The sequence below is a fragment of the Eucalyptus grandis genome, chromosome 3 (genome assembly GCF_016545825.1).
Source record: "Eucalyptus grandis isolate ANBG69807.140 chromosome 3, ASM1654582v1, whole genome shotgun sequence".
Lineage (NCBI taxonomy): Eukaryota > Viridiplantae > Streptophyta > Magnoliopsida > Myrtales > Myrtaceae > Eucalyptus > Eucalyptus grandis.
In genome coordinates this window covers 38,615,763-38,679,178 of record NC_052614.1, presented here as the reverse complement: position 1 = coordinate 38,679,178, position 63,416 = coordinate 38,615,763, and the positions used below count along the sequence as shown (strand labels likewise).

The window sequence follows — 63,416 nt, the reverse complement described above, 5'->3', positions numbered from 1 at the left end:
AATTGCTTTCTTGGGTGTTAAATTGGTGGTTTGCGCTTTTGCATGAACACCTCACATGTTAGGAAATAGATTTAAAATCAATCCAAATTGCTTACCAAACATTTTTCAAAAATAAAAAGAAAGGTACCGAAAGGGCGTTAGAGAAATCTAATGTAATCAAGTCCTCGTACCCTTAGTCTCTGGTTCGTAGGAAAGAAAGTAAATCTCCCACATTACTTTACTAGGGTTTCTAATTGACCTACCAAAAATAGATTAGTGGCGACTCCTAGTTAAAATTCAATTGCATGTTAACAATTCAAACCTAAGTCGCGAATTGGTATGGGCTTGGGAGAGCCCGAGTTAAGTCTAGGCTTAACAGTCCATTAGCCAAACCGTAGGTGGTTCACACTCGAAAAAATTGGTCGCGACAATAAAATTGCCCTCTAACTTTTACTGAATCCTGCCATTTTTATTCAATTACAGAAATTAATTGAAGTGGCCCAATAGCATCATGGTGAGAGGATCCAATTCAAAGACACGTAGTCAATAGCTCACTATGTAGTGAAAAGAGTGACATATGGACTTCCGCATAATTTTTTTTAATAAAAATTGCCATAATTATCTATATCTGCACCAGCCTTCCTAACTAGCTATGTCACATAAGACGGTTGATATTCATGTTAGTAATTACCAAAAATTAGTTGAAATGACTATATGGACAAAACATTGAATGATTTAAGATTAAATTGGTTAAATTGAAAAGTTTAGGACTAAATTAAACCGTATAATAGGTTTATGACTTTTAAATAATTATCCATAATTTTTTATGATGATTGATAATGCTTCATCCTCGACAGAGTGAAGTACCACTTACTTTTGAATAGCCAAAAATGGATGATGCTTACATATACAAACATCATTACGCTATAGCTATAAATGACTAAAAATGCAAATATGTTCCCTTACATTAGATGTACACCAAATGAACTCAAAATTGCATATCTAACTAAAGAGACATATTTTCCTCTATTCTTGCTAAAGCCAATCTCAAAGTAGAGGATTAGACAACCCCCTTGCATATTTAACTATAAATAAAATGTGCGCCATGTCAAACTATGATTGGATGCTCTAACTAGGGTAGCTAAAAATTTTCTATGATGTTAATTGTTCATAGGTTAAGAAACAATGGAATATGTAACTGGTTTGTAATACCAATTTTCGAAAAACTCAGAATAAGTCGTCGAGTAGAGAATAAAAGTGAAAATCATTTTTTTAAAAAGCCGTATGAAAGCATCAAATAATGCTGGGAATATTTATTTATTTGGGGTTTTTTTTTTTTTTTTTTAAAGATATCCTCTACACAGGGAAAATTGGCAAATTGATGTTTATATTGTTGAAAGACTTGGCCCTGTGCTTGGTGACTTATCATGTATATCATTGACTTCATTTTAAAACACCCCGCTTCAGATTTGGTGTTGTATACAATACTGGATTGATATTATAAAATTTCATCCACGCTACCCCGTATACGAGCCAACCAATGAATATTTCAATAGGTTTGCTTCGCTTAGTCGAAAATAGAGTTAAGTGGGCTACCTTTTAATTATTATTAAAGGATGAACTGAACTCTTCGAATGTACCGTTCGAGTTGACATGATACGGATGCTACTTGTATAGAAATTATAATTTGCATTTTCGCAAGATGACAAAGCATATTTTGCGTATGATAAGTTACTTTATCCCTGTTGAAGATGACGTTCACTTGGTATACTAGTCATCCCGGAATTCGATACAGAATGCAAAATGCAGCCGGAGAGAATCCTTGATACTTTGGGCGTTCATCACAGTTTTGATACTTTGGGAATTGTTTTATTGTCTGGGGATTTTATATTTGCTTCCGCATGCGTATTAAAATTAATGGGTCGGTGATGCGTCCTGGGACGTCGTTATTTAATCGACTAGTGAGGGATGGGTGCGCGCTCGAGGATCGGGGCATGACATAGAGAGACACTTAAGTGTCAAAAGTTAGGAACATGACAATTACGTGCCAAAATCGAAGCAAAATGGATCATTTAAGAACCAATATGGTCAAAATGTTGATGTGGCAATTTTCCGGTGAAATAAGTACAAAAACGGTGTCATTTGCATGCTTGATGTGGCTAGATAATGCAAAAACGTCGTTTTGTCTTTGACATGGTAAAAAATTAATATAAAAATTCATTAAATTAAATTTAAAACTAAATTTATTTAAAACATTTAAGAATAAAAATAAAAGTAAGAAAAAATGGGGGAGGGAGGCGAGGCGAGGTGCCGAGCCCTCACCGCCACCACCAAGAAGGGTCGGCAATGGAGGGGGAGGGTGGCCGGGGTTGTTGGCCCCCGGCTGACCGGCGATCTCGCCCAGATCCGGTGAGGCTCACGGGCCCTCGCCGCTGATTGGCCGAGGGTTGGCGACCTCGGCTGATTCCCCTCCGTCATCGGCCCTTCCCCGACAACGGGAGATAGTGACCCCGGCCGACCCTCCTCCCTCCGTCGCGGCCCTTCTCGGCGGTGGCGGGAGGCGACGGGGTGAGGGCTCTGCCCTCAATCGTCTCCCTCCCCTCCTCCTTTATTTTTAATTTTTAGTACGTTAGAAATAAAAACGACATCGTTTTTGCATTTTCTAGCCACATCAGTGTGTTTTGCATTTACCTTGTTGGAAAATTGCCATGTTAGCATTTTGTTTGATTGACACTTTTCTGATCCATTTTACTTCGATTTTGGCACTTAAGTGTCGCTTTCCTAATTTTTTGGCACTTCAAAGATCCCTTCATGCTAAGTTTTGGCACCTGGTGTTCGGCACTCATTTTTTAACCGAACATCGTCGTGAAGGTCCATAGGTGTAGAGAGCAAAGCTCAAGCCATGTGTTCTTGTTTTCTTCAACTAGTTAATTGATAACCTTCTACCATGTCTTTATTCTTATAAAAGAAAATACTTTTTTAATACCTTAGCTAAGATTTCAAGCAAAGTTTAGAGTTCCGAGGCATTGGCGTGTATTATATGTATCCTGTTTCTCGATATACTTCCATAAGATTCCACGAAAGATTTCCTAGGTTTTCTCGTGCTTGGGTTTTAACGTTACCCGTGAAAATCTTGTTCAACCACACTCTTGGTAGCAACGACATGGAGAAGATACATTTTGAGACGAAAGACAAGGAATTCGATTTTTTTGGCCCGCCGACCGCTGTCTTTTTAACTTCTCGGTCAAGTGGCACAATTTGCTAGATTTCGTTGATCAAAAACAATTTTGAGTTGTTTAAGTGGACACATCCACTTCTAATGCTCAATTTTTTGGGCAAATATCACAAAAAAAAATCCCATACTATTCGCACTGTGGCACAAATATCGAAAAGTTTTTTAATATATATTACAAACAAAATTATAAACTTGCTCACTGTGGTACAAATACCTCTTACTTTTTTTCGTGTCATGAACAAATCCAAATTTATACACGTGACATAATTATTCTCTATTTTAGTTCTATTCAGAGTATATTTGTCACAATTGGCAAGTTTAGGATTTCTACTAATAAAAAAAAAAAAAAATTGTGTCATAGTTGGTATAATTTGAGTTTTTTGAGGTATTAACCCTTATTTTTTATTTTTTTATAAGTAATGCTTTATGTTCTTTTTGAGCATGGGTTTTTTAGTCAATCGCGTGAACGAGATGCGTGTGTTTTTATTTATTAATATGACTGAAAAGTATATTTGATCACGGATGCCACGAGAAAGTGTGCGTATCCACTCTAGCATTATTAATCCTTGTTAGTTGATATATAGCCTTAATTATGTAATGAAAATCGTGAACCAGGTGTGGGGTAGTGAGAGTATTTTGTGTTATAGATAGAGTGGTTAGGATTTGGTTTTATACACCTGATCCAATGCCTCGTCTAATAGAGTAAATAAAAGTTCCACGTTAAACGTGCATTTGAACACAGCCAAAAAATAGATGATGAGTACACATAAGTATCTTTACGCTATCACTATAAATGAGTAAAGAATTCGACATGTGGGCATGAGGTTTCACGCTCTTGACCTCGTCACTATCGTGTGCTAAATGTCCACCAAATGGTTCATTGACTTGATACTACCCACCTAACTAAAGCGACATATCTTTCTCCATCCTTACTAGAGCCAGACCTCCATTAGAGGATTGCAAATAAGGATAGAACCTATTTGTAAATTTAACTAAGTTGAAATTTTTGTGATGTCAAATTATAATTGGATCTTCTAATTAGGGACGGAGGAAATAATATGGCCCTTAACTAATGATTTTTATTTTTTGACCAAAAAAAAAAAGCTAAACAATTTTTGTTCATGTGCATGTTCAAAGTTCAAAGAAAAGAAGAAGATTTAATTGGATCAATATACCAATTTTCACTAATAAATAAAAAAATTCAGAAGAAGCCGTTCAGGTGGAGCCTAAAAGTGATTTTTTTTTTCCTACCATGAGGGCCATCTCTATTTAATGTATAAATTGTAAGAGACACCCAACGCCATCTTCATGTTCTTTATTTAGACACCCAATCATTCACTCCAACCATCCTCCTCCTCCACCTACACCACCACTACCACCACTAACACCACCATCTCCATTTAATGTATAAATTGTAAGAGACACCCAGCACCATCTTCATGTTCTTTATTTAGACACCCAATCATTCACTCCAACCGGCCTCCTCCTCCACCTACACCACCACTACCACCACCATCACCACGCACCGCGGCCACGGCCGCCACCATGCAACCCTCTCAACCTCCTCCTCTCAATGAAAATTACTTGCGAGACGACGTCAAGTCGCCAGAATGCGAAGACTTGCTCTCCTCTCTCCCTTCAGAAGAGGACTGGATCCCCACCTCTCTCTCTTCGGGAGAGGACTGTAGCCCCTCCTCTCTCCACTTGTACCAGGGCTTCTGGTTCCCCTCTGGGCTCTTGAACAGCGTCGTTGCTGTCGCGACCTACCCTCGGGGGGAGGGAACAGGTTTAGGGGTATTGCCTAAAGGATGGGCCTAAAGCCCATAATTAGACGCGGGCTCTCCCAAGTCCATACCCCGCATGACGTTGGGATATTCTTAAGAAATTTTGCACAAAAGGAGTCGCCACTAGCCTATTGGGGTCGGCTAGAAACCAAGCGAGGCATGGGAGTATACCTCACTTCCTACGCAACCAGAGAATCTAAGTTCGGGACTTGATTACACTAATTAACTAATTAGTGCCCTTTCGGTACCTAATCTTGTTCATTTTAACAAAATGATTTTTGGCAAGCAGTTTGAATTGATTTTATACTTATCCACTAACATGTGAGGTGATCATGCATGCGCAATCATTAAAGTAATAATCACAACTACCAAGATCCTAATTGCCATAAAATTAAACACATGACATCAAACATAATTAGATATATAAATTAAACATGCAACATAATTAATATACGAGCACATAAAGGTCTAATTACACTAAAATGGCAATACATGGCAAGTCCTAATCAAACTCCATCATTTTTTGATTTTCGAAATTTTTAATTTTTTTTTATTTTTTAAAAGAAAAATAATTAATTTTTAGTTTTTTAAATTTTTTTTAATTTTTTTAAATATTTTTATTATTTTTTTAAAAACTTTTTTTTAAAAATTTTGGATTTTCGAATTGTTTTAAATATTTAAATATTTAAATATCTTTTAATTTTAAATTTTTTAAAGAAAATATTTTTTAATTTTTAAAATTAATTTTTGATTTAAAAAGGTGAATGGGTCGGGTTCACCCGACCCGACCCGGCCAACGCGGATCGGGTCCTGTCTCCGACCGGACCCGAGTTCGTCCGACGGGGCCGGCCGAACTGCGCCGGCTGAAGCAAGGCCCGACTTGGTCGGGCCTGCCTTTGCCGGATTGGGCCCAACCAGCGGGCCCAATCTGGTCTAATACTTTTTATTTAAAAGAAGCCCACTACCTAAGTTAGCCCAAACCCAAAAGGCACATGGCCCACTACCTAAGTTAGCCCAAACCCCAAGGCACATGGCCCACTACGACAGCCCATGTGGATAGAAACCCTACCCGGTTCGCGACCCGTGCCCGACCCGGTTTTGGGCGGAAATCTAGGTTTGTCAAGCGGTGCCGATAACGGCGGCGGCGTGGCTTGACGGCAACGGCGGCGCGGCGGAACAGAGGGGACGCGCGGCGTGGCGGGCAGAGGCGGAGACGCGGCGGCGCGGCGGCGTAGGCGGAGACGCGGCGACCGGCCCGGGATCTGGCCGGGCGTCGGGCAGCGGCGCGCGAGCTACAAACAGAGCACGGCGGGTTGTCGCGGGCGGAGGGAGCAAGACGGACGAGTAGATCACGGGCGGAGCAAGGGCGCAACAGCTTTGCGGGGATCTCGCGGTTTGCAAGTGAGGCGGAGCGCGACGGCGGATGGCGGAACGGCGACGCGGCGCCCAGCAGGTCGCAGACGAGACGGGCTCGCGGTTGAGGGGAGCAACGGCGACGGCAGAGACGGCGGTTGCGGCAGCGTCGCGGCTCCTAGCAGCAGGTGGCCGAGGCGGCGAGGCGGCTCGGACGGCATCGAGTTGAGGCGGTGACGGGCAAGCGATGGCACACGACCGCAGCGAGGGGGCTCGCACGGCGTCGGGTTGCGGCTAGCGCCGGGTTGAGGCGGTGAGGAGGGCAGCGGTGAGGATGGCGTCGGGCAGCGCCGCCGCCGCCCTCCTCCCTCCGTTTCTTCTGGATCTGGGTTTCGGGTGGACGGCGACGAACGGTAGGGACGACGACGGCGAGTCTTCTTCGACTCTCTCTCTCTCTCGCCGATCTCCTTCTCTCTCTCTCGTTCTCCTCCCCTTTTTAGTCTCCCTCTCTCGTTCTCTCTCTATTCACCGTCTTCCTCGCCCGCTCGCATCTGGTTCCGGGCTTATGGTGGCGACTTAAACGGAGGACAAAGCAGGCGGGGGTCGGCTGGTTGCCGGTGTGTCGAGGGTCGAGTGGCGGTGGCTCGGACGACGTCGTGAAGGAGGGCGGCGGCTCGTGGGTTGCTCGAATCCGCCCCCTTCTCGGAACTCTCCCACTTGCCCTTTACCGCATTGCTTCTTGACGCGCGCCTTTACTCCATTTGGGCTCCGGTGAGACAGCGGTGGTCGCGGTTGGTCGGGCGGTAGCGGCGGTGGAGAGTCGAGGCGGCCAGTCCTCTCCGACTCCCCTCTCTCCAGCGAGCTCCCCTTTCTCGGTCCCCCTCCCCTCTCGTCTTCCTCTCGCTCTTTCTTCCGTTGTCCCTTTCTTCTTCTTCTTTTTTTTCCCTTTTCGACATTGCTGCTTTTCTTTTTTTTTTCTTTGGTGCAGGCTCCGCACGCGAAGACACCGGGAAGAAGACAAGTGGAGATGTGGGTCGGGCCAAAGGGAGATGGCGTGGGCCACTCGGAAAGAGAGGCGGGCGATGGGCCGGGCCAAAGCCAAATCTGGCTCGACCCGACCCTAGGCGTTTTTTTTTTTGTTTTTTTTTTTTTTTTTTAAAATGACTAATTCCTAATTCCGTACACAATTAAATCATAAGAGAAAAATGAAAAATTTAGGTGTCAACAAAATGCCCTCTTTTGAATGGGAGCTCAAGAGGTTCCTTTCAAAGACAAAAGACACCTAAATTATTTTGACGATAGACCCGGTGTGCATAGGCACGTATTAAATTGATGGAAAGAACTCATAACTATGGAAGCGCGTCTTATCGCAAGAGGAAGAAAGACTCCGGGCTACAAAGCTCTCCAGGTTACAAAAGCTCTCCGGCTACAAAGCACACCGTGTCATAGGAAGAAGGACTCCGGGCTACAAAGCTCACCGGGCTACAAAAGCTCTCCGGGCTACAAACTTACCGTGTCATAGAAAGAAGGACTCCGGGCTACAAAGCTCACCGTGTCATAGGAAGAAGGACTCCGGCTACAAAGCTCCCTGGCTAAAGTTCACCGTTTCATAGGAAGAAGGATTCCGGCTACAAAGCTCTTCGTGTCATAGGAAGAAGGACTCCGGCTACAAAGCTCACCAGGCTACAAAAGCTCTCCGGGCTACAAAGCTCACCGGGCTACAAAAGCTCTCCGAGCTACAAAGCTCACCGTGTTATAGGAAGAAAGACTCGCTACAAAGCTCTCCGCTACAAAGCTCTCCGGGCTACAAAGCTCACCGTGTCATAGGAAGGACTCCGGGGCTACAAAGCTCACCGGGCTACAAAAGCTCTCCGGGCTACAAAGCTCACCGTGTCATAGGAAGAAGGACTCCGCTACAAAGCTCACCGTGTCATAGGAAGAAAGACTCCGGGCTACAAAGCTCTCCGGGCTACAAAGCTCACCGTGTCATAGGAAGGACTCCGGGCTACAAAGCTCACCGGGCTACAAAAGCTCTCCGGGCTACAAAGCTCACCGTGTCATAGGAAAAGGATTGAAGGACCGAGGTCTCATCGTGTAAAAACGAGTTTCGACCGGAATAATAGTCTCACCGTGTACGAACGGATTTTGACTAGGAGGTAGATCTCACTGCAGGTGTACGAACGGGTCTCTCGACCGGGTTGAAAATGCATGATTTGAGGGAAACCAATGAACCTTTGTAGATGACATGGTTTAAGGTTAACCATGAAACTTTTGAAAATTGCAGTTTAGAAAAAAAACTCATGAACATTTTAAAAGCGGGGTTTAAGGATGACCCACGAACCTTGTGATTTAAGGATGGCCCACGAACCTTGTGGTTTAAGGATAAACCCACGAACCGTGTGGTTTAGACTGAAAGAAAACTGGTCTCACCGTGTAAAAACGGGTTTTGACTGGATGTGATGGTCTCACCGTGTAAAAGGATTTTGACTAGGAGAAAGGTCTCACTATATACAAACGGGTTTCGACCGGATGATAGTCTCACCGTGTACAAACGGGTTTCGACCGGATGATAGTTTCACCGTGTACAAACGGGTTTCCACCGGATGATAGTCTCACCGTGTAAAAAACGGGTTTCGACCGATGATAGTCTCACCGTAAAAACGGGTTTCGACGAGAGGAAGGTCTCACCATGTACAAACGGGTTTCGACGGATGATAGTCTCACCGTGTAAAAACGGGTTTCGACCGAGAGGAAAGTCTCACCGTGTACAAACGGGTTTCGACCGGATGATAGTCTCACCGTGTAAAAACGGGTTTCACCGGATGATAGTCTCACCGTGTACAAACGGGTTTCCACTGATGATAGTCTCACCGTGTAAAAACGGGTTTCGATCGAGAGGAAGGTCTCACCGTGTACAAACGGGTTTCGACCGATGATAGTCTCACCGTGTAAAACGGGTTTCGATGAGAGGAAGGTCTCACCGTGTACAAACGGGTTTCGACCGATGATAGTCTCACCGTGCAAAAACGGGTTTCGACCGTGTGGTTTAGGAAAAGCCACCAACCCCGTGGTTTAAGGATAAACCCACCAACCTTGTGGTTTAAGGATAGACCCACGAACCGTGTGGTTTAGGAAAAGCCACCAACCCCGTGGTTTAAGGATAGACCCACGAACCGTGTGGTTTAAGGATAGACCCACGAACCTTGTGGTTTAAGGATAGACTCACCAACCGTGTGGTTTAAGGATAGACCCACAAACCGTGTGGTTTAGGAAAGCCACCAACCCCGTGGTTTAAGGATAAACCCACCAACCGTGTGGTTTAAGGATAGACCCACGAACCGTGTGGTTTAAGGATAGACCCACAAACCTTGTGGTTTAAGGATAGACTCACCAACCGTGTGGTTTAAGGATAGACCCACAAACCGTGTGGTTTAGGAAAGCCACCAACCCCGTGGTTTAAGGATAAACCCACCAACCGTGTGGTTTAAGGATAGACCCACGAACCGTGTGGTTTAAGGATAGACCCACAAACCTCGTGGTTTAAGGATAGACTCACCAACCGTGTGGTTTAAGGATAGACCCACAAACCGTGTGGCTTTAGGAAAGCCACCAACCCCGTGGTTTAAGGATAAACCCACCAACCGTAAATGACATGGTTTAAGGCTGACCATGAACCTTTGGAGATGACATGGTTTAAGGCTAACCATGAACCTTTGAGATGTCATGGTTTAAGGTTGACCATGAACTTTTGGAGATGACATGGTTTAAGGCTGACCATGAACCTTTTGAGATGGCATGGTTTAAGGTTGACCATGAACCTTTGATTTTTAGGGAAGCACCCGCTAATCCTCTGAAAACTGCATGGCTTCATTGAGGAATCCTGTGAAACTCAACTTGGGCAAATGTCATTAGGGACGTCGTATTAGAAACACTGCAGCATTAATTGAACAAGCTAATCAAGCTAAGTCTGACCGCTTTGGAAAACATTTTATTTCAATCAACATCATGTGGCGCAAAATTGTCATCTTGTTCATGGATATATCATTGATCATCAAATTATCTAGGAGTCAAGTTTTTACCAGAATGATTTCTATTCATGAAAAAGACTCATTAAGCATGCCAAACTGGAGCTTTTTAGTCAGAAAGGGCTTCTCACATACTCTCGATAAAATTGCTACTTGATCCCATCCATTCACGTGGGAAGTAATTGATTGCTGAAAGTATCTCACGTAGCCTATGTCGAAGGCTTTCTGAAACATTCGCAATGAGCACAATCTAATCGATCAAAAAGGTCTTTTGAAAGGACCGCAATATAGGCTTTGTTAGGGCTTACACAAAGGAATGATTGCTTTGAGGCCAATAAAGGAACATTTGCCGCTATCTTCATTGGGTTTACGAGTCGAGAACTTGGAAGATAAGACAAGATAGAATTATTTCCACTCCTTCAAGCAGTAGCTTCTTTGTGGTATTCTCATTTTCACTCAAATCATCCCAATCAAGAGGCTTCGGAAAAGGGTTATAATGCTGGCTTGGGAAAGGCTTGAAAGGCTTAAAATTTTCAAGAGGGTCTTTAAGAGTCAGTGATCATCATGGTATCGTGACCGGGTCACTTGACATTTCGAAAGCATTTGGATCTTGAAATACAGCACATCTCGAGAGTTCATTCACTGATCATTTATGCATGAAAGCTTTGCTCTTTTCTCTAATTTCTTTTGTCCTTTGGGATGATTTTTTCTCGCAGGCACTTGGATTTTGATAATTTTTCTTTCACATAAGATGCGGCCTTTTGGCTCTTTTTCTTGACAGGCATTGGCCTTGCTTTTACTAGGCACACTGCTTTTTCATGCCCCCTAGTTTGTCGAGCTTTTTGCTCTTTGAACTTTGGTAGCTTATGACTTTCGAGATGCTTTTCACATTTTCCTGTGATTGTCAATTATATTTGGTCAATACTTATGCCTTGCCCCGGTGAAGGGAGATGATCACCGCTCGGGATTCGAAATGAATAATCAGGCCCAAATTGGTTATAGCAATGGGTATCAGTGTTTGGGTAGAGAAGGAAATGCTCTTCTTCACCTTGGGATGAGTCAAGCTCCGATGAGAATTCCTCCAAGCTACCACAAGAAGATTGATGTAAGTGAAAGTAATAGAATCTTTCTCAACCTTTCGTTTTACAACACGACCGTAACCTCCTATGTTGCCCCAATGTAGGGTCGTTCTCAATAGGGGTACTTTGAAGGATCATCTTTTTTTTCCATCCCAAAGGGGTAACAAGAGATCAGTGCAATGCTTGGGATTGATGAAGGCAACGCATTTATCATTTCGATCTTTGCGCTCAATGCGAATGAATCATTTGTCCTAAGAGAAGGTTTCTTTTCACTCAACTCTCAAAAGTGTTTGAATAATGCTCATCTCTCAAAAGTGTTTAAAGGACGTGTTTGGAAATGAGCTTGCATTTCTTCATCCTAAGCACTTCTTGTTTGGCATGGTTAACATTTCCATTTCACTCTGCCGAGACCATTCGAGTATATCAATCTCCATAGGGAATTTTGATTCAAAATGAATAATCCACAAGACAAGAAAATAATTTTGAGATAGAAAGGATGTTCAAAAGGTTTGTAATTTTTTTTCTCAATTATTATTCATTTTTTTTCTCTAGGAAAGCCCAAAAGTTCTCTTTTGTAATGGAAATTCTCTTTTTTTTTTCTCTTTTTTTTTTACTTAAAAAAAAAAAAAAAGACTGAGAAGAAGGGTACTTACCTGCAGCATGGCGACCCGATGATCCTGTAAAGAATGTAAAAGAATATGTTAGTGCAAAGCGCCTTATGGATTGAAATGTTGGAAACGATACATTATTACCCTTCACTCGCTTTCATCCTTAAAAGTGCTCCATTGCGTTTGTTGGGAACGTTACAAAACTTGGCACTCTTGATATCTCCTTGACAATGAAAATAAAATTATGTCGAAACGGTATTAGAAATGAATAACTGGAATCGATACAGTTTACTCTTCCTTTGAATTCGCCCTTTTGGATACTTGGCAACTCCCTTCATTTGTCTCATCATGCAAAGTGAACGAGGTCAACGGGTTATTTTGGCACGTAAGGCATTTGCGAATAACAAAACTTCTCAGAATGGAATTTGACTTCGTTCCGCTTTTACGGAAAATTGGCGCCAACGAAACCTCGACGCATGCTTGCTCCTCGAGTTCGATGAGCCCAAGAAAATGACTATATGAAGAGAGGGCATTAAACAAATTTTTCTTGAGATTCATTTTGGAAGGTAAATGTATAGGTTCACTTAAAACACTTCTAAATTTGCTCTCTTTTTTGTATTTTTTTTTAAATGATGATTTTCGAATTCCATCATTAAAAATGTGAGTCGCACAATTTACAAGAGCATAAATTGATTTGCAAATCAAAACCTAAAACGGAAAACATGTTTCTTAACAAGAATAAAGACTGATAAAATACAAGAGACTCTTTTACAGATGAAAGTAAAAACAACTCTTGTCCTAGCTCTAGAATTCACGTCCTTGAATGGTCACCATGAGAATGTCAAAGAGCATCGCGCATAACCTGCAAGAAGATGACAATGTCATTATGTGAATAAGAGAAAATGATATTTTAATGACTTCGCTTCTTATAATAAAAATCGAGGCGACAATACATGCCCCACAATCCTTATTACGGGATTTTAGTATTTCGCCAAGATTTTATCATAAGAGAAAACATCATTAAAATTATCAATCCACGGCCATCAATCGAATGTCCACTTTTATTCCAAAAGTTTCGTATGCAAAAGTGTTATTGATTTTTGAAAAATTGATTTGTGATTTTACTCATAGAAAATTAGAGTGATTTATATTTTGAGGAATTTGTACACAAAATGATTTGCATTATAGTCCCAAAATGCGAGAATGAGAAAATTTGATAAAAAATGCAATTTCAATTTTTGTGTCCCAATATAATCACAACTTGAAAGTTTTTTTTTCTTTCTTTTTTTCGAAATGATTTTGAGCCCATAACTAGAAATTTAAACAGAACCATGTGTTCAACAGGGCCAAATCAAAATGTTTAGAACTTGCATTCGATGCTCATTTATCAAAAGTGATTGTCAATTTTTCAATCATAAGCTTGCATCACCAAGGGCATTCGATTGATTTCCGCAAATTTCAAGATGAAAAAGCAATACAAAATGAGCAAATAAAAAGGGAAATGATACTTACAATGGGTGCCGACCTTTGTCTCATGCTTTTTTTTAAAAAAAAATTACATAGACATGCACATGGAATGTGGTTCGATTTCTACTCTATACGGCCCAAAATAGAGCCATGGGATCGCCGGACTGAACCAACAAGGTCGTGGCTGGGTCGGGTTACCCATGACTCCGGCTTAAGTCAAAAGAACCGACCCATGTCGCACGGTTGCAGACCGGGGTGGGTATCTTTGACGTGAAGAAAGAAATTTCGGGTTAAGGTGGGCGACTCGTACTACGCGGGATTGTAGTCGGAGTGGTATCCACCTCAACACCATCCTAAGTGATCCTATGCGGCCCCGGAGTCCGGCGGCAAGTTGTGTGTGCCATGGTGTAGTGCAATGCGAGAATACATGCACAACAATTTATAGGCAAACAACACTCCGTACATAAAAATAAACCATACATTCCTACATTTCCCCGCAAGACAAAGGTGAGCAAACACTTCCCCTTATACCTCCCATTCTCGTAAGAACATTTAACACCTACAATGTTAGGGGGCGTACTGAATCCTCGCTGCCAAACAAAAAATACTTTTGAACAAGATTAATCTTGGCTTAAGTCCTCTAAGGTTCAAAACCAACTCCCCAGCGGAGTCGCCAAGCTGTCGCGACCTACCCTCGGGGGGAGGGAACAGGTTTAGGGGTATTGCCCAAAGGACGGGCCTAAGGCCCATGATCAGGCGCGAGCTCTCCCAAGTCCATACCCCGCATGACGTTGGGATATTCTTAAGAAATTTTGCACAAAAGGAGTCGCCACTAGCCTATTGGGGTCGGCTAGAAACCAAGCGAGGCATGGGAGTATACCTCACTTCCTACGCAACCGAGAATCTAAGTTCGGGGACTTGATTACACTAATTAACTAATTAGTGCCCTTTCGGTACCTAATCTTGTTCATTTTAACAAAATGATTTTTGGCAAGCGCTTGAATTGATTTTATACTTATCCACTAACATGTGAGGTGATCATGCATGTGCGCAATCATTAAAGTAATAATCACAACTACCAAGATCCTAATTGCCATAAAATTAAACACATGACATCAAACATAATTAGATATATAAATTAAACATGCAACATAATTAATATACGAGCACATAAAGGTCTAATTACACTAAAATGGCAATACATGGCAAGTCCTAATCAAACTCCATCATTTTTTGATTTTCGAAATTTTTAATTTTTTTTTTATTTTTTAAAAGAAAAATAATTAATTTTTAGTTTTTTAAATTTTTTTTAATTTTTTTAAATATTTTTATTATTTTTTTAAAAACTTTTTTAAAAAAATTTTGGATTTTCGAATTGTTTTTAAATATTTAAATATTTAAATATCTTTTAATTTTAAATTTTTTAAAGAAAATATTTTTTAATTTTTAAAATTAATTTTTGATTTAAAAAGGTGAACTGGGTCGGGTTCACCCGACCCGACCCGGTCAACGCGGATCGGGTCCGGCTCCGACCGACCCGAGTTCGGTCCGAATGGGGCCGGGCCGAACGCCCGTGAAGCAAGGCCCGACTTGGTCGGGCCTGCCTGTTTGCTCGGATTGGGCCCAACCAATGGGCCCAATCTGGTCTAATACTTTTTATTTAAAAAAGAAGCCCACTACCTAAGTTAGCCCAAACCCAAAAGGCACATGGCCCACTACCTAAGTTAGCCCAAACCCAAAGGCACATGGCCCACTACGACAGCCCATGTGGATAGAAACCCTACCCGGTTCGCGACCCGTGCCCGACCCGGTTTTGGGCGGAAATCTAGGGTTTGCCGGCGGTGCCGACAACGGCGGCGGCGGGCTTGACGGCAACGGCGGCGCGGCGGAGCGTAGGGGGACGCGGCGCGCGCGGCGGCGAGGCGGAGACGCGGCGGCGCGGGGCGGCGAGGCGGAGACGCGGCGACCGGCCCGGGATCCGCCGGCGTCGGGGCAGCGCGCGAGCTACAAACAGAGCACGGCGGGTTGTCGCGGGCGGAGGAGCAAAGACGGACGAGTAGATCACGGGCGGAGCAAGGGCAAAGAACAGCTTTGCGGGGATCTCGCGGTTTGCAAGTGAGGCGGAGCGCGACGGCGGATGGCGGAACGGCGACGCGGCGTCCAGCGAGGTCGCACGAGACGGGGCTCGCGGTTGAGGGGAGCAACGGCGACGGCGAGACGGCGGTTGCGGCAAAATAGTCGCGGCTCCTAGCAGCAAGCAGTTGAGGCGGCGAGGCGGCTCGGACGGCATCGAGTTGAGGCGGTGACGGGCGAGCGATGGCACGGCACTGCAGCGAGGGCTCGCACGGCGTCGGGTTGCGGCTAGCGTCGGGTTGAGGCGGTGAGGAGGGCAGCGGCGAGGATGGCGTCGGGCGGCGCCGCCCCTCCTCCCCTCCGTTTCTTCGGATCTGGGTTTCGGGGTGGACGGCGACGAACGGTAGGGACGACGACGGCGAGTCTTCTTCGACTCTCTCTCTCTCTGCCGATCTCCTTCTCTCTCTGTTCTCCTCCCCTTTTTTAGTCTCCTCTCTCGTTCTCTCTATTCACCGTCTTCCTCGCCCGCTTCGCATCTGGTTCCGGGCTTATGGTGGCGACTAAACGGAGGACAAGAGGGCGGGGGCTCGGCTGGTTGCTGGTGTGTCGAGGGGTCGAGTGGCGGTGGCTCGGACGACGTCGTGAAGGAGGGCGGCGGCTCGTGGGTTGCTCGAATCCCGCCCTTTCTCTCGGAACTCTCCCACTTGCCCTTTACTGCATTGCTTCTTGACGCGGCGCCTTTACTCCAGATTTGGGCTCCGTGAGACAGCGGTGGTCGCGGTTGGTCGGGCGGTAGCGGCGGTGGAGAGTCGAGGCGGCGCCCTCTCCGACTCCCCTCTCTCCAAATGAGCTCCCTTTCTCGGTCCCCCTCCCCCTCTCGTCTTCCTCTGCTCTTTCTTCTGTTGTCCCTTTCTTCTTCTTCTTTTTTTCCCTTTTCTGACATTGCTGCTTTTCTTTTTCTTTTGGTGCAGGCTCCGCACGCGAAGACACCAGGAAGAAGACAAGTGGAGATGTGGGTCACCAAAGGGAGATGGCGTGGCCACTCCGGGAAAGAGAGGCGGGCGATGGGCCGGGCCAAAGCCAAATCTGGCTCGACCCGACCCCTAGGCGTTTTTTTTGTTTTTGTTTTTTTTTTTAAAATGACTAATTCCTAATTCCGTACACAATTAAATCATAAGAGAAAAAATGAAAAATTTAGGTGTCAACAAATGCTTGCCAAAATCACTTCCAAGCTCACCCTTCCGACATCCTCCTCGTCACCAGCCCGAAATGTGGCACCACCTGGCTAAAGGCCATCCTCTTTGCTCTCTCGAACCGTGCCGAGTACTCTGACTCCAACCCACAACAACGCCACCCTCTCCTAACACAAAACCCCCACGACCTCGTGCCCTTCTTGGAGTTAAGCTTCAATCTCCAGAATAAAAATCCTGATCTCACTACTTTTACATCCCCGAGGCTCTTGGCCACCCACTTGCCTTATTCCTCTCTTCCACGGTCGGTGAGGGACTCCAATTGCAAGCTGGTTTACTTATGTAGGAACCCTAAAGACACTTTCATCTCGATGTGGCACCACATCAACAAGTTGAGGCCCGAAGAGAAGGGCCAACTTCCACTCCCAGAGGGCCTCGACAAGTTCTGTCGAGGCATGAGCTGGTGTGGGCCTTATTGGGACCATGTGCTGGGTTACCACAAGGCGAGCTCCGAGATGCCTGAGAAGGTGTTGTTCATGAAGTATGAGGAGATGAAAGCGGACCCGAGCGTTCAAGTGAGGAGGTTGGCCGATTTCATGGGGCGTCCATTCAGCGAAGAAGAACTGAGAAACGGGACCGTCGAGGGAATATTGAGGATGTGTAGCTTTGACAATTTGAGTGCATTGGAGGTGAATAGGAGCGGCAAGTTGCTAATTGGACTAGAGAAGAAGTGGTTCTTCAGGAAAGGCGAGGTTGGAGATTGGGTGAATTACATGGGCGCTGAAATGGGAGAGCGAATTGACGGTGTCATGGAAGAAAAGTTGCATGGTTCTGGTTTGAAGTTTTAGGACATATGACCCACTCGAAGATATTTGGTTTGATGGTGGAAAAGAAAAATGCGTAAAAAAAGAAGAAAAAAGAAGCAAAAACGATTCGATTGTCCGCACTTTAGGGGGTCAATGTCTGGTTGGCCAATGCAAGCGTGTTTCTCATGCTATAGGATGAAAGATCTTCAGTGGCATTGTCAGTCCTGGCTTCGTCTCCATAGTGAGATGCTTTAAGGTTGTGATTCTAGTCTTCATCTGTGTTGTGTACTATTGGCGTTTGGCAGAAGTTATTTGGCCAGTACGTAGCTGGCTAAACAAGAGCTGCCTAGCTGCTCCCTGGGAGCTTGTGGATGTATCTTCTGTTATTTATTTCAATTCCATTTTTCTTTTTCTCTTGGCTGTGTGAAGATTCGTGGCATACGGTATTTAAATACAAAGCAGTTATTTGGTAGGTTAAGCTACAAATTATATTTGTTAGATGGAAAATAAATTTGTTATTAAGCTTATCGGTTTAAATTGTCTGTTTTGGAAGTCATAAACTAAAACCAAACGAAAAGCCAAAGAAAAAAAAAAATCCTAAACCAAAATTAAAACACTAAACTGCTAAACTGAGCTTATCAATTTTGTTCGGCTCGGTTGATCGTTTTTTCTGTTTTTCATGAACAATCCTACCAGCATAGATCCTTGCCGAAGCTGGCTATGGTTGGGCTGTGGCCATACCCATGCGGTTTATTCTATTTATTTTTTATTTTTTTTAACTTTCTTTCATTTTATTTTTTAAGAATTCATTAATTTTCATTTGTTCCTCTTGTTTATGTCTCTTTTAAGTGTTTTGATAAACCGGCTTGTAGTTTGGTTGACCCCTTTTATAATGTGTTAATGAGAATCAAAAATTAATTTTGTCATGCCCTTTAATTTACTTTGCCAATTGCTTGCCAAGTGATGTCTTTAGCTTCCGCGGCTTTAATCTTGTCCTCTTTTTGCTGATCGCGTGTTAACGGCCTAGCCAAGCCCACGTTCTTTCGATGCTAGACTTCAGCCTACCATCAATTTTTCCTTCCATAGATTGTGCGCATGAAGGAATCGAACCAAATGAAAAGCAGGCAAACGGTGATAGAAAACGAGGAAAAGAGGAAACGGAGAAGAGAGAGACAAAGCTTGAGCGCGCATCTCACGGGAAAATTGGAGCTCAGGCGCTAATGAAAAAAAAAAAAAACAGCAGACAGGTATACGGCGGGGTCGAGTCTTCCAATTTTGGTGGATTCCTTCATCATCGGAGCTTATTTTGTTTACTAATTTCGCTTAGACATATGGGGTTACCAACTCGAAGCAACTAAGCAACCCTCTCTTCGGTGACCCAACAGAGAACCCAAAGGTCTGCCTAAGGACTGAATACTACCACTTGCTCAAAAAAAAAAAAAAAAAAAAAAAAGGACTGAATACTGCCATGGTCCAGAGTTCGGCTCTCAGCCCAACTTACTGTTTCTTTTGGGCCATATCTTATCCTAACCAATTGGACAGAAATGGACGGGCAGTTGTGGAAGAGCGTCAGCAATTAATGGATCAGGGATGCACACGTTAATGATATGAAATTGAAACGCCCGTCTTCTCAGTTTATGGAGCTCCAAAGGTGTTTGATCGGGGCAAACGGATGAGCTCCAAAGGTCTTCTTAAATGAAAGGGGACTAGAAGTATACAAAACATATCATAACTATAATTTAAGTGATTTAGAACGATACTTAATAGTTTTAATGGATGAAACACCAAATAATTTTATCGATGGAGGTAATGAATCTCATTCCATTTTGGGTATCTTCACATAATAAAATTACCCTCCAACTTTACAGAATCCTGCAATTTTTATTCAGTTATAGAAATTAATTAAAGTGGCCCAATTGCATCATGGTGAGAGGATCCAATTCAAAGACATGTAGTCAATAGCTCATTATGTAGTGAAAAGAGTGAAATCTGGAGTCCCACATAAAAAAAACTAATAAAAATTGCCAAAATCATCCACATCTGCACCAGCCTTTCTAACTAGTAATGCCACATAAAATTGTCGATATTCATGTAAGTAATTACTAGTTAAAATTAACTGGAATGACTATATTGACAAAACATCGAAAAATTTAAGATTAAATTGGTCAAATTGAAAAGTTTAGGGCCGAATTAACCACCGTATAATCGGTCCATGACTTTTTAAATAATTATCCATAATTCTTTCTATTGAATGATAATGCTTCATTTTGACAGAGTGAAGTACCACTTACTTTTGAACAGCCAAAAAATGGATATGCTTATATATACAAATGTCATTACGCTATACCTATAAATGACTAAAAAAAATGCAAATATCTTCACATACATTAGATGTAACACCAAATGAACTTGAAATTGCATATCTAACTAAAGAGACATATTTTCCTCTATTCTTGCTAAAGCCAATCTCAAAGTAGAGGATTATACAACCCCCTTGCATATTTAACTAAAAATGAAATGTGTGCCATGTCAAACTATGATTGGATGCTCTAACTATGGTAGCTAAAGATTTTCTATGATGTTAATTGTTCATAGGTTAAGAAACAACAGAATATGTAACTGGCTTGTAATACCAATTCTCACCAATAAAGAGAAAAACTTAGAATAAGTCGTTAGAGTAGAGAATAAAAGTGAAAATCATTTTTTTACCTGACGAGGAGATATGCGTAGAGGAAATAATTCTTTACGCATGAGATGAATTTGGTAGGATGTTAATTTCTTTCATCTTGATACATACAAAATGTAATATCATATAGTATGAATTTCGATGAGTAAATATCGAGAATATAAAGATTGGTGTACAAAATTGATTTACATGATGAAATAATAGATCCCAATGAGTATCTAAATTAAGGAGGACGTATACATTCAAGCATCCAATAATAGTTTTGACATATACACTGATAAATATCGGTCTTTACCAACCTTGGTATCATCAATTTTTATTTTTATTTTTAAAAAAGCCGTATGAAAGCATCAAATAATGCTGGGAGTATTTATTTATTTGCTATATATATATATATATCCCTCTTCACGGGGAAAATTGGCAGATTAATGTTTATATTATTGAAAGACTTGGCCTTGTGTGCTTGGCGACTTCTCATGTATATCATTGACTTCATTTTAAAACACCAGTTCAGATTCACTGTTGTATCCAATATTGGATCGATATTATGAAATTTCATCCACGCTACCCCGGATACGAGCCAACCAATGAATATTTCAATAAGTTTGCTTCGCTTAGTCGAAAATAGAGTTAAATGGGATACCTTTTAACTATTATTAAAGGATTAACAGGAACCTTCGAATGTACTGTTCAAAGTTGACATGATACGGATGCTACTTGTATAGAAATTATAATTTGCATTTCACAAGATGACAAAACATATTTTTGGGGAGAAGTACACTATCAGTGCCATAAGTTGTGTGCGGCACTCACTTTGGTGCCAAAAGTTTCTGTCGAATCACTTAAATGCCAAAAAAGTTTGAAAAACGATCATTTTAGTGCCAACTCTGATCAGATTGATCGGAAATCCGACATGACACTTTTTTATTAATGTTTTTATGCTAATGTGGCTCGCCGGAGAGTACAGTCAGCATGTAAACCACAAAATGATCTCGTTTTGCGTCTTTCTCCCAAGTCAAAACCCTAAATCCTCAAATCAAGAGAGAGAGAGAGAGAGAGAGAGAGAGAGAGAGAGAGAGAGAGAGATGGCATGGTCGTGTTGTCTTCTTCCCCAAAGAACAACCTCAGCACTAGCCACTCTCTGAGCAGAGCCCAATCCACCATCTCCATCTGTGCCCTCATTGTTTCCCTCGCACTCCTCATCTTCTCTCTCTCTCCGCACCTTCGACCCCCCTTCTTCCTCCTCCTCCTCCGCCCTCGCCTCCTATTTTCCCATCGGTTCTTGCCCCAGAAACAACCTCAGTCTCTCCTTGCTCACCTAGTCGAGCAACTACGACGGAGGCCGAGCACGGTGGCCAAGCGACGGTGGCTGAGCACGGTGGCCAAGCAAGCTTGGTCGGCGAGGATTGAACCAAAAAAAAAAAAAAAATCCTAATTTCAATCCCAAATGAGTTGTGTGGCGTCATTTTTGTGAGGCCATCCACATATGACGGTAAAACGACATCGTTTTCTTAAGGAAGATGGAAAATGACGTTATTTAAAAGGCTTGTCAATTTTTTTTTTTTTTAAAATATAAAAGTCACGTAATCATTTTGGCAGGAATCTCTCGTTGGTGACACCAAAATGATCGTTTTTCCTCCGATTTGGCACTTAAGTGATCCGATAGAAACTTTTGGCACTAAAGTGAGCGTCGTACACAACTTATGGCACTGATAGTGTACTTCTCCCCATATTTTTATGTATGATAAGTTACTTTATCCTTGTTGAAGATGGCGTTCACTTGGTATACTAGTATACTAGTCTTCTCGTGAATTTGATACAGAATGCAAAATGCACCTGGAGAGAATCCTCGATACTTTGGGCGTTCATCACAGTTTTTGGGCTAACATTACAAGAGTTATTTTGCATATGATGTTTCGGGCATTGGGTAATGGCCGTGGAGGGTTTGTCATGAACATAAATTTGGCATTAGCCACTAGAGATGAAGTTGAAATAGAAGACATCGAGGAAGCCTCAATTGGAGGATACAAGTCATATCCCAACCAAGTCACGCGGAGCGTCTCCAGAGGCACCATTGAAAAGCTCGAGCAGAAGAGCTACTCTGTTGGGGAAGCTGACGAATGCTATTCTATTTGTTTAGAGGTACTGGATGAGAAATATAAAGTGATGGAGATACCATGTTCGCACCTATGGCACAATAGGTGCGTCGTCAAGTGGCTCGAGAGGAATAATTCGGGTCCACTATGTCGTGGCAAAGTACAAGCACAAGATTTAGAGTAGTCAGTTTTAGTTTGTAAGATTTTCTAATAAGAAAATAATTCTCTTTTTTTTTTTCTCCAATGGATTAACTAATCTACTGCAATGACTTTGCATACTCAATGCAGTGCCCGTTGCTACAGTTCCGAATATCACCCCTGTTAAAAAACCAAGGTCACCTGTGATGTCACAGTAGAGACTATATATAGTTTATGTTTCTTCTATGGCCAGAACCTGGCAGAGATAGTAACCTGCATTTGGAAAGAGAGCAAAACGAAAAGAAAATTGTCCCAATCAATATTTACATGAGAACACTCACAAAAGAATGTTCACATAAGAGTACGAAACGAGCGGGGAGCAGGGAGCGAGGAGCGGGGAGAGGGAGGGAGAGAGGGGGAGGGAGAGAGAGATTCTTACGCAAACCGACATACAGAATATGTACAACTTTATTAGCTCGGTTTTGCCAGTTATCCTAGGCAACAATGACCCATTCATAAGAAAATGGGCAAAGACGACTAACAGTGTATTATGCGCACATTTGATAATCTCATATATAAGCTATCGTGTATATTAGAAATAAATTAATAAGATTGTTGCAGATATTTCTCAAAAATTTATTTATTTTTTTATAGGTGAAAGAGAATATTACTGAAGCACACCAAGGGAGTGGAAACCCATATGCAAAAAGAGCTCAGTTACTGGACAAATTATGTACAATGTTAAAGCATTTCCATCCGCACGACTTTCTAGGACACCAGAAGCATAAGATTTTTAACCAACTTTCAATAATTATAGAAAATGGCGATTCTGTTAAAGTTCATAAAATAACAATCAAAACAGAAAAATCTCTGTTGTTTGATGGAGAGAAAGGATAAAAAAAAAAAAAAAAAACAGAGCATAGCACTTCATACATCTTGTGCAAAAGAAAAAACTGTCGAGTACCACAACTAAATACAAAGCAGAAACTGCTCACATACGTGCAACACATAACTGCACACAAACGTGCTATTAACTTCCTAGAAAATAGCAAAAACACTAACTGCATAACTAAATGAACTTGACTGTTTTTTTTTTTTAAACAGAGGAAAACAGAGGAAAAGCACGACTGAAAATAGCAGCACTGAGACAATTCCAACAAACTCCTCCTTGGATCAGTTGCTGCTGCAAATTCCTATTTTCTCTCTTAACAGCTCAAATCTTCTAGCTTGAACTGGTTTTGTGAACATATCTGCAAGCTGATCTTCAGATTTGCAATAGACCAACTTAACTTCGCCACTTTGTTGCACCTCACGCAAAAAGAAAAAAATTGACTTTGAAATGCTTGGTTTTGCCATGGAAAACTGGATTATGAGATATTGCTAAAGCAACTTGATTATCCACATTAACTTCAATGCAATCACTAGAATTCAACCACAAATCATTCATGATCTTTTTTAGCCACAAAGCTTGATTTGCAGCTACAGTAGCTGCTATAAACTCAGCTTCTGCTGTGGACTGAACTACAATCTCTTGCTTTTTGGAACACCAGGAGAAACAAGCAGAACCAAGACTGAAACAATACCCATACATACTTTTAATGTCATCTACTGAACCAGCCCAATCACTATCAGAAAATCCTTATAAATTAAACTTCTGACCTTTCTTAAACTTCACACCAAAGAACAATGTTCCTTTGAGATATCTCAAGACCCTTTTTGCTGCAACCAAATGTAACTGACTAGGACTACTCATAAACCTGGATAAAACACTCACATCAAATAGAATATCTGGTTTGGTTACTATAAGATACATGAGACACCCAATGAGACTTCTATACATAGAAGCATCTACTGCATTTGTTCCATCATTCTTGTGCAGCTTCTCTTTAACAGCCATATATGAGTGTATTTTTCTGACAGATGAAGATCTCATATGAAACTTGTTTGACTTCTAGACCCAAAAAATAAGTCATCTTTCCCAAGTTTGACATCTAAAAAACTGCAAATGGATCTTGCTTCACCTTCTTTATCAATTCAATATCATTCCCTGTCACTAATAGATCATCTACATAAAGTGACAAAATTACAACACTGTGATTCACCTTCTTGACATAAAGAGTGAACTCACTTAAGCTTTTTACAAAGCCAAAATCCTACAAATATCGATCTATCTTCTCATACCAAGCCCTTGGAGCCTGCTTCAGTCCATATAGAGCTTTCCTCAACCTGTATACGTTCTCTTCTTGCCCTTTGATACTAAAGCCTTCAGGTTGTTCAACAAAAATCTCCTCCTCAAGCTCTCCATTCAAGAATGCAGACTTGACATCTAACTGAAATATAGGCCACCCCTTCTCTGTTGCAATAGCTAACAGTAGCCTTATTATATCAAGTCGTGCAACGGGAGCAAATGTTTCAGAATAGCCTACTCTCCATATTTGTGCATAGCCTTTCACCACCAGTCTAGCTTTGTGTTTATTGATAGAACCATCAGGATTAAGTTTTGTTCTAAACACCCACTTAACCCTAATCACATTCTTATCAGCTGGTCTATCAACAAGCTCCCATGTGTGGTTTTTCTGGATCATTGCAATCTCCTCCTGCATTGCTGCAATCCACATCTGATCCTCCTTAACTTCCACAAAGTTAGATGGTTTGAGCATTGCCACATTGCTTCTTTCATAGATTTCAGCAAGTGACCTTGTGCCTCTCACTAGTAAATCATCCATATTGTCTTCCAATCCATCTATAACTTCATCAACCTCTACATCTCGTTGCAAGTTGTTTTTCGAACTCGCTACTATTTTGCACTCTTTCCTTCCATCCAATTCCACTCATCTTCCTCTAGAAAAATAACATCTCTGCTCACAGTCACCTTCCTTGTCATGGGATGGAAAATCCTGTGATTGAAGACTATACCCAGCTTGTTCCTCTTGACCTCAGGAACATGAGTGTAACACAAACACCCAAAAACCTTCAAATTCTTCACAGAAGGTCTAACACCATGCTAGACTTCAAAATGTGTTGACTTCTCTAGGGCCTTTGTGGGCAATCTATTAGAAATACTGCAGTATTAGCTTCTTCAGCCCAGAACTTCTTAGGTAACTTCTTCTCTTGCATCATACATCTAGCCATCTCCATAATGCTTATGTTTTTCCTCTCATTGACCCCATTCTGTTGAGGTGAATAGGGAGCAGTGAACTGCTGCACAATTCCTGCTTGCTCACAATTCAACTTAAACTTGTGAGCAGTATACTTAGAACCATTATTAGACTTGAGCATTTTGATTTTCTTTCCACTCTGATTCTCAACTAAGGTTTTAAACTTCACAAATACATCAGCAACTTCAGACTTGGCTTGCAGAAAATAAATCCAACTCATCCTAGTCATATCATCAGTGAAAGTAATAAAATACTTGCTACCATTGAGAGAAGACTTAGACATAGGTCTACATAGATCTGTGTGGACTAATTACAACTTCTCACATGCTCTCCAGTCTCCTCATTTGAAAGGAAATTTGGCTTGCTTGCCAAGAAGACAAGTTCTGCACTGTGGAAATTCCTCCTCCAAACTTAGCAAGTCATCCGCTAAGCTATTTCTTTGCATAAATGACATGCTCTTCCTGTGAACATGCCCAAGTCTTTTATGCCATAACTCTGCATTTTCTTCTTTGCACTTTAAAGCCATTTGTTGCATCTCTTGTGGCTTGAACATGAAACTCTTGTCCTTCATTGGGATTCTTTGTACTTCTTTGCTATCTGCATTATTAATAAGACATTCATTCCCTTCGAACTTCACTTTATAGCCCTTCTCAACTAATTGACCAACACTTAACAGATTTTGATCAATATTTGGCACAAAAAGAACATCACTGATCAGCTTCACCTCCTGATTTCCTTCAATAGCAACTGTACCCTTCCCTTGCACTTCGATATACTGTCCGTTGCCAATTCTGACTCTGGACCTGACTGACCTATCTAGACTCCTAAATAGCTTCGAATTGCCAGTCATATGATTGGTACAACCACTATCCACCAGCCATGCATAATTCCCAATAGAAGATCCAAGAAATGAAGCTACAAACAAGTGCTCTTTCTCAGTTTCATTCACTGCTACCTGTGCTTCTCCTGCTTGCTAGTAATTTTTCTCTTTGCAGATTGCTTCCATGTGACCCAACTTGTGACATCTTCGCATCTAGCATCGTTTTCTCCAACATCTAAAAACCTGATGATTAGTTCCACCACCGTTTGACAAGGCTTTTTGTTCTTCTTTCATTTGCTAGACCCACTAGAATTTCCTTCTTTTGCTACAAACTTGGAGTCATTAGCATTTTCTTTGGACTGAATCCATTTCTTCCCTTTGCCTTCATCATTTGACTTCACTCTAGCTTGCAGCACACACTCTATAAACTCCTCTTCTCATCAGTCTTCTGTGCTCCTGTGCCTGCAGAACATTTAACAATTCTGCAAGCTTTATATCAGCTAAGTCTCTTGTATTTTCCAAAGAAGCTATGGTGGCTTCGAACTTCTCTGGAAGAGACACCAGGATCTCCTGAACAAGTCTTTCATCCTTCAAGTCAGTCCCTAAAACTCTAATTTTTTCAACTATCTCAACCAGCCTATCAGAGTACTCCTTCACTGACTTTGAATCCTTCATCTGCTGTCTCTCAAACTCCCTCAAGAGATTCAACACCTTCATGCTCCTTATCTTCTCATCTCCCTCGTATTCATCCTTCAAGAAATCCCATATTTCCTTTGCAGAATCACATCTCATGATCCTTGTGAAAATAGGGGGTGAGATAGCACCATACATGCAAGACTTTGCCTTGGCCTTCCTTGTGATTATCTCTTTATGGTACTTTATCTCATTCAAGGTCGGATTGTCTAGAAGTGGAGCAACCTCATAATCATTCTCCACAGCCTCCCATAAATCATGACCCTCCAAGAATGCCGTCATCTTGACAGCCTAAGCCTGATAATTTTCCCCAGTAAAGACTAGAGCAGCCATTGCAAAGAATCCACTCGGTCCTGCCTCCATCAGCTTTTTCTTTGCAGATTGGAATCAATCTTCACTCACTTACTCTCACTTCACAGTCCCTTAAGATCCCACAAACGCTCTGATACCAATGTTAAAGCTCATAAAACAACAATCAAAATAGAAAAATCTCTGTTGTTTGAGGGAGAGAAAGGATATAAAAAAAAAAAAAATAGAGCATAGCACTTCATACAAAAAACTGTTGAGTACAACAATTAAATACAAAGCAGAAACTGCTCACATATGTGCAACGCATAACTAATTGCATAACTAATTGCAAAAACACTAATTGCATAACTAAATGAACTTGACTGTTTTTTTTAGGAAAAACACGACCAAAAACAGCAGCACTGAGACAATTCCAACAGTTTCCTCTCCAATGAAAGCTCTCATAGTCAGCTCTCGGAAACTTAACTTAAACAGATGACTTCCAACCAACAGAATATATACAAAGACATGCACAACATCTATCGTTCCATCAATGTTGAACACTGACATAAGTTCTGGTAATAATATAGGTACCTGTGCGGGTAGTCATCCACCACACCACCAGTGAATCCAGCACGCATGGTAGAACTCAGAATCAACTCTACTGGGCTATGCTTTCTGGATAAACTTGAAAAACTGCTCGTTTTGCTCCTTGCCAAGCATCTATATGACGAGCCAAAAAATGCCCTAAAAACACTTGAGACAAATGTTGATTATTAGCCAGCCAAATAGGGACTAGAAGTTGAGCAAGATAGAAAAGAAAAAGAAGAAGAAATTTTTCGATTATTTCGGACAATCATCCAGTTATCATCCAATACTAAGGGAGAAGCTTCAATCTTAACCACGGCTCCTGAGAGGACTTATCCACGTTGCATAACCAATGCATGAAAAACAGATATAGAATCAACAAACTACATAAAAGAAACCAAAAAAGATTCCAAGTTACCCAGTGTAGAAACTCAGAGAATTTCCAGAGAGTGTAGCAAGATTATGAAATAAGAATGATAACATGCAAAATTAATGACGAAAGATAATTAGAATGTACGAAGACGATGCAGCAATGACACAAGGTGTATCACCAGGCTATGGTCCAACAGTCCTTCAAACCCAACTATGCCCAAGTTCTAAACATTTCATGTGCACAATTTACCCCTTGAGTATCCACTTACTAACAAGTCATTCTTACGGATCATTCTTTTGGTGTCTAACTAGCAGATAAAGGGGGAAAGACAGAGAGTTGAATCTACCAAAGTTGAAGCACAAGAGTAGCTACTTTCTGCAGTGAACTTTTCCTATGGATCAGTCTTTGATTTGTTTGGCCCAAGCCAAGAGGTCAACCATGCATCCATAGTGCTCACTAGTTGGAGCGGTGCCATAACCTTTGCTCACATGTCCGAACAAGCGCAATGCTCCATCGATTAGACACCTCCGATTGAAGGCCATTGGACCTCCAACAAACGTCACAGCATTTGGTTTAGGGCCCCTATTTTCCATCTCGTAGAAAAAATGCAGCCCAGTTTCATTCTCACCATTAACAGCAAACCCCAATATCATCGCACTCCAAGTTGTCAACATCTTTCAGAGGCATTTGGTCAAACACTTCTTTGTGCGAATCCGACGAACCCACATGTGACAAGAAAATAATCAATGCAATTCTTGGCCCAAGTTCGTAAACAATGCCACTCTCATCTATGTACTTATGGACCCATTTTCCTTCTTTAGAGGCTTCCACAATAGCACGGCACAATAGCACGGTGCTAAAGTACGCTAGCCTAAAGAGATCCACTTAATTTAACCACTCGTTCCTAACGTAGCCAGAGATCAAGGCACTGTAGGAAACATCATTTTTCCCTGGCACTGAATCGAACAGCCCTCGAGCTTCCTACATGAGGCCAATGCTACAATACCCAGTGATAAGGCTCGTCCAGCAAACCACGTCCCGCATTGAACTCTGATCAAACGGGCGGCTAGCAACAGTCGCAGCCCAATGCTTCCGGTACATGCTTATCAGAGAACCCACCACGTATGCATCACAATCTGGCCCGAACTTCATCGCCCGGCGGTGAAGTTGGCCAAGCTAAGGAAGAGCGAGCGCCATGTCCCGACCAATGCAGTGGAAGTGCGGGCATATGGCGGGCATAGACAGAGACCAGCCTTCCCACGTTCGAAGTACCCCAAAGAAACCCATCATCCCGACTCCCAAGTCGAAGACAATGGTGGTGGGCGAGTGGAAACACAAGAGAAAACGCGCGCCGCGTAGTTCATGTGGCGGCGAACGGGAAGCGAGAGAGGCCGGAGATGATGGCGTGGGCATGGATTTGCTTCGGGTGGTCGGTCGATGGTTGAGCATCTTTGGAGAAGGGCGAGCGTGTGATATATTTATCACTAATTGGTTGGATAATTTCATCATTTCACAATGTGTAATAATAAATAAAATATTTATTCTATATATGTCTTATTATTTTCTTAATAGAGAAATGATATATTATAACCGGTCCATTTAACACCCCTATCCTATAATGTCTTTAGACATTTTGGCTGTGTTCACAGCCAATTTATTATGGAAATAGTGAGTTTCAAGAAATTGAAACCTAATATGATGGGAGAATCATTTTATGCCATTTAGAACACAGAAGGGAATACAAAGTTATCGTGATTTATTTCTTGATCAGTCCGCCCACAATCAACTTTGGTCACTAAATATATCATATTTGAGTGTAATAATTATTGATCACACTTTGTAAGAGAAAACTGTAATCCACGCGCAATTGCATGACAGATCAATCTACCATAATCAACTTTGCCCACTCAAAGTATACCTTGATATATACGAATATAAATATAAATAGAGTAGAAAATTTCCTAAATAACCACAGTGGAGAGAAATGAAACAAAAAAGAAAAAAAGTTGAAGACATTACGACTGGGCTTCAAAAGAACCACTCACCAAGGATTGAATTTCTCGAGAGAAATAGAGAGTCTAATTGCGTAGAATAATAAAATTGTAAACATAAAATAAAATTTTTCCATTGGTCATCAAACAAAAGAAATACTAATTCAATATTAAGTCTCATTAAAAGATATGTTTGACCTAGGAATTCTATATGCTCTTTTAAGTTAAATGGCTTTCAAAGGGTGATTCTTGCACTTGTGAGTCCTTTTTATAACGATATAAACATGCATTGATCATGATATAAACATGTATTGATATCGTCAATCCAATAAAACGGCTGCTCTTTAATAGACTTTACATCTTAAACCATGTTGAAACCAACGTTTTTCCTTCTCTTTGTTGCTTCTCCAAAAAGGCATGTGTCCCTTTAAAGAGGAAGCAACTAATTGTACTCAACAATTTCTAGATGCATAATTGTAAAGGAGAAATTGGTTTATGTCAATAAATCTTTCAAATTCAAATCTCCATCTAAAATATAGAACCATCAGGGAAAGAAAAATAATCAATCAGGTTTGAGTGATTTAGTCTGCACCTAGAACCGAACCGATTATCAATGATTCCAAATTTTAGGAACTAGGAATTGGACTAGTGCTCACCCCTAGATAGTATGTTTGAATGTTAAGAATTTGTGCAACGAACTGAGATATTTGGTTTTACGTACCAGGGAAAATGATTTTCCTAAATAAATCAATTGAAAACTTTACCTGTGGTACCATCGGTCATGGTGGCTCCGCTGGATAAGGGCTCCATCGATCCTTCCCCAAAGGTGAGGGGTTTGAAACCTAGTGGAGGCGCTTGGTGTCTTAAGTGTGTTGTCAAGGTAGTGGGTTCTCTGCTAGCGTCACCCCGGGTTTACCTTGTCACGCCCCGATCCTCGAGCACGCACACATCCTTCTACTTGATCAATTTTAGAATGCAATATCCCAGGACTATGTATCGCCGACCCTTTCATTTATTAAGCACATGTGGAAGCAGTTATAAATCCCCAAATAATAAAATAATGGGATAGAAAAACATGTCATATTTTTCATATTGAAGTCTACAACCAAAACTTTATACATGGCATTAGATAGAGTACTTCACAAACTATTCACAAACTTCAAAGTCTCACTCTATCTACACATATACATAGGGTTCATAAAAGAGATGAGATTTCAATTCTCATCTGGGTCATATTCAGGATCATCCTGATCCTCTTTTGACTCATCTTCACTAAGCTCATTTCCTTCGTGCTCTTCATCTTTTCCTGGCTCATCATCATCTTCTAGCTCCTCCTCCTCCTCAGGCTCATCTACGGGCTTGAAATGTCGTCCCACAACCGGGATGGGACTACGTCTTAGGAAGTTCTACCCCCACCAAGGCCCGATTAGTAAACCATTATATTATAGGCTGCCTAAACACGCACAGGTCAGAGAACTTACCTTGGTCTCAGATTCCACCTATCATAATAGGCACCCACTTACTTAAACAAATCGAACCAATTGATTACATGTCACTCGATTCAATCCCCACGGTGGAATATCTAGAAGTTAGGCCACGTGCATTCTCCAAGACGACATACCAAGTCTCCAAGCCACGTGCCTTAAACCTTGGGCCCACGTGCATTCTATAAGGCGACCTCTTCACCAAAGTTGTACATCAAGTCATCGAGCCACGTGCCCTTTTAGATGCCATTCTCGAATACTGGACCCATGTGCATTCTCTAAGGTACTAGTTCACCAAAGTGACGCATCAGATCACCGAGCCACGTGTCCTTTTAGATGCCACTTTGGAATGTCGGGCCCACGTGCATTCTCTAATACACTAGTTCGCCAAAGTGATGCATCAAATCACCGAGCCACGTGCCATTTTAGATGCCATATTCTGTCACCGAGCCATGTGCATTCTCCAGGAGGACATACCGAGTCTCCGAGCCACGTGTATTCTCTAAGGCGACATCTTCGCCAAGATGACATATTCAACCACCGAACTCACGTGCATTCTCCAGGTGATATTCCAATTCACCGAGCCCACGTATTTTCTTTCAAGTGATAACCAACTTACTTTCGATACCGACAATCAATACTCAACGATTTCTCAATCAAATAATTAACAATCAACTCAATAATCACATATCCCAAAATTCACAATTTAAATCAATTACATACAAATTGAAGCTCAATTAAATAAACGGACTACACCATGACGATCAGCGTGAAATTCCGGTCACCGGCCATCCCAGTTGAATTTCCGAAAAAATAAATAATTAATTAATTAATTTCGAAAATTAATAATTAATTACTAAAAATCCAATTTAGGCTTGTAATGTCTAATTGAAGCCCACTAAGGGTTGGGAAAAATCCTGAGATACATTCAATAAATAGTAGACTATGTCTACTTGCTAATTACACAATCAAAATGTCTAATATCCATTACGATTGTCTAATAATCACTAATCTACTCTAATCTAACCACCTAATTGCACTTAAATAAATCTAATCAATCCCTAAGCAAAATTAGCAAACTAAGCAGGGATTAGTGATATTACTCACTTGTGAAAAGTGAAGATCGGAACACCGCGACAGTGACGCGACGGTGGTTGAATTTGGGCTCGCGACGACACCACGAGCTTGGACCGGGCCTAAAAGGCCTTACAAGCCCACAACAAATTGATGGGCTTGATCTCGAGCTTGGGTTGCAGCTGGGTTGGGCTTGCTTTGCGGGCCCAAGATGGGCTGAAATGCTGAATTAATGGGCTGGCTTCTTGGGCTGCAACTTAAATGGACAAAGCTGACACGGGCTTCAAAGCTGGACTGCTGGGCTTTGAAATTTCGCTGGGCCTCATGGGCTGAACAAGAAAGCCCAAAGGAGCTGCTGCTTCGGTGGATTACGTGGGCTGTTGCAGGGCGAAATCGAGGGAACTGGCAACGAAAAAGAGAACGGCGTCGAGGTGGGCTGCTTCGCTCGTTGATTCGGCAGTGGTTGAAGAAGCAGTAGATTCGGTGGAGAGGTTGACCGAATGAAGATGCAGCGCTGAACGGTAGCTTCGGCGGCAGAGGAGAACCGATCGCTGCTGGGGGAGTCAACCTCGTGAGCAAGACACGGCGGCAGCTGCAGCGTGAGACGGCAGAGGGAGAAAACGAAGATGGAGCAGCTTCGGACGGATGCTGCTTCAAACGGATGTTGCTTCGATGGGGTTTTGCAGGCGTGGAGTGGAGGCGCGGCCTTGTGGCGTGGGGCAGCACTTCGGAGGAAACTCCAAATGAAAGGAACAAAACCAGAAGAAGTGGGGGCAGCTCGCATGGGTGAAGGTGTAGTGAAGAGAGAGAGAGAGATCGGTGGGTCGCTGGTCCTTTTTCCGAACTGAAGAAAACAAAAAGCAGAAAAGAAACAAATAAAAGAGGGAAGGGATAAGGGAAGAAGGGAGTGTCAGCAGGTGGTGGGCCAAGGAGGAAATGTGCGAAATGGATAGAGAGAGAGAGAGAGAGCCGTGAAAGGGGATAAGAAGAGACCGGTCAAAGAAGAAAGGAAAATTGAAGACCAAGCAGAGAGTTGTCGGGTGAGGGAAAGCACGTGCGAGGGAGAGTGAGAGAGAGGGGAAGACCGAAGGAAATGGGGAAAAATTAACAGGATTTCAATATTAATCCAATCTTGGTCCCGCGACTTCCATTCAATCTAATTTGATCCCCAAAAATTCCCAAGATGAAATACGTGATCCTCACTTGCTTTCTTGCACCATAATTCCCTCAAATAACAAGTCTTTGACAACAAAAACGGCAATTTTCCCTCAATTCCGAATTCTACTTTATTTTTCTCGGCATTTGATTTTCTGAACAAACAAATCTGGTTGAGGTCTAATTCAAACGCAGAAAAAGCCCAAACAACATCTATTTACCGATTCATTTACACCAGATGCCAAAAGTCTCTTCAAATTGGCTAATCCGTATTTCCATGCATTTTTCGAATCATCCATCTCGATTTTCCGAAAAATCCCGAATTCTCTAGAATTTCCTCAAAAGGTGAGTCGACGTTCTTAGAATGACTCATGACATGATAGGACTTCTAATTTCTGAAATTGAATTCAAATTCGTTGTTATTTTCAATCAAACGTGCTTTTGGTGTGACATTGCCTATTGGGTAGCTTTTAGGAATTTTTGGTGCAATTGACCCATGGTCGATTTTCTTCGAACCACAATAAACCCACTCGACACATTGGCGACTCTCGGTGGTCATGAAAATCTCGAGATTTCAAATACGGATACAGGGTACCAAAACGACAATAAAATCAAACTAGTGCCGATCGATGAGAATTTTCCAATTTAGTGAAGTCACCCACGATCGGCCACACATCTCGGTCGAACCGACCTATCTCTGATCTTAATTCGATTTTTAACTGTGCCGTAATGACCTCTAAAGATGAGTACGGTCGAGAAACCGATTCCTGGTTAAACTTTCAAGTCTATTGCATTTAAAATCCCTTAATGGCTTCACCAAATAGGCCAGTTATCTCCTGAGTAGCCATTTCAGAGAAAAATACTATAGTCACGTTGATGAAAAGCCTGACTTATTCGATTGAAATCAGACCCTGAAAATCAAGATGTCACTTACCTCGCCGATCGCCACCAGACAGGGTTCCCGGTCATCAAAAAAAAAAAACTTTACCTATGGTTATGGAAATTTCTAGGAAGAGTTTAACTAAGCGATGCAAATATTTTTTAATGGAAGAAGTACACTTTAAGTGCCAAAACTTGGCACGGAGGGACACTTAAGTGTTAAAAGTTAGGAAAATAACACTCAAGTGCCAAGCAAAATGGATCACTTAAGTATCAATTCGGCCAAAATGCCGATGTAGCAATTTTCTGGCGAAATAAGTGCAAAATGGTGACGTTTTTTCATGCTAATGTGGCTAGATAATGTAAAAACGACGTCGTTTTGTCTCTAACGTGATAAAAAATTAATATAAAAATTAATTAAATTAAATTTAAAACTACATTTATTTAAAACATTTAAAAATAAAAATATAAAAAGGGGGGAGGGAGGCAGGGCGAGGGCTGAGCCCTCGCCGCCGCCGCCTCCTCGCGATGCCGGTCACGGCCTCGACCGATTGGCAAGCCCTCGCCGGATTTGGGCAAGGGTTGCGACCCTCGCCGGATCGGCCGGGGGCCGCGACCTCGGCCGACCCTCCCCCTTCGTCGTTGGCCCTTCTCGGCGACGGTGGGGAGGCGGCAAGGGATCGCGGGCCCTCAATGCCGGTTGGCCGGGGTTGGGACCCTAGCCAACCCTCTCCCCTCTATCGCCAGCCCTTCTTAGCGACGGCAGCGGCGAGGCCTCGCCTCGCTGCCTCCCTCCCCTCCCCACCTTTTATTTTTATTTTTATATGTTTTAAATAAATTTAGTTTTAAATTAAATTTAATTTTTTATATTAAATTTTTACCACGCGAGATAAAACGAGGTTGTTTTTGCATTTTCTAGTCACATCGGCGTGCAAAACGATGTTGCTTTGCACTTATCTCGTCGAAAAATTGCAACGTTAGCATTTTGGCCGGATTGACACTTAAGTGAACTATTTTGCTCCTATTTTGGCATTTAAATGTCACTTTCATAACTTTTGACACTTAAGTGTCCCTTTATGTCAAGTTTTGGCACTCCAAGTATCCCGCACTCATTTTTTAACTGAACACTGGTCACGAAGGTCCATAGGTGTAGAGAGCAAAGCTCAAGTCATATGTATTCTTGTTTTCTTCAACTAGTTAATTGATAACCTTCTACCATGTCTTTATTCATATAAAAGAAAATACTTTTAATACCTTAGCTAAGATTTCAAGCAAAGTTTAGAGTTCCGAGGCATTGGCGTGTATTATATGTATCCTGTTTTTGTGCAAGAATCTAGCATTGCACAAAAATAGAATTCCAAGAATACAACCCTTTCGATGTCTTGCCGAAATAATTCATGCTTAGCACATCAACAAACACAATAAAGTGACCCAAATGCTGCATCTTCTCGATATATATATATATGTGTGTGTGTGTGTGTGTGTGTGTGTAATTATATTGTCGAGCTTCTCAATAGCGTTGACTTATGTGCATTCATCACTACGTGGAAAGAATAAAAGAAACTCTTGAGCTCTAGTCGAGCTCTCGTTTTTACTCGAAGCAGTCACATGCCAGTATTAAAAACAAGGCAAAGATCAAATTGCAGAGAGGACGAGCAGTTAGTAGTCTCTCTTCCACAATGGTCCAAAGGAACTCTGCTGCTTCTCTGTGCGCCGTATTGCCAGGGTACCCTTGGATCTATCACCACCTGATCAACAGCTTCCAATGAATTCTCCACGGGTGGCTTAAGAGGCCAAAAATTTCCATTCCTAGGGATTAAAGATGCTGGCAAGTTCTCGTCATGGCGCCATCGCTAACCTCGGCTCTGTGTGCTTGCCTGTCAATCTATGCCTCAACCCACTTGACCTCAAACCCCTCAAGTTTAAAGGAGTCTTACCCGGTAGGGGAGCAAGAGTTGGTCATTTAGGTATCAAGAACTCTCTGGGGACAGAATCTATGTCCACGTAACAATTTTTGGCTTTAGCATCAGCACTCTGCGCAGCCTAGTCATCAGACTGAATCAAAGGTTAGCATTTCCCATTACCTAATAAGAGTAAAAGACACTAAAACAATCACAATCTGTCCTCGTAAGTGACAAATGAACAGGACACGGAGTTGGCCATAAAGACAAAGGTATGCAACAGGGCTGATGAAACCATACCTTAGATGCTCCTATATACCGAGTAAACATGGGCTTCGTGTGGTAAGAGACAGAACCACCTCAGTGGGATTCCCGACCATATGTAATATCACAAATTAAGGTCTAAGCAATGGATCTCTGTAACATATTTAATCATGTTACTTCACCAGTCTCACTATCGATTAGGCATTCTTGGTAATAGTATTTGGAAGGGACAACATGGATTTGTTAATGCATCCTATACTGAACAGACAACAACATTGTTGCGCGATCCAGCTTGCTGAAACAGAAACAGAAACATCGAGCAGCACCAAGAGAAAGGGAAGGAAGAACTGCCACCTGATTGGCCTACACTGCCTCATCAATGACTGCCATTTCGAAACCATGAGAAAGGCGAGAGAATAAATTTCTACCACTACTTGATAGGGTAGTGAAGACAATCTCAGCTTCATATGAGATCCATTTATCAAAGAAGCATAAACTTTTTCTTTAACTATGTGATGTGATTTGCATATGGATTGATGGATCTAAATTGCCAATCACGCATTGATGCTACGCTTAGTATCATATGGGAATAAATTTACTCATCTGAATTCCCATCGTTGAATCATACTACACTTTTCCACATCCTCCAAAGATACTACCCAGCAGAATTCCACTTTGCTTTTAATAACCCTTGACGACAGAAATGCAATGCAACTCATGCATACATGTGATTAGCATTACATTGATCAGATTTTTGTTCTTCAAAAACCCCAACTCTCCATTCCATTCCCACCACGACACGCAAGAGGGAAGCAACTCACGAGTGTTGATTAGCACAAACTGTCATCTTCCCAATTGTGTGCGACACAACTTACTCCGGCGGGAGAGACCGAAGAGGGATAGGTGAACTGTGCAGTGGACTGAGAGGGGGCGTAAAACCACCGCCGGAGAAAGCAGCAGCGGTGCCCTCGAATTGGCTTCCGAATGTGGCCATCTTCTCTCTCTCTCTCTCTCTCTCTCTCTCTGTTTCACTTGATCAAGAGGAATTGTTCCCATTGTTGGTTCATTCGATTCTCGGAATTTTTTTTTTTTTACTGTTATGGAGCTGTTTTTCCGTCTGTTTCTCGATATACTTCCATAAGATTCCACGAAAGATTTCCTGGGTTTTCTCGTGCTTGGGTTTCAACGTTACCCGTGAAATCTTGTTCAACCCACTCTTGGTAGCAACGGCAAGGAGAAAATAGTCTATTGCGGATACAGTTTGAGGCTAAAGACAAGAAATTCCGATTTTTTTGGCCCACCGACCGCTGTCTTTAATTTCTCGGTCAAGTGGCACCATTTGCTAGTTTTTGTTGATCAAAAAAAATTTTGAGTTGTTTAAGTGGACACATCCACTTCTAATGCTCAATTTTTTGGGCAAACATCACAAAAAATCTCATACCATTCGCACTGTGGCATATATATATTACAAAAAAATTATAAACTTGCCCATTGTGGCAGAAATACTTCTTACTTTTTTTTCGTGTCACGAACAAATCCAATGTATATATAAATATTTTCTATTTCAGTTATGTTTAGAGTATATTTGTCACAATTGGCAAGTTTAGGATTTCTACTAATAAAAAAAAAATTAAGGTATTTGTGTCATAGTTGGTATAATTTGAGTTTTTTTGAGGTATTAAATCCTTATTTTTTATTTATTTATACGCAATGCTTTATTTGCCTTTTTGAGCATGGGTTTTTTTTTATTCAATCATGTGATTGAGATGCGTTTGTTTTTATTTATTAATATAACTGAGAAAGAAAATATTTGATCACGGATGCTGAGAGAAAGTGTGCGTATCCACTCTAGCATTATTAATCCTCGTTAGTTGATAATATATCTAGCCTTAATCATGTAATGAAAATCGCGAATAAAGTGTGGGGTAGTGAGAGTATTTTGTGTTATATATAGAGTGGTTAGGATTTGGTTTTATACACCTGATCCAGTGCCTTATCTGATAGTGTAAATGAAAGTTCCACGTTAAACGTGCATTTGAACACAGCCAAAAAATAAAATTAAAAGAAAAAACACAGCCAAAAAATAGATGATGAGTACACATACAAGTATCTTCACCCTGCAGCTATAAACGATTAAAGAATTCGACATATGGGCCTGAGGTTTCATGCTCTTGATGTCGTCACTCTCGTGTGCTAAATGTCCACCAAATGGTTCATTGACTTGATACTACACACCTAACTAAAGCAGCATATCTTTCTCCATCCCTAATAGAGCCAGACCTCCATTAGAGGATTGCAAATAAGGATAGAACCCATTTGTAAATTTAACTAAGTCGAAATTTTTGTGATGTCAAATTATAATTGGATCCTCTAATTAGGAATAGAGGAAATAACATAGCCCTTAACTAAATGATATTTATTTTTTGACCATAAAAAAAAGCTAGACAATTTTTGTTCATGTGCATGTTCAAAGTTCAAAAGAAAAAGAAGAAGATTTAATTGGATCAATATACCAACTTTCACTAATAAATAAAAAATTCCGAAGAAGCCGTTCAGGTGGAGTCTAAAAGTGATTTTTTTTTCCTACTATGAGGACCATCTCCATTTAATGTATAAATTGTAAGAGACACCCAACACCATCTTCATGTTCTTTATTTAGACACCCAATCATTCACTCCAACCAGCCTCCTCCTCCACCTACACCACCACTACCACCACCATCACCACATGCCACTGCCGCTACCGCCACCATGCAACCCTCTCAACCTCCTCCTCTCATTGAAAATTACTTGCGAGACAACGTCAAGTCGCCAGAATGCGAAGACTTGCTCTCCTCTCTCCCTTCGGAAGAGGGCTGGGTCCAAACCTCTCTCCGCTCGTATCGGGGCTTCTGGTTCCCCTCTTGGCTCTTGAACAGCGTCCTTGCTTGCCAAAACCAATTCCAAGCTCACCCCTCTGACATCCTCCTCGTCACCAGCCCAAAATGTGGCACCACCTGGCTAAAGGCCATCCTCTTTGCTCTCCTGAACCGTGCCGAGTACTCTGACTCCAACCCACAACAACGCCACCCTCTCCTAACACAAACCCCCACGATCTTGTGCCCTACTTGGAGCTCGGGCTCTATCTCCTGAATAAAAACCCCGATCTCACTGCTTTTACGTCCCCAAGGCTCCTGGCCACCCACTTGCCTTATTCCTTGCTTCCGCGATCGGTGAGTGTCGCGACCTCCTTTTTTTTCGACGCCCGCAATCGGGTACGAACGCCTAAGGAGGCTAATGACTCGGCTGAATTTATTAAGCCTGAACTCTCCCAAGTCCACCAATTCACGATTTAATGGTTCAAGTTTTTAACCTGTAAATCAATTTTTAAAATGGAGTCGCCACTAATCGATTTGGGGTGGGTTGATTAGAAACCCAAGCAAAGTATTGGAAGAAATACTCACTCTTGCGCAACCAAAGAAATTAGGATCGGGGACTTGATTACACTAGTTAATCACTAATGCCCTTTTGGTACCTAATCTTGTTTAAACCTTGAGGTTTTTTGGATGTTCGAGAAATTTTCCATGCATTTTTAGGAGGAAAAACAATTTTTTAGTCTTTTTTTCTAATTTTTGGACATAAAAGGGATTTTTTTTTGGAATTTTTGGTATTTTTTGGAAATATACAAGTCTTTTTGGCTTTTTCTGAATTTTTTGGCTTTTTCATGAATTTTTGGCCTTTTTTGGATTTTTGGCATTTTTTTTTTTTGGAAAATATGGAATATTTTTGATTTGATTTGATTTTTATTTTTTGGAAATTAAAATATTTTTAAATATTTTTCAAAATATTTTTGGAAAATAAATTATTTTTGATTTTTCTCGATTTTTTTTTTTAGAAAATAAAACATTTTTCAGCATTTTTTAAAAATATTTTTCGATTTTCTAGAAATTAAAACATTTTTTATTTTTTTGAAAATAAATTATTTATTTATTATTTATTAGAATATTATTTTATATCAAAATAACAAAATAAAACCGACCCGGGCCAGCCCGAAACGCAGATGGGCCCGCTACGCGGGCCCGACTTTTTTTTTTTTATAATTAAACAAAACGACACCGTGGCCGAGCGATTGGGGATGCCCGGCCCGGCCCGACGACCCGAGTTCCTAGCTAAACCCTACCCGGGTCCGACCCAACTCGCGACCCGACCTCTGCTACCCCTGGGATTTACGGAATCCCTACCCGGTTCCCGATCCGGGTCCTACCCGACAACACGGGGTCGCGACCCAGAAAATCGGGAACCCTAGGGTTTCCGAATCGCGGCGCCGAGGAGGAAGAGGACCGAGGCGCAGCGGCGATGGCGGCGACGGCGGCGATGACTGGACTACGGAGAGGGAGATGGCGACGGCGACATCACGATACCTGTTCGTGGCAACGGTGCGACGGGGGCGGCGATGACGGCGAGACCCACGCGAATCTCCTCTAGCTTCTCTCTCTCTCTCTCTCGGGTTCGCTCTTCGAGCTCCCCGAAGTCTCTCGGGGACCCCTTCGAGCTCACTACACCACGGCCGACCTGCACTCGAGCTCCCCGAAGTCTCTCAGGGGACCCCGAGCTCCGGTGGCCTCTCTCTCTATCTCCCTATGATCTCTGTGTCCCCTCTTCATCGGGGATGGAGGGCCTATTTATAGGCCGAGGGGTGGCCGGTCGACGGAGCTCGACCGGCGGTTGCCACAGCCCTTCGTCGGCCGAACCGGCGTCCCATCCGACACCAGCCGCCCCCGCCTCCACGTGCGTTGTCGCTGCTCCTCCCCTTCGCTCCGGCGTCGTGCCCCCTGCGCGTGCGCTGCAATTGCGCGAGGAAGAAGAAGACCCGGGGCTGGGCTGAGGCAAAGATGGGCCGAGGGCCCATGCGGAGGCCGGTTCTCTTCTTTTCTTTTTTTTCTGTTTTTTTTGCTTTGTTTTGTTGTTTATTTATTATTCAATAAAGAAAATAAAAACTTAATTAATAAAATAAAATAAGATAAAATAAACCTAAATAAAATTAAGGCGTCAACAGCTGCCCCTCTTTGAAGGTGAGCTCGTAGAGGTTGCATTTAAAGACGAACTGATGCCTAAATTTTATCTATACATGCGTAATGATTATATTTTACTTGGGACCTATTATCCTATGCAAAAAGAGCAATATAACATTACAAATACTAAGACAGATAAGAAGATACCTGTTAGTTACTTACCGGGAGTGAGTGAGATAGGGTGTGAACCCCGAGTTTGGCAAGTATTAAGGCGTCATCTTACCTGGTGATATGAAGAGGTTGCTTTTCCAGGGCTCGAACCATTCTTCGGTCGCCTGTTAAAACAATCAATGATTTGTCTAGGACCCGAACCTTTCTTCGGTCGCCTTGACGGGAAATTTCTCCTCCAGGACCCGAACCATTCTTCGGTCGCCTGTTGGAGCAATCAGTGGTTTGTCTCGGACCCGAACCATTCTTCGGTCGCCGTAACGGGAAATTGCTTCTCCAGGACTCGAACCATTCTTCGGTCGCCTGTTAAAACAATCAATGATTTGTCTAGGACCCGAACCTTTCTTCGATCGCCTTGACGGAAATTGCTCCTCCGGACCCGAATCATTCTTCGGTCGCCCGTTGGAGCACCGTGGTTTGTCTCGGACAACCATTCTTCGGTCGCCTTGACGGGAGATGCACCGACCTTTCTCAGGGCATCTCATTTGTGGGTGCATGATTTGTATCGAGGACACCAGTTGGTACCCGACCTTTCTCAGGAGATGCGCCGACCTTTCTCAAGGCATCTGTTTTGTGGGGGTGTCTGACCTTTGTCAAAGACAACAGCTGGTACCCGACTTTTCTCGGGAGGATGCTCCGACCTTTCTCAGGGCATCGATTCTAGAAGATACCTGGACATTCACAAGCATATCAAAGAGTACTTGGATATTCACAAGTACCAACCTGAAGGGTATTTGGGCCTTTGCAGGCGTCAAAATGGGTATTTGGCTGATCATAGGTATTGAAGGGGTACTTGGATGATCACAAGTATGAATTCTTGGGGAATACTTGGACATTCACAAGCATCGAAGGGGTACTTGATAATTGGAAATATTGAGAACATACCTTGGATATTTGTGAAGGTGTCCCACCTCCTAGCAATTGGGAAATATCGATGGCGTACCTGGGATATTCGTGAAGGTCTCTCACCTCCTGGTAGTTGGAATATCGAGGACGTACCTTGGATATTCATGAAGGTCTCTCACCTCCTGGTAATTGGGAATATTGAGGATGTGCCTCGCATGTTCATGAAGGTCTCTCACCTGCTGGTATTTGGAATATCGAGGATGGGTCTTGGATATTCATGAAGGTTTCTCACCTCCTGGTAATTGGGAATATCGAGGATGTACCTGAGATATTCGTGAAGGTCTCTCACCTCCTGGTAATTGGAAATATCGAGGGCGTACTTGAGATATTTGTGAAGGTCTCTCACCTTCTGGTAAAGGGGAATATCGAGGACGCACCTGGGATATTCGTGAAGGTCTCTCACCTCCTGGTAATTGGGAATATCGAGGGCGTGCCTCGCATATTCATGAAGGTCTCTCACCTCCTGGTAAATGGGAATATCGAGGACATACCTAGGATATTCGTGAAAGTCTCTCACCTCCTGGTAATTGGAAATATCGAGGGCGTACCTGGGATATTCGTGAAGGTCGCTCACCTCCTGGTAACTGGGAATATCGAGGGCATACCTGAGATATTCGTGAAGGTCTCTCACCTCCTGGTAATTGGGAATATGGAGGACGTACCTCAAATATTCATAAAGGTCTCTCACCTCTTGGTAATTGGGAATATTGAGGATGTACCTGGGATATTCATGAAGGTCTCTCACCTCCTGGTAATTGGGAATATTGAGGACGTGCCTCGCATATTCATGAAGGCCTCTCACCTCCTGGTAGTGGGAATATTGAGGGCGTGCCCTGCATACTCGTGAAGGTCTCTCACCTCCTGGTAAATGGGAATATCGAGGACGTACCTGGGATATTCGTGAAAGTCTCTCACCTCCTGGTAAAGGGAATTTGAATGTAGCACGAGGCTTACCTGGATTGCCGCAGGCACTTAAAATGGGTGGAACACCTGGATAGCCACAGGTGTACAAAGTACTGAGATACTTGGATGAACACAAGTATTTAATGATACAACCTGGGACCACTCAGTTGGTTCAAGTGTAAGAAAGCATACCTGGGTAGGCGCAAGCACACGAAGCAGTGGAATGCTTGAACAGCTGCTATTATTTGGGGACAACTCGGGCAAGTTGAGTGTCATGAAAAGGAAGTACCTAGACAACGGTGGGTACTTGACGATGTGGGGATACCTAGACAGCAGTAGGTATTCCAAGAGATACTTGGTCAGTCACATGTATCAATACTCTGGGGACAACTCGAACATGTCGAGTGTTAGGAAAGGGGAGTATCCGAACGGTGGCTGGTACTCAAAGACAATAGGGATACCTAGACAGCAGTAGGCATTCAACGATAAAGGAATACTTGGTCAGTCACAAGTATCAATACTCTAGAGATAACTCGAATAGGTCGAGTGTCAGGAAAAAGGAGTATCCGAACGGTGGTCGATACTCAAAGACAATAGGATGCTAAGACAACAGTAAGCATCGAAACTCAAGGGACAACTCGAATAGGTCGAGTGTCAAGAAGAGAGTACTTAGACAGTGGTAGGTACCTTAAGACAAATGTGGATAGGGATATGCTTACCTAGCAATATCTCTGCTCTCTGAGAGTATGTTTGCTATTTGCATGGTATGCACACATGATTGTATGTGTTGTAAATTCATGAGTTCAAATGAGGTTCATGCATGATAATTTTGTCAATTTTGCATCATCTAATTTCCACCGGGGAAGATTTTGAAAGACAACCTTCATTTAGAATGTAGATGTCTTGAGCATGCCAGATGAGGGGCTTTCAGTCTGAAAGGACTTTCCACTCACTCTTATGGAAAAGGCTATCCTGACCATTGATGCAGGATTTATAAGGACCACACTTCTCACTGTCATCATGTCAGCAGGTGTCTGAGTATTCTCGCAAGTGGTACGACTTTACCAATGTGAGAGGTCTTTGTTGAAATTGTGATGAAGACTTGGTTAATAGCTCATCAAATGGGACCGTCGAGGTCAAGGCTCATGAACGAAGTGCCGCACGATCATCTCCGGGTTTGTAAGTCAAGAGTCCTGCGAAAAGAGACAGAATAGTCTTGCTCGTACTTCTTCGAGCGATGCTTATAGACATATGAAATCCTACGTTAATTGAAGTGTCCTTAGTTTGAAGAGACTTTTACAATGGGATGCAATGTAGGCTTGATTCATGTGTAAAAAGGTGAGAGCTGGTGATTGCCTTGGCATTTGTCACCAGTCTTTCTTCTTACTGTCAAATGGAGGTTCTATGGACCACAACAACAACATTTTCTTGGCTGCATTTTTGACTGGGGGGCATTGGCCTTGCTTTTACCAGGCACACTACTTTTTCATGCCCCTATTTTTATTCCAGTTCTTCATTTATGGGCATTGACCTTGCTTTTACCAGGTACACTGCTTTTTTATACCCATGTTTTTTCATTCTTGTCGTTGGAGGAACTGGCCTAGGCAAGTTCAATCGAAGCACCGTTATTAGACTCTTGAGTCTTCATCTTCAGTAGGCACTCTGGGCTATGCTGCTTAAATGGTAGTAACTTTTGTTTTGCCTCCATGTGAGGGTGAAATTACATACTCAATTGGGTTGTACAATGAATACAAGTGCATAGAGAAAGAATTTCTCTTCGTCATTCTAGGGCACTTAAATTAACATGAGTGTTCATATGCAATAAGGACACCCGAAGATTGATGCAAGTGCGAGCAAGAAAATTTCTATCTCTCTTCTCACCTTGTGATGTTGCTTTGCCTCCACTCTACCCCAATGTGGGGTGGTTCTTGACGAGGGTATGAGAGAAGCTTCACCAGTGTATGGGGCTCAATGGGGTGAGCGATGGAATACCTCTCACTATTTTGGTTATCGTACCATTCGCGAGAAAACTCTTTACTCTGCAGCCATGGAATCTTTTGCACTCATCTCATAGGTGTATAGATGGGGGACTGTGTGTAGGATATGGCTTGCCTTTCATCATTCTGACGTGCCTTATCCAGCATACTCGATTAATCTTGTATTTTTCATTTAGTTGTCTATTCTAATAATTCTCAATGGAATCAGTGATTTAGACAGACAAAATCATCATGCAAAATCCATTTGGAAAAGGCACGCATCATTTTAAACATGAGAGAATTTGTACTCTCAGAACAAATGAATGGTTTTGGCTCAAAAAGACCTTCTTAGTAGCTTTAAGGGTCAACAGAATAGTATTGTTAAATCTTGAACATCAAAAGGGTTATTCACGAAGAGGTGCTCACAAATAGTGTCGGTGATCGTCCCTATTGATTAGGGATATGACACATGAATGATTAGCCAAGGATTAGGAATTTGATCGGGCATCTCTGCTTTTGCCCCTGTAGAAGTAGATCAATTAGTCTGGCCAAAATCAAATGTGAGTTGAGGCCTGAAGATTTTCTGTCATTTGCTTTGGCGATTACTTAGAACGCCATTTCGCTTAGGAGAGCTTGTCATGCCTCTCATTGATTTATTATCCTTGTCAAATGATCCTGCAACAAGACATGCTTCTCATTGATTTGTTATCCTTACTTTTGTCAGTCAGGTGATCCTGCAACAAACAAGAGGGAATGTGTTAGTCATGAACTCTTTCAAGAGTCGAATAACTGGAATCGATACAACTTTACCCTTCACTGGTTTGCAGATGATTGGGTTAACCTGAAGTGAGAGGGGGACACGAAGTCTTATGTCCCTTGCTTCATTAGGTCAATTATTCTCTGTATTGGCTCCTGGATGACACGTCCTTTTACACGAAACCGGGTGAATTTGATGTGGGTCATTTCCATGTACTAGCTTGGCCAATATTGATTTGCCAAACCTAACCATCAAATTTGGCTCTTGAATCCTGGTGCTTCCTGCCAATAGGGGGAATATGTCAAAAGTGAATTCAAAGAGGGGGGAGTATTGGAAACGATACCAAATTACTCTTCTCCAAAGTTTGTATTTGCTGACTCTTGTCGATAATGGCCTATTTATCTTGGCACAGTTCAATGTTTCCTTCAATTGACCTTCCTCCTTTGTGACCATGTATGCATGATTGCTGGTCGTTGATTCATCTTCAATGCCATCCTTCTGTGGAATTTTCTTTTGTTTTTGACTATATGACCATTAGCAGCATTGGGCAAAGTTATGTACTTCAAGCTTTTATGAAATCTGAGATGGACAATCAAAACTTCGAATTCTCTGATGGAAATCACTTCTTGGGAGAGCATGTGTCTGGAGCACGAAGTGAGGTTTGTAGGTTCTAAGTCATCATTTGAGATAAGGGGCTAGAGACTGCCTCAACTGACTAGATTTTCTCCCTGTTGACGGTAGCCAATTCAAGAGGAGAAATTCCTTTTCTGTGCTTCTTGGCTTGTCAAAGCTGGAAACCCCGCCAATGAACTCGCGACATCCTGCCTTGAGCTATCATGCTATGCACGCTTCAAGTTTGATAATATGCTTGTGCCTATTACGTCCCATCCTTCGTCTCCTGTAGATGGAAGAGAGAAGATGTCACTTTCGACATTATGCTCAGGGAATAGGACTTACCATTTTGAAACGTGATGATCCTTTCTGTTTGCCCCTGCTTTCTTGGAAGGGTGCTTTTGAATTTGGTTTGTTCACACGATGTGCTAGTTCCAAATACCTTTTGTCACACTAAATCAAAGGGGATGATGTTCTGAGACATAAAGTGAGAGGGTTAGAAAGACAAACGTGCTTAAATTTATCATCTTGTTTTGAGAAAAGCTTTTGAGCAATGAAATATTTTTTATTTTCAAAAGTATATATATTTGAGGGGAAAAAAGCATGAAGAAGCCCAGCCCTCAGTATTCTCCTTGGATGATATTTTCTTTTCATGGTTGGATAGCATCACTGAGCTGGTTTGAGATACCGCCTCATGCTCTCAAAATATTTTCAACTTTATTTAATAGGTGGATTTACATTTTGGAAAAGTGTTTTCAAAAGTTAGTTCCTAAAGTAGAACTGATGTTGAAAATAAAAACAAGCCAGACTTAAGAAAGATATACAAGTTCCCACGTAGGGGAATACGAAAGGAAATTAAAAAGGGTTCTACTCGAGCGGGCCTGCGCCCATTTCCCCTTACGGTCCTTCATTGATGGTGTCCATGAAAAGGTCTCCAAACATGGTAGTCATGTCATATGGCTCTTCTTTCTTTGTTGCTAAGGGTGGCACTTCATTGCCTGAATAATACCTGGCCTTCACCAGCCCTTGATGAATGTCAGTGGTACGTGCTTCGACATTTCTGCTCTGACCGTCTTCAGAACTGAATACCGCATTTATTTTGTCGGTGTGATCAGGGAGTGAATTGGTCTAGAATGAGAAAGCTTTAGTGTCTAATAGGTTCTGGATTCACTCTTGAGGGCGAAGCACTCATCAGTCGAATGCCCCACTTCTTCCATGTGATAGTCACATATTTTTGACGGGTCATAATTGGAAAAACTTTCAGCGTTTGGTCGCTTTGGCTCAGTCGAGAGGAGGTTCTTATTCCGGAGGATTGCCAAAACCTGTGATGGAGATCCGGGAAGTGAAGTGAATTGTCTCCTCTTGTTGTAGTGCTGGTGCGGTTGACGGCTGGTGGTCTGTTGCTGTCTTGCACTTGTCTGAATTGTTGGAGAATGATTGTAGGTTGCATTGACATCTACTAGGGGTTCTTTATCTTTCTTCATGCTAAACTTGCTAGTGGGTGCAGGTTCAGTGAACCAACCATCTTTTAACCCTATCTCGATTTGTTCCCCTACTGGAATGAGTTGATTAAACGATTCGGCGATCGTGGTCACCATTCGATTGCAGTACTCGTAAGGAAGGGTTTTGATAAACATTTTTCTCAGTTCGAAATCGGTTGGTTCAGGACTGATTTGGGCGGCCGGATTCCTCCATCTAATAGTATATTCTTTGAATGATTCATGCTTTTTCTTTTCAGTACGCTCAAGATCCTCATGAGAAGGGGTAATATCCATTATGAACTTATACTGCTTGAGGAACGCCTCACTCAATTCGCTCCATGTTTCGAGAAGGTTCATGTTCTTCGTGATGTACCACCTTAAGGCAGGGCCTATTAGACTTGATTGGAACAACTGGATCATTAATGGTACATTATTAACGTATTGGGTCATTCGAACCAAGTACATTTGCAAATGAGCCCTAGGGCAAGTCGTGCCATCGTACTTCTCAAACTCAAGAATTTTGAATTTTTCCGGCATTTTGACATTGGAATAAATGGAGAGGTCCATCAAAATAGGATCTTGGAGGCCTTGCAGTTGTTTCAGCCTCTCCTCAAGCTTTTCGAGGCATTTGTCATGCTCAGCTTTAGACAAAATGTCTAGCTTCGCTGTCTCAATTGCTGTTTGGTGTGGATCATCCTCCAATTCGAGCATGTTATCGTTGGTATCTCCACTTTGATCACCCCTGGTAGATGATTGTGGCAACAATACCTCGACTGAGGCTGGGGCGGGAGTGAGTTTGCCTTGGATGGAGCCTATCTCCTTTGAAAGTTGTTGAAGCACATTGAAGACTTGCTTCATTTCACTTTCCATGATCTCGATACGGCTTGGTACATTTTCTTCGGCCATTCTTGCTCTTGCTTTTGAACGAGTCTGGATCGGCGAACGTTGACTTTCTGTGATTACCTAGTCATGAATAAACAAGCGTGCATGAATACAAGGCGTAAATGGGGAGTTAGTCCATGATGACAACCTAACCCTACTCATTTCGTTTATTCATGAAAAGGTAGATGATTTCCTAAGCATGGATTGAAAAAGGGCATGTGAGATGTTAGCATGGGCTAAAAGGATTTGAAAGGTGAAGAAAGCATGAATTGCAACAAATTTTGAAAAAGATTTCTATCCCTTTTTGAGGCAAATGAAAATTCTTGCGCAAAAGAACTTTTTAACATGCTTGAGAATAAAGACATTAACTGAAAGTAATTTCTTTTGCAAAAGTTTTTTTTTTTTTTTTTTTTTATGACAATTACTTTTAAATTTAATTGACCGTAGTATTAAATCCTAGACTAATCATGGACCACTCAATATATGCAGGAAGGTAAATAAATTGCAAAGTACACAAAAAACTTACATCACGCGAGAAAATTGATGACAATCACATAGACATGTGCATGATATGTGCGGCTCGATTTCTAACTAAGAAGGTTTGTTGAGATTAAAAGGATATCCGTCCGTCGCAGTCTCGCGTTAGCAGCATACCCCCTTAACCTCGGCTAAGAAATTCGGGGAAAAGAAAGGCAACCACTACATCGTAGTCTCGCATTCGAGGTCGTATCTTTCTTAACAACATCCTAGAAATCCTATGGCGGCGCAGGTCCGGCGGCCGGGTTGTGTGTGCCGTGTGTAGTGTTTAAAATAGTAAAGCAAGCACAATAGTTTATAATCACAAGACATTTTATTTTAACAAAATAAAAAAAAACTTTAAGCTATTACCCTGCACAAAAGAAAAAAAAACCAAAGTCAGCAAAGCATTTAAATAAAGATAAAATGGCCTAAGTCCTCAAAAATCGTCCCCAGCGGAGTCACCAAGCTGTCGCGACCTCCTTTTTTTTCGACGCCCGCAATCGGGTACGAACGCCTAAGGAGGCTAATGGCTCGGCTGAATTTATTAAGCCTGGACTCTCCCAAGTCCACCAATTCATGACTTAATGGTTCAAGTTTTTAACCTGTAAATCAATTTTTAAAATGGAGTCGCCACTAATTGATTTGGGGTGGGTTGATTAGAAACCCAAGCGAAGTATTGGGAGAAATACTCACTCTTGTGCAACTAGAGAAATTATGATCGGGGACTTGATTACACTAGTTAATTACTAATGCCATTTCGGTACCTAATCTTGTTTAAACCTTGAGGTTTTTTGGATGTTCAAGAGATTTTCCATGCATTTTTAGGAGGAAAAATATTTTTTAGTCTTTTTTTTTTCTAATTTTTGGACATAAAAGGGATTTTTTTGGATTTTTTGGTATTTTTTGGAAAAATACAAGTCTTTTTGGTTTTTTCTGAATTTTTTGGTTTTTTCATGAATTTTTGGCCTTTTTTGGATTTTTGGCATTTTTTTGGAAAATATGGAATATTTTTGATTTGATTTGATTTTTATTTTTGGAAATTAAAATATTTTTAAATATTTTTCAAAATATTTTTGGAAAATAAATTATTTTTGATTTTTCTCGATTTTTTTAGAAAATAAAACATTTTTCAGAATTTTTAAAAATATTTTTCTATTTTCTGGAAATTAAAACATTTTTGATTTTTTTGAAAATAAATTATTTATTTATTATTTATTAGAATATTATTTTATATTAAAATAACAAAATAAAACCGACACAGGCCTGGATCCGCGGTTGGTCCGACCCGGCCAGCCCGAACGACGGGCCCGCTACGCGGGCCCGACATTTTTTTTTTTTTTTTTAATTAAACAAAACGGCACCGTGGCCGTGGCGAGCGATTGGGATGCCCGGCCCGGCCCGACGACCCGGGTTCCTAGCTAAACCCTACCCGGGTCCGACCCAACTTGCGACCCGACCTCCGCCGCCCCGGGATTTACGGAATCCCTACCCGGTTCCCGATCCGGGTCCGACCCGACAACCTGGGGTCGCGACCCGGAAAATCGGGAACCCTAGGGTTTCCAAATCGCGGCGCCGAGGAGGAAGAGGACCGAGGCACAGCGGCGATGGCGGCGATGACCGGACTACGGAGAGGGAGATGGCGACGGCGACATCACGATACCTGTTCGTGGCAACGGTGCGACGGGGGCGGCGACGACTGTGAGACCCACGCGAATCTCCTCTAGCTTCTCTCTCTCTCTCTCGGGTTCGCTCTTCGAGCTCCCCGAAGTCTCTCGGGGACCCCTCCGAGCTCACCACACCACGGCCGGCCTGCACTCGAGCTCCCCGAAGTCTCTCAAGGGACCCCGAGCTCCGGTGGCCTCTCTCTCTATCTCCCTATGATCTCTGTGTCCCCTCTTCGTCGGGGATGGAGAGCCTATTTATAGGGCGAGGGGTGGCCGGTCGACGGAGCTCGACCGGCGGTTGCCACGGCCTTTGCCGGCCGAACCGGCATCCCATCCGACGCCAGCTGCCCCTTGCTCCACGTGCGTCGTCGCTGCTCCTCCCCTCCACTCCGGCGTCGCGCCCCCTGCGCCTGCGTTGCAACTGCGCGAGGAAGAAGAAGACCCGGCTAGGCTGGGCTGAGGCAGAGATGGGCCGAGGGCCCATGCGGAGGCTACTTCTCTTCTTTTCTGCTTTTTTCTGTTTTTTTGCTTTGTTTTGTTGTTTATTTATTATTCAATAAAGAAAATAAAAACTTAATATAAAATAAAATAAAATAAAATAAACCTAAATAAAATTAAGGCGTCAAGGTGAGGCACTCCAATTGCAAGCTGGTTTACTTGTGTAGGAACCCTAAAGACACTTTCATCTCAATGTGGCTCTACTTCAACAAGTTCAAGCCCAAAGAGAAGGGCCAACTTCCACTCCTAGAGGGCCTCGACAAGTTCTGCGGAGGCATTAGCGTGTACGGGCCTTACTGGGACCATGTGCTGGGTTACCACAAGGTGAGCTCGGAGATGCCCGAGAAGGTGTTGTTTGTGAAGTATGAGGAGATGAAAGCGGACCCGAGCATTCAAGTGAGGAGGTTGGCCAATTTCATTGGGCGTCCATTCAACGAAGAAGAATTGAGAAACGGGACCGTGGAGGGAATACTGAGGATGTGTAGCTTTGACAATTTAAGTGCATCGGAGGTGAGTAGGAGCGGCAAGTTGCCTACTGGAGTAGAGAACAAGTGGCTCTTCAGGAAAGGCGAGGTTGGAGATTGGGTGAATTACATGAGCGCTGAGATGGGAGAGAGAATTGACGGCGTCATGGAAGAAAAGTTGCATGGTTCTGGTTTGAAGTTTTAAGACATATGACCCACTCGAAGATGTTTGGTTCGATGGTGGAAAAGAAAAATGTGTAAAAAAGAAGAAAAAGAAGCAAAAACGATTCGACTCTCCGCACTTTAGGGGGTCAATGTCTGGTTGGCCAATGCAAGCGTGTTTCTCATGCTATAGGATGAAAGATCTTCAGTGGCATTGTCAGTCCTGGCTTCGTCTCCATAGTGAGATGCTTTAGGGATGTGATTCCACTGTTCATCTGTGTTGTGTACTATTGGCGTTTGGCAGAAGTTATTTGGCCAGTAAGTAGCTGGCTAAACAAGAGCTGCCTAGCTGCTCCCTGGGAGCTTGTGGATGTATCTTCTGTTATTTATTTCAATTCCATTTTTCTTTTTCTCTTGGCTGTGTGAAGATTCGTGGCATACGGTATTAAATACAAAGCAGTTATTTGGTAGGTTAAGCTACAAAGGGTGCGTTTGGAATCAGCTTTGCAAGGGACTTTGGGCTTCTAAAGACACTTGGGCTAAAGCTAGGGTGTTTGGAAACAATCTTGGAATTTCCATTAGGCCAAAGCTGGCCTTCCCAAGGCTGAAAGCCCAAGGCAGGTGAAGGGGTGCCTTGGGCTTTCAGCTTTCTCGGCATACAAGTGACACTGTTCACTTTTTTTTATTTTCTTTCAAAAATATCCTCAGCTACTCTTATTTTTCCGGTTTTGCCCTCGTTGTTGTACTGTTCATCTTCTTCTCCGTGAAGGCCGACGACGTGCTCCTCGAAGCTGTGAGTGAGTGGCCGCCGACGGCTCGGCATGGTTGCGGTGGCCCAAGCGACCGTCGCCGGGGAGTGGTGCGACCGCCGCCCTGTCTGGGTCGCGGCGATCGCTGTGGGTCGCGGCGAGGTTTGGGTCGCCGACCTTGCCGCGACCCAGATCCGAGGGCGGCGAGGTTCTCCCGCGACCTCGCCGCCCCAGATCTTGGTCACGGCGGTTGCCGGAGGTCGCGCGACCTCGCCGCGACCCAGATCCGGGGGCGGCGCGGTCGCGTGACCCCGCCGCGACCCAGATCTGGGGCCGCAAGGTCGCGGGGACCTCGCCGCCCCAGATCTGGGTCGCGGCGGGGTCGCCCGACGTCCGGAGACCCTCGCCGATGGTTTTCAGTGGTCGCCCGACGTCCGGCGACCCTCTGTGATGGTCTTCAGTGGTCGCCCGACGTCCGGCGACCCTCGCCGGTGGTCTTCAATGGTCGCCCGACGTCCGGCGACCCTCGCCGGTGGTCTTCAGTTGACGTCCGGCGGCCACTTGCCCTTCCCGGCCATCTGCCCTTCCGGTCAATTTTTTATTTATTTTTCTTTTGATAATTTTTTTTATCACCAAAGCAATTTGCAAATATAATTTCTCCAAACACCATTTTGCTTAAAGATACTTCAAATGGGCTTTCAAACTACAATTTTACCAAACACACTTTGCATTTTGGAAAATACATTAATAACAAAGGTCTTTGCATTTTGCTAAGGACTTTTCCCAAAAGCGTTCCCAAACGCACCCAAATTATATTTGTTAGATGGAAAATAAATTTGTTATTAAGCTTATCGGTTTAATTTGTCGGTTTTCAAAGTCATAAACTAAAACCAAACGAATAACCAAAGAAAAAAAATCCTAAACCAAAATTAAAACACTAAACTGCTAAACTGAGCTTATCAATTTTGTTCGGCTCGGTTGATCATTCTTTTCTGTTTTTCGTGAACAATCCTACCAGCATAGATCCTTGCCGAAGCTGGCCATGGTTGGGCTGTGGCCATACCCATGCGGTTTATTGTATTTTTTTTTTTTATAACTTTCTTTCATTTTATTTTTTAAGAATTCATTAATTTTCATTTGTTCCTCTTGTTTTTGGCTCTTTTAAGTGTTTTGATAAACCAGCTTGTAGTTTGGTTGACCCCCTTTTTATAATGTATTAATGAGAATCAAAAATTAATTTTGTCATGCCCTTTAATTTACTTTGCCAATTGCTTGCCAAGTGATGTCTTTAGCTTCCGCCGCTTTAATCTTGTCCATGATACCTTCGACTTCATTTTTTTTTTTTTTGGTAAAAAAAGAAGATTTTTCTCCTCTTTTTTGCTGATCGCCTGTTAACGGCCTTGCCAAGCCCACGTTCTTTCGATGCTAGACTTCAGCCTACCATCAATTTTTCCTTCCATAGATGGTGCGCATGAAGGAATCGAACCAAATGAAAAGAAGGCAAACGGTGATAGAAAACGAGGAAAAGAGGAAACAGAGAAGAGAGAGACAGCTTGCGCGCGCATCTCACAGGAACCACGCTAAGCCAGGTTAGCCTCATTTTGCAATGCCCAATAATTAATCAAACTCGTTATTCGTCTAATTGAAATAATTTTCGGAATTAGGCCACAAATTTGAAGTTCAAGTGAATTTTGAACCACGATTAAGGAATTATTAAGTTATGGATTTATATGGAAATGGTCCGGTTTTGTGTGGGCAAAGTTGTGAGACCACCACAATCAATAAGTTTGAAAGAGGGCCCCAAGATTTGACATGTGCTCTCATATCATAGAGCAATACCTAATCATAAAATTTAAACCATTAAATGAAAGGAGACTACTAGTATAAAAAACATATTATAACTATAATGTAAGTTATTCAGAACGATACTTAATAGTTTGAATGGATGAGACACCAAATAATTATATTGGTGGAGGTAACGATCTCATTCCATTTTGGGGTATCTTCACATAATAAAATTACCCTCCAACTTTATAAAATCCTGCCGTTTTGATTCAATTACAGAAATGAATTGAAGTGGCCCAATTGCATCATGGTGAGAGGATCCAATTCGAAGACACGTAGTCAATAGCTCACTATGTAGTGAAAAGAGTGACATATGGACTCCTGCATAAATTTTTTTTAATAAAAATTGCCATAATTATCCACCTCTACACCAACCTTCCTAAGCAGCCATGCCATATAAGACGGTTGATATTTATGTTAGTAATTACCAGCCAAAATTAGCTAAAATGACTATATTGACAAAACATTGAAAGATTTAAGATTAAATTTGTTAAATTGAAAAGTTTATAATTGAATTAACCACTGTATAATATGTTCATGACTTTTTAAATAATTATCCATAATTTTTTCTATTGATTGATTATGCTTCATCCTGACAGAGTGAAGTACCACTTACTTTTGAACAACCAAAAAATGGATGATGTTTACATATACAAACGTCATTATGCTATAGCTATAAATGACTAAAAAAATGAAAATATCTTCACTTACATTAGATGTAACACCAATTGAACTCGAAATTGCATATCTAACTAAAGAGACATATTTTCCTCTATTCTTGCTAAAGCCAATCTCAAAGTAGAGGATTAGACAACCCGCTTGCATATTTAACTATAAATAAAATGTGTGCCATGTCAAACTATGATTGGATGCTCTAACTAGGGTAGCTAAAGATTTTCTAAGATGTTCATTGTTCATAGGTTAAGAAACAACAGAATATGTAACTGGTTTGTAATACCAATTCTCACCAATAAAGAGAAAAACTCAGAACAAGTAGTTAGAGTGGAGAATAAAGTGAAAATCAGTTTTTTCCCTGACGAGGAGATTTGCGCAGAGGAAATAATTCTTTACGCATGGGATGAATTTGGTAGGATGTTAATTTCTTGCATCCTGATACATACAAAATGTAATATCATATAGAATGAATTTGGATGAGTAAATATCGAGAACATAAGGATTGGTGTACAAAATTGATTTACACGATGAATTAATAGATCCCAATGAGTATCTACATTAAGGAGGACGTATACATTCAAGCATCCAATAATGGTTTTGACATATACACCGATAAATATTGGTCTTTACCAACCTTGGTATCATCATTTTTTTTAAAAAAGCCGTATGAAAGCATCAAATAATGCTGGGAGTATTTATTTATTTGGGGTTTTTTTTTTTTTTAAAGATATCCCTCTTCACGGGGAAAATTGGTAGATTGATGTTTATATTATTAAAAGACTCGGCCCTGTGCCTGGCGACTTCTCATGTATATCATTGACTTCATTTTAAAACACCAGTTAAGATTCAGTGTTGTATCCAATACTGGATCGATATTATGAAATTTCATCCACGCTACCCCGGATACGAGCCAACCAACAAATATTTCAATAGGTTGCTTCGCTTAGTGGAAAATAGAGTTAGGTGGGCTACCTTTGAATTATTATTAAAGGATGAACAGGAACCTTCGAATGTACTATTCAAAGTTGACATGATATGGATGCTACTTGTATAGAAATTATAATTTGCATTTCGCAAGATGACAAAACATATTTTTGGGGAGAAGTACACTATCATTGCCATAAGTTGTGTACGGCACTCACTTTGGTGTCAAAAGTTTTTGTCGGATCACTTAAGTGCCAAAAAGTTTGAAAAACGATCATTTTAGTGCCAACTCCGATCATATTGATCGGAAACTCGACATGGCACCTTTTTTTAAATGTTTTTATGTTGATGTGGCTCGCCAGAGAGTACAGTTAGCATGTAAACCACAAAACGACCTTGTTTTGCTGCTTTCCCCCAAGTCGAAACCCTAAATCCCCAAATCAAGAGAAGGCATGATCGCATCATCTTCTTCCCCAAAGAACAACCCCAGCACCAGCCACTCTCTGAGCAGAGCCCAATCCACAATCTCCATCTGCGCCCTCCTTGTTTCCCTCGCACTCCTCATCTTCTCTCTCTCTCTGCACCTTTGACCCCCCTTCTTCCTCCTCCTCCTCCTCCGCCCTCGCCTCCTATTTTCCCATCGCTTCTTGCCTGAGAAACAACCTCAGTCTCTCCTTGCTCACCTAGTCGAGCAACCACGACGGAGGCCGAGCACGGTGGCCAAGCGACGGTGGCTGAGCACAGTGGCCAAGCAAGCTTGGTCGGCGAGGATTGAACCAAAAAAAAAAAAAACCCTAATTTCAATCCCAAATGAGTTGTGCGGCGTCATTTTTGTGAGGCCATCCACATATGACGGCAAAACGACATTGTTTTCTTAAGGAGGATGGAAAATGATGTTGTTTAAAAGGCTTGTCGATTTTTTTTTTAAATATAAAAATCACGTAATCATTTTGGCAGTAATCTCTCGCTGGTAGTACCAAAGTGATCGTTTTTCCTCCGATTTGGCACTTAAGTGATCCAATAAAAACTTTTGGCACCAAAGTGAGCGCCGTACATAACTTATGGCACTGATAGTAACTACTCCCCATATTTTTATGTATGATAATTACTTTATCCCTGTTGAAGATGGCGTTCACTTGGTATACTAGTATACTAGTCTTCCCGTGAATTCGATACAGAATGCAAAATGCACCTAGAGAGAATCCTTGATACTTTGGGCGTTCATCACAGTTTTTGGGCTAACATTATAAGAGTTATTTTGCGTATGATGTTTAGAGCATTGGGTAATGGCCGTGGAGGGTTTGTCTTGAACATAAATTTGGCATTAGCCACCAGAGATGAAGTTGAAATAGAGACATCGAGGAAGCCTCAATTGGAGGATACGAGTCATATCCAATCATATTTTATTATTATTTTTTGTCACGCGGGGCGTCTCCAAAAAAAAAGAAACCATTTTAAAAATAAAATTTTCTTAAATTAAAAAAATTAAAATTTTCTTAATTTAAAAAAAAAAAAATAAATTTTCTTAATTTTTTTAAATTTTTTAAAATTTTCTTAATTTTTTTTTAAATTTTCTTAATTTTTAAATTTTTTAAATTTTTTAAAATTTTTTAAATTTTTTAAAATTTTTTAAATTTTTAAAATTTTTAAAATTTTTAAAATTTTCTTAATTTTTTTAATTTTTTTAATTTTTCTTATTTTTAAAATTTTAAAATTTTAACATTTTTAAAATTTTTCTTAATTTTTAAATTTTCTTAATTTTTAAAATTTTTTTAAATTTTTCTTATGTTTTTAAATTTTTGAATATTTTAAATCTAATTTAATTAATTTATATACTATTATTTACACGTAGACGCGAAACGGCGTCGTTTTTGCATTTTCTCGCCACGTCGGCGGCGTGCAAACGACGCCGTTTGGGGCCGAGCTTTCATTGGAAAAGGCACTTAAGTGTACCATTTTAAAGTTATGGCACTTAAGTGTCCGTGCGGGTGGCTCTCCAGGTGTCCCGCACTCGATGAAGTTGAAATAGAGACATCGAGGAAGCCTCAATTGGAGGATACGAGTCATATCCAATCAAGTCACGCGGGGCGTCTCCAGAGGCACCATTGAAAAGCTCGAGCGGAAGAGCTACTCTATTGGGGAAGCTGACGAATGATGTTCTATTTGTTTAGAGGTACTGGATGAGAAATATAAAGAGATGGAGATACCATGTTTGCACCTATGGCACAATAGGTGCGTCGTCAAGTGGCTCGAGAGGACTAATTCGCGTCCACTATGTCGTGGCAAAGTACAAGTACAAGATTTAGAGTAGTCAGTTTTAGTTTGTAAGATTTTTTAATAAGAAAATAATTCTCTTTTTTTTTTCTCCAATGGATTAACTAATTCGCTGCAATGACTTTGGGTACTCAATGCAGCCCCCGCTGCTACAGTTCCGAATATCACCCCTGTTAAAAAACCAAGGTCACCTGTGATGTCCCAGTAGAGACTATATATAGTTTCTGTTTATTCTATGGCCAGAACCTGGCAGAGATAGTAGTAACCTGCATTTGGAAAGAGAGCAAAACGAAAAGAAAATTGTCCCAGTCAAAATTTACATGAGAAGACTCACAAAAGAATGTTCACATAAGAGTACCAAACGAGTGGGGAGCGGGGAGCGGGTAGAGGGAGGGAGAGAGGGGGAGGGAGAGAGAGATTCTTACGCAAACCGAGGTACAGAATATGTGCAACTTTATTAGCTCGTTTTTGCCAGTTATCCTAGGCAAGAATGACCCATTCATAAGAGAATGGGCAAAGACGACTAATAGTGTATTATGCGCACATTTGATAATCTCATATATAAGCTATCGTGTATATCAGAAATAAAATAATAAGATTGTTGCAGATATTTCTCAAAAATTTATTTATTTTTTGATAGGTGAAAGAGAATATTACTGAAGCACATCAAGGGAGTGGAAACCCATATGCAAAAAGAGCCCAGTTACTCGACAAATTATGTACAATGTTAAAGCATTTCCATCCGCACGACTTTCTAGGACACCAGAAGCATAAGATTTTTAACCAACTTTCAATAATTACAGAAAATGGTGTTTCCTCTCCAATGAAAGCTCTCATAGTCGGCTCTCGGAAACTTAACTTAAACAGATGACTTCCAACCAACAGAATATATACAAAGACATGCACAACATCTGTTGTTCCATCAATGTTGAACACTGACATAAGTTCTGGTAATAATATAGGTACCTGTGCGGGTAGTCATCCACCACACCACCAGTGAATCCAGCACGCATGGCAGAACTCATAATCAACTCTGCTGGGCTATGCTTTCTGGATAAACTTGAAAAACTGCTCGTTTCGCCCCTTGCCAAGCATCTATATGACAAGCCAAAAAATGCCCTAAAAACACTCGAGATAAATGTTGATTATTAGCCAGCCAAATAGGGACTAGAAGTTGTGCAAGATAGAAAAGAAAAAAGAAGAAATTTTTCGATTATTCGGGACAATCATCCAGTTATCATCCAATACTAAGGGAGAAGCTTCAATCTTAACCACGGCTCCTGAGAGGACTTATCCACGTTGCATAACCACTGCATGAAAAACAGATATAGGAATCAACAAACTACATAAAAGAAACCAAAAAAGATTCCAAGTTACCCAGTGTAGAAACTCAGAGAATTTCCAGAGTGTAGCAAGATTATGAAATAAGAATGATAACATGCAAAATTAATGAGGAAAGACAATTAGAATGTACGGAGACGATGCAGCAATGACACAAGGTGTATCACCAGACTATGGTCCAACAGTCCTTCAAACCCAACTATGCCCAAGTTCTAAACATTTCATGTGCACAATTTACCCCTTGAGTATCCACTTAATAACAAGTCATTCTTACGGATCGTTCTTTTGGTGTCTAACTAGCAGATAAAGGGGGAAAGACAGAGAGTTGAATCTACCAAAGTTGAAGCACAACAGTAGCTACTTTCTGCAGTGAACTTTTCCTATGGATCAGTCTTTGATTTGTTTGGCCCAAGCCAAGAGGTCAACCATGCATCCACAATGCTCACTAGTTGGAATGGTGCCATAACCTTTGCTCACACGTCCGAACAAGTGCAATGCTCGATTGATTAGACACCTCCGATTGAAGGCCATTGGACCTCCAAAAAACGTCACAGCATTTGGTTTAGGGCCCCTATTTTCCATCTCGTAAAAAAACTGCAGCCCAGTTTCATTCTCACCATTGACAGCAAACCCCAATATCATCGCACTCCAAGTTGTCAACATCTTTTAGAGGCATTTGGTCAAACACTTCTTTGTAAGAATCCGACGAACCCACATGTGACAAGAAAATAATCAATGCAATTCTTGGCCCAAGTTCGTAAACAATGCCACTCTCATCTATGTACTTATGAACCCATTTTCCTTCTTTAGAGGCTTCCACAATAGCACGGCATAATAGCACGGCGCTAAAGTATGCTAGCCTAAAGAGATCCACTTAATTTAACCGCTTGTTCCTAACGTAGCCAGAGATCAAGGCACTGTAGGAAACATCATTTTTCCCTGGTACTAAATCGAATAGCCCTCGAGCTTCCTACATGAGGCCGATGCTACAATACACAGTGATAAGGCTCATCCAGCAAACCACGTCCCGCATTGAACTCTGATCAAATGGGCGGCTAGCAACAGTCGCAGCCCAATGCTTCCGGTACATGCTTATCAGAGAACCCACCACGTATGCATCACAATCTCGCCTGAACTTCATCGCCCGGCGGTGAAGTTGGCCGGGCGATGAAGTTGGCCAAGCTAAGGAAGAGCGAGCGCCATGCCCCGACCAATGCAGTGGAAGTGTGGGCATATGGCGGGCGTAGACAGAGACCAGCCTTCCCACGTTCGAAGTACCCCCAAGAAACCCATCATCCCGACTCCCAAGTCGAAGACAATGGTGGTGGGCGAGTGGGAACACGAGAGAAAACGCGCGCCGCGTAGTTCATGTGTCGGCGAACGGGAAGCGAGAGAGGCCGGAGATGATGGCGTGGGCATGGATTTGCTTTGGGTGGTCGGTCGATGGTTGAGCATCTTCGGAGAAGAGCGAGCGTGTGATATTTATCACTAATTGGTTGGATGATTTCGTCATTTCACAATGTGTAATAATAAATAAAATATTTATTCTATGTATGTCTTCTTCTTTTCTTAATAGAGAAATTATATATTATAACCGGTCCATTTAACACCCCCATCCTATATATGTCTTTAGACATTTTGGCTGTGTTCACAGCCAATTTTATTATGGAAATAGCGAATTTCAAGAAATTGAAACCTAATAGTGATGGGAGAATCATTTAGAACAAAAAGGGAATACAAAGTTATCGTGATTTATTTCTTGATCAGTCCGCCCACAATCAACTTTGGTCACTAAATATATCATATTTGAGCATAAAAATTATTGGAATTCACTTTGAAAGAGAAAACTGTAATCCACGCGCAATTGCATGACGGACCAATCTACCATAATCAACTTTGTCCACTCAAAGTATACCTTGATATATACGAATATAGATATAAATAGAATAGAAAATTTCCTATATAACCACAGTGGAGAGAGAAATGAAACAAAAAAAAAAAGTTGAAGACATTAGGATTGGGCTTCGAAAGAACCACTCACCAAGGATTGAATTTCTTGAGAGAAATAGAGAGTCTAATTGCGTAGAATAATAAAATTGTAAACATAAAATAAAATTTTTCATTAGTCATCAAACAAAAGAAATACTAATTCAAGATTAAGTCTCATTAAAAGATATGTTTGACCTAGGAATTCTATATGCTCTTTTAAGTTAAATGGCTTTCAAAGGTCGATTCTTGCACGTGTGAGCCCTTTTTATAACGATATAAACATGTATTGATCATCGTCAATCCAATAAAACGGCTGCTCTTAAATAGATTTTACATCTTAAACCATGTTGAAACCAACGTTTTTCCTTCTCTTTGTTGCTTCTTCAAAAA

At 41.8% G+C, this 63,416-nt stretch overlaps 2 protein-coding genes and 2 long non-coding RNA genes across 4 annotated transcripts; 2 read left to right on the top strand and 2 right to left on the bottom strand.

The window, feature by feature from the left end:
• The first annotated feature begins 4,581 nt into the window (after positions 1-4,581).
• Positions 4,582-18,027, top strand: LOC104437405 (cytosolic sulfotransferase 13). Its single transcript, XM_039308548.1, has 2 exons — positions 4,582-4,965; positions 16,813-18,027. The coding sequence occupies exons 1-2, from the start codon at positions 4,760-4,762 to the stop codon at positions 17,639-17,641; spliced, it is 1,035 nt and encodes a 344-aa protein (XP_039164482.1). The 5' UTR covers positions 4,582-4,759; the 3' UTR covers positions 17,642-18,027.
• Positions 18,028-29,208: 11,181 nt separating this feature from the next.
• LOC120291208 lies at positions 29,209-33,865 on the bottom strand. The gene is made up of 2 exons (XR_005549127.1): positions 33,022-33,865; positions 29,209-31,435 (listed from the first exon to the last, which is right to left on the bottom strand). It is a non-coding gene; the product is annotated as an uncharacterized LOC120291208 (long non-coding RNA).
• LOC120291209 lies at positions 31,494-32,250 on the bottom strand. The gene is made up of 2 exons (XR_005549128.1): positions 31,912-32,250; positions 31,494-31,836 (listed from the first exon to the last, which is right to left on the bottom strand). It is a non-coding gene; the product is annotated as an uncharacterized LOC120291209 (long non-coding RNA).
• A 19,074-nt stretch (positions 33,866-52,939) lies between the features above and the next one.
• Positions 52,940-53,272, top strand: LOC104439625 (cytosolic sulfotransferase 5). Its single transcript, XM_010052662.3, has one exon. The coding sequence runs from the start codon at positions 52,940-52,942 to the stop codon at positions 53,270-53,272; it is 333 nt and encodes a 110-aa protein (XP_010050964.3).
• Positions 53,273-63,416: the final 10,144 nt, after the last annotated feature.

What these genes read in the sequence shown, in the direction of transcription:
- LOC104437405 (XM_039308548.1), top strand. Translation starts at nt 4,760, where the DNA reads ATGCAACCCTCTCAACCTCCTCCTCTCAATGAAAATTACTTGCGAGAC. An exon ending in GGGCTCTTGAACAGCGTCGT is followed by an intron (nt 4,966 to 16,812) that starts TGCTGTCGCGAC and finishes GGTGTCAACAAA; the next exon opens with TGCTTGCCAAAATCACTTCC.
- LOC104439625 (XM_010052662.3), top strand. Translation starts at nt 52,940, where the DNA reads ATGCCCGAGAAGGTGTTGTTTGTGAAGTATGAGGAGATGAAAGCGGAC.